The sequence below is a fragment of the Carettochelys insculpta genome, chromosome 7 (genome assembly GCF_033958435.1).
Source record: "Carettochelys insculpta isolate YL-2023 chromosome 7, ASM3395843v1, whole genome shotgun sequence".
Classification (NCBI taxonomy): domain Eukaryota; kingdom Metazoa; phylum Chordata; order Testudines; family Carettochelyidae; genus Carettochelys; species Carettochelys insculpta.
In genome coordinates, this window is record NC_134143.1 from 7,893 (window position 1) to 59,432 (window position 51,540).

The 51,540-nt window shown below is 52.6% G+C and overlaps 3 non-coding genes and 3 pseudogenes across 3 annotated transcripts; 2 read left to right on the top strand and 4 right to left on the bottom strand.

Annotated features, from left to right (window-relative positions):
* Positions 1–5,692: 5,692 nt before the first annotated feature.
* On the bottom strand, positions 5,693–5,774 carry TRNAS-AGA (transfer RNA serine (anticodon AGA)). Its single transcript has one exon. It is a non-coding gene; the product is annotated as a tRNA-Ser (tRNA).
* Positions 5,775–9,877: 4,103 nt separating this feature from the next.
* On the bottom strand, positions 9,878–10,077 carry LOC142016234 (small nucleolar RNA U3; annotated as a pseudogene).
* Positions 10,078–19,185: 9,108 nt separating this feature from the next.
* On the top strand, positions 19,186–19,257 carry TRNAP-CGG (transfer RNA proline (anticodon CGG)). The gene has a single exon. It is a non-coding gene; the product is annotated as a tRNA-Pro (tRNA).
* A 5,709-nt stretch (positions 19,258–24,966) lies between these two features.
* LOC142016263 (small nucleolar RNA U3) lies at positions 24,967–25,166 on the top strand (annotated as a pseudogene).
* An 11,783-nt stretch (positions 25,167–36,949) lies between these two features.
* TRNAS-AGA (transfer RNA serine (anticodon AGA)) lies at positions 36,950–37,031 on the bottom strand. The gene has a single exon. It is a non-coding gene; the product is annotated as a tRNA-Ser (tRNA).
* Positions 37,032–41,824: 4,793 nt separating this feature from the next.
* LOC142016230 (small nucleolar RNA U3) lies at positions 41,825–42,024 on the bottom strand (annotated as a pseudogene).
* Positions 42,025–51,540: the final 9,516 nt, after the last annotated feature.

Here is a 51,540-nt window from a genome sequence, read left to right on the forward strand (position 1 = left end):
AACCCTAACCCTAACCCTAACCCTAACCCTAACCCTAACCCTAACCCTAACCCTAACCCTAACCCTAACCCTAACCCTAACCCTAACCCTAACCCTAACCCTAACCCTAACCCTAACCCTAACCCTAACCCTAACCCTAACCCTAACCCTAACCCTAACCCTAACCCTAACCCTAACCCTAACCCTAACCCTAACCCTAACCCTAACCCTAACCCTAACCCTAACCCTAACCCTAACCCTAACCCTAACCCTAACCCTAACCCTAACCCTAACCCTAACCCTAACCCTAACCCTAACCCTAACCCTAACCCTAACCCTAACCCTAACCCTAACCCTAACCCTAACCCTAACCCTAACCCTAACCCTAACCCTAACCCTAACCCTAACCCTAACCCTAACCCTAACCCTAACCCTAACCCTAACCCTAACCCTAACCCTAACCCTAACCCTAACCCTAACCCTAACCCTAACCCTAACCCTAACCCTAACCCTAACCCTAACCCTAACCCTAACCCTAACCCTAACCCTAACCCTAACCCTAACCCTAACCCTAACCCTAACCCTAACCCTAACCCTAACCCTAACCCTAACCCTAACCCTAACCCTAACCCTAACCCTAACCCTAACCCTAACCCTAACCCTAACCCTAACCCTAACCCTAACCCTAACCCTAACCCTAACCCTAACCCTAACCCTAACCCTAACCCTAACCCTAACCCTAACCCTAACCCTAACCCTAACCCTAACCCTAACCCTAACCCTAACCCTAACCCTAACCCTAACCCTAACCCTAACCCTAACCCTAACCCTAACCCTAACCCTAACCCTAACCCTAACCCTAACCCTAACCCTAACCCTAACCCTAACCCTAACCCTAACCCTAACCCTAACCCTAACCCTAACCCTAACCCTAACCCTAACCCTAACCCTAACCCTAACCCTAACCCTAACCCTAACCCTAACCCTAACCCTAACCCTAACCCTAACCCTAACCCTAACCCTAACCCTAACCCTAACCCTAACCCTAACCCTAACCCTAACCCTAACCCTAACCCTAACCCTAACCCTAACCCTAACCCTAACCCTAACCCTAACCCTAACCCTAACCCTAACCCTAACCCTAACCCTAACCCTAACCCTAACCCTAACCCTAACCCTAACCCTAACCCTAACCCTAACCCTAACCCTAACCCTAACCCTAACCCTAACCCTAACCCTAACCCTAACCCTAACCCTAACCCTAACCCTAACCCTAACCCTAACCCTAACCCTAACCCTAACCCTAACCCTAACCCTAACCCTAACCCTAACCCTAACCCTAACCCTAACCCTAACCCTAACCCTAACCCTAACCCTAACCCTAACCCTAACCCTAACCCTAACCCTAACCCTAACCCTAACCCTAACCCTAACCCTAACCCTAACCCTAACCCTAACCCTAACCCTAACCCTAACCCTAACCCTAACCCTAACCCTAACCCTAACCCTAACCCTAACCCTAACCCTAACCCTAACCCTAACCCTAACCCTAACCCTAACCCTAACCCTAACCCTAACCCTAACCCTAACCCTAACCCTAACCCTAACCCTAACCCTAACCCTAACCCTAACCCTAACCCTAACCCTAACCCTAACCCTAACCCTAACCCTAACCCTAACCCTAACCCTAACCCTAACCCTAACCCTAACCCTAACCCTAACCCTAACCCTAACCCTAAACCCTAACCCTAACCCTAACCCTAACCCTAACCCTAACCCTAACCCTAACCCTAACCCTAACCCTAACCCTAACCCTAACCCTAACCCTAACCCTAACCCTAACCCTAACCCTAACCCTAACCCTAACCCTAACCCTAACCCTAACCCTAACCCTAACCCTAACCCTAACCCTAACCCTAACCCTAACCCTAACCCTAACCCTAACCCTAACCCTAACCCTAACCCTAACCCTAACCCTAACCCTAACCCTAACCCTAACCCTAACCCTAACCCTAACCCTAACCCTAACCCTAACCCTAACCCTAACCCTAACCCTAACCCTAACCCTAACCCTAACCCTAACCCTAACCCTAACCCTAACCCTAACCCTAACCCTAACCCTAACCCTAACCCTAACCCTAACCCTAACCCTAACCCTAACCCTAACCCTAACCCTAACCCTAACCCTAACCCTAACCCTAACCCTAACCCTAACCCTAACCCTAACCCTAACCCTAACCCTAACCCTAACCCTAACCCTAACCCTAACCCTAACCCTAACCCTAACCCTAACCCTAACCCTAACCCTAACCCTAACCCTAACCCTAACCCTAACCCTAACCCTAACCCTAACCCTAACCCTAACCCTAACCCTAACCCTAACCCTAACCCTAACCCTAACCCTAACCCTAACCCTAACCCTAACCCTAACCCTAACCCTAACCCTAACCCTAACCCTAACCCTAACCCTAACCCTAACCCTAACCCTAACCCTAACCCTAACCCTAACCCTAACCCTAACCCTAACCCTAACCCTAACCCTAACCCTAACCCTAACCCTAACCCTAACCCTAACCCTAACCCTAACCCTAACCCTAACCCTAACCCTAACCCTAACCCTAACCCTAACCCTAACCCTAACCCTAACCCTAACCCTAACCCTAACCCTAACCCTAACCCTAACCCTAACCCTAACCCTAACCCTAACCCTAACCCTAACCCTAACCCTAACCCTAACCCTAACCCTAACCCTAACCCTAACCCTAACCCTAACCCTAACCCTAACCCTAACCCTAACCCTAACCCTAACCCTAACCCTAACCCTAACCCTAACCCTAACCCTAACCCTAACCCTAACCCTAACCCTAACCCTAACCCTAACCCTAACCCTAACCCTAACCCTAACCCTAACCCTAACCCTAACCCTAACCCTAACCCTAACCCTAACCCTAACCCTAACCCTAACCCTAACCCTAACCCTAACCCTAACCCTAACCCTAACCCTAACCCTAACCCTAACCCTAACCCTAACCCTAACCCTAACCCTAACCCTAACCCTAACCCTAACCCTAACCCTAACCCTAACCCTAACCCTAACCCTAACCCTAACCCTAACCCTAACCCTAACCCTAACCCTAACCCTAACCCTAACCCTAACCCTAACCCTAACCCTAACCCTAACCCTAACCCTAACCCTAACCCTAACCCTAACCCTAACCCTAACCCTAACCCTAACCCTAACCCTAACCCTAACCCTAACCCTAACCCTAACCCTAACCCTAACCCTAACCCTAACCCTAACCCTAACCCTAACCCTAACCCTAACCCTAACCCTAACCCTAACCCTAACCCTAACCCTAACCCTAACCCTAACCCTAACCCTAACCCTAACCCTAACCCTAACCCTAACCCTAACCCTAACCCTAACCCTAACCCTAAACCCTAACCCTAACCCTAACCCTAACCCTAACCCTAACCCCTAACCCTAACCCTAACCCTAACCCTAACCCTAACCCTAACCCTAACCCTAACCCCAACCCCAACCCCAACCCCAACCCCAACCCCAACCCCAACCCCAACCCTAACCCCAACCCCAACCCCAACCCTAACCCTAACCCTAACCCTAACCCGAACCCTAAACCCGAACCCGAACCCGAACCCGAACCCTAACCCGAACCCGAACCCTAACCCTAAACCCTAACCCTAACCCTAACCCTAACCCTAAACCCTAACCCTAACCCCTAACCCTAACCCTAACCCTAACCCTAACCCTAACCCTAAACCCTAACCCTAACCCTAACCCTAACCCTAACCCTAACCCTCTGGCTTCTTTTACAATGTGTCTCTTTTGACACAGATAGGCTACGTCTACACGTGAAGCCTACATCGAAGTAGCTTATTTCGATGTAGCAACATCGAAACAGGCTATTTCGATGAATAACGTCTACACGTCCTCCAGGGCTGGCAACGTCCATGTTCAACTTCGACATTGCGCAGCACCACATTGAAATACGCGTTGCGAGGGAACATCTACACGCCAAAGTACCACACATTGAAATAAGGGTGCCAGGCACAGCTGCAGACAGGGTCACAGGGCTGACTCAACAGCAAGCTGCTCCCTTAAAGGGCCCCTCCCAGACACTGTTGCACTAAACAACACAAGATCCACAGAGCCGACAACTGGTTGCAGACCCTGTGCCTGCAGCATGGATCCCCAGCTGCAGCAGCAGCAGCCAGAAGCCCTGGTCTAAGAGCTGCTGCACACGGTGACCATAGAGCCCCGCAGGGGCTGGAGAGAGTGTCTCTCAACCCCCCAGCTGATGGCCGCCACGGCAGACCCCGCTATTTTGAAGTTGCGGGACGCGCAATGACTACACGCTCCCTACTTCAACGTTGAACGTCGAAGTAGGGCGCTATTCCGATCCCCACATGAGGTTAGCGACTTCGACGTCTCGCCGCCTAACATCCAAGATAACTTCGAAATAGCTCCCGACGCGTGTAGCTGTGACAGGCGCTATTTCGAAGTTAGTGCCGCTACTTCGAAGTAGTGTGCATGTGTAGACACGGCTATAGAGCCCTCAACCTACAATCTATCCACCCTGCTGCTCCAGAAGACAGCGACCCACACCTTAAAAGGGAAAAATTATGCAGCACACAAAAAATTCAATAAAATCACAGATTCATCCACACAGCACATCAAATACATTTGGAAAAAACGGCATGAAACATTCAAGAGCATACACATAAAACTCAAATTGTTAACACACATGAAACACAAACCAGGTAAAAATTCTCACACGTCTCTTTGCAGAGACATTTTTTCAAACAGACGAGAGAGAGAGAAGAAAAAAAAAAAAAAAAAAACAAGGAAGAAATTATACACCAAACCCACTGAAGGAGCTGGAGCTGGGGGAAAGCAAGTTCTTCTCACATCACAGGGCCCCCACAGACAACTCGCAAAGCCTCCCCTTTGTGCAGCCCATTGCCCAGAGGTGCTTCCAGCCAAATTTCAGCACCAGAACCAGGGGCTCCAGGAGCAAAGGCAGCGCATGGATGAGGGACTCTGGACACACCACGCAATGCATTGTGGGTATGCAAAGGAGCATCACTGACTCTGCCCCAGAGAGCAGAGGAGCTGGGGTCTCCCAGCTATGGTGGCTGCCCCAGAAAAGGGGTGATGACAGTTTTTACGCTGTGCCCCCTTTTTGGCCCTGCACTAAGCTGGTCCCCACAACCTGTGGGAGAACCATAGGAAGGGATGCTGGCCTGTGTCTGGTTGTGTAGATCAGTCTATTGCTGTTGGGGCAGAGAGGAGATTGTGACTTTCATTCCCCTTGGGCAAGTGTCTGTCCCTTTCCCAGCTGTGTACTGCACATCTCAGGAGCTGGGAGAGACCAGAGCCCCTGAGCCAGCCTCGGGAACAGGCCCTTCCCTTAGAGGCAGCTGCCCTATCTCTGGCTGCAGATGAACCAGGGCTGCCCAGTCCTTGCCAGGGCATTAAACAGGTGAGTGTCACACTGTCAGGCTGACGTAGGAGACAGGCTGGGACCAGCAGCAGCCAGAGCAGTGACCATGCCCCAGGGTCAGCATTTCCCCCAGGCACAGACTCCCCTCACCTCTTGCACACACTGGTCACAGACAGCCCCTGCGCAGTGTCTCAGGGCCTGTGCTGCTGTATTGTCCTGGTTCCAGGATGTGGCTAAAACACAGCCCTCGCTGTAAGCAGGAACTGAACCTGCGCAGAGAAACCCTATTGAATTTCTAGTCCAACGCCTTAACCACTCAGCCATCACAGCTGTGAGACTATCTCTGCCCCCGAGGCCAGAGGCCCTGGTGCATGCTCGGTGGGCCGAGGCTGGTCAGGAACACTGCCAGACAGCTGGTGGGGTTTGCTGCCCTCCCCTTTCCTCAGCCCCGGCCCCGGCAGTGTCCCTGGAAGCTGTGTGCTTGGGCGGCTGCTCAGGAGAGATGCAGGTGCTGCCCGGCTAATTAGCAGAGCCCCACAGGCAGCAGCCGGTGTTTCTCTTGGAGGTGCACATCTGCCCAGGCCGTGGGGCACAGAGCAAAATGTATTCTATGTCCCTAGGGAACATTCGAGGGAACTGTGGCCCTCGGGCAGCAGATGGTGGGGGAGGGGGATCATTCTGCCCCAGTGAAAGTTCCATGGGGCAATCCATGGCCATTGACCACAGCCCTGTATCCCCCAGACCCCCCTTCAACCCATCTGAGGTGTGTCAGGAGCCCAGCCACGGGACGCAGACGAGGGCCCCTCCTGGAGTGAGACTGAGTTTAAGGACTTCTGACACTGGGGAATCAGGAGCTGCTGCTCCACATGACTGGCTGGTGCCAGGATGCTGCAGCCTTCAGCCACCTGTTCTCTGGCCTGAGCTCTGAGGGTCACCCCACCTGAACAGCTGAACTACTGGGGAGAAAAGTGAAGGAACTGTGGCAGGCCGACTGCCAGGCCCAGGATGAGGCCAGCCACTCGAGGGGCAGTGGCCGCTACCTGCCCCACTTCCAGGAGCTCAACGGCCGCCTGGGACCCAAGGAGGCAGCACTGACCACCCACGTCCTACAAACCACCAGGTCAGATGGCGCTTGCCAGGGGGCTGCAGGAGGTGTCAGGACCAGTAGCAGGCAGCAGCTCCCACCCAACAGGCACAGGAACAGAAGCCCAGAGCCATGACAGGGGTTCCAGCAATGGGGTCCTCATCATCTCTGTGTCCTGAGAGGTCTCCATCTGGGCCCCCTCCACCTGGGCCTCCCTTCAGTTCCTCTAGGGACACCAAGGTAGGTTTCGTGCATGTTGGATGCCTGGCACAAGGGGAGGGGAGGCCAGCAGTGGCCCACTCACACAGCCACCAGCTCCAGTCTGGATGCACCCCACATGGCTGTGCTCCCTGAGCCTCAATGGGGGCCTCATGCAACACTCAGCACCTGGCCCTGTGGACAGCACCACAGGCTGCATGCCCAGGGAGGGAGGCTGAGCTACACTGCATATGTCCCACCCTCGCAGGGACCCCCCAGCCACACAGATCCCTCAGGGACCCCGGGCCAGATGGGGGGACAAGGTGGAGGGGGGCACACAGCCCCCAGGGCCAGGTCATGGTACTGATGGCCTTTCCCTGGGTCCCCTTCTGTCTCCAGAGCTGCACCATCCAGGGGCCAGACAAGGCCTGTACACAAGCCAGAAAGGCCCACACCAGAGGGCGAGGGGGCTGGAACTGCACCCCTAAGAGCGCCCACATGGGGCCAGTGCTGGGGCATGTGCTGGTGCCACTGTGGGGAGGAGGAAGCTGCTGCTGTCACTGCTCACACCACCCTGCAGGACGTGACTGCTGTCATGCAGGAGAGGCTGGTGATGGAGCAGGAGGCCTGGTATTGGGTGGCAGGCAGCCTGGACACCCTCACACAGGCTGTGACCACATACCTGGCTCAGCCTCCCACCCCATCACCAGTCCCTCCCACAGCCCCTGCAGCTCCTCCCTCCACATGTCCCTCACAGTGTCCCACAGTTCCCCCCACCCATCCACCCACAGTCCCTGACATTGGTGCCCTGCTCCCACCCAACCTTCCCCCATCCCCTCCCTCCCTTCCTGTAGCCCCCAGTGAGCCCAAGCCTGAGCCCACTGGACCCCTTCCTTGTCCCTACCTCCTGATGGTCCAAGCTCCATCCCAGCCCTTGTGAGAATATGAACTGTGGCCTCCCACCCGCTCCTCAGAGCCCTTTCTGAGTTCTGTTACCCCACCCCCTCTCCAAGACCTCCTCTAAGTTCCATTGCCCCCACTGCCCACCCCAGGACCCCATTGTCTATAGTCCCCCATCCCTCTTGTCAATCGTTTACTGTTCTGTTTATGCAGTTTGGAATCCATTGCCAGAGTTTCATGAAATACTTTCCTTAGCAACACTCCCTGTCCCTGGTGTCTATTGGGAGGCCGGGAGGGTATGGGAGTGTTGGGGGGGGGTTGATAGCGAGAGTTGGGTGTGTGGGAAGGGAGTTGTGGTGGTGGCTGGATGTTGGGGGGTCACATGGGCCCCCGCACAAAGGCCTCCCAGAGGAACTTCCTGACCTGCACCCTGACCCTCTGTGCCTGACAGCATGGGAAAGCAGCCAGCTGCTTGGAGCCGTGGCCAGACCCAAAACCCACCCCTGCATGAACGGCTCTTGCTTTACCTCCACGGTGTTGTGGAGGGAGCAGCATGTACCCACCACATCTGGTACATTGCGCGGGATGACCTCCAGTATCCTGAGGGGGCCCTGAAAGTGCCCTTCAGCCACCTAATATTGCAAGCCCAGTTTAGGAACTAAATAAAAATGTCCTGGCTGGGCTCAGTGTGTCCCATGTAGGGCCACATCAGCCACTCATGCAAGGGGTAAATGGCATTGGGCATTATATCGGAGGGCTAGTGGTGTCCCCATTTGGTAGCTCCCAGGTTGGGATGGATGTCTTCTCCTGCATGCTGCAGCAGAGCCATGAGTTGGAAGATACGGGCATTGTGGGCTCACCCAGACAAACCCACCCAGAATGCCACAAATCGTCCCTTGGTGTCCACGCAGGTCTGGAGCACCCCAAAATGGTACCCCTTGCAATTGATGAAGATGCCTGTGCTGCATTCTGGGGCCTGGATAGCAATGTGGGTCCCATCCAGAGCTCTGAAGCACTTGGGGAAGTCCAGCTTCTGAGCCCCCATTAGGGTGACTTGCAGATCCCAGACATGGACAACCCAGTAAAGTAGGTTGTTTTTGATTGCCCAGAAGACCTGAATGGTGTGTGGGGAGAACATGTCCATGTGTGCGTGGTGGGGTGCTCCATGCATCCCCTTCCCCTCCCACCACCTGGCCCCAGACACCCCACGCTGTCCCTCTCCCCTGTCTCTGAGGGTCCCCCTTGCCTGGTAGCCCTCCTCCCCATGGTGGGGAGGTGCCCCAAGCATGCCCTACCTCCAGCAGAACAGCTGCAATGGTGGCCCTGCCCACCCCCAATTGATGGCCAAATGACTGGTGGCTGTCCAGGGTAGTGAGCCTCCACATAGCAATGGCTACCCCCTTGTGCAAGGGGAGTGTGCGCTGCACCTGTGTGTCATGGTGCTGGGGGGCAGGGCACGGCCAATGAGTTAACTCCAGAAATAGCCTCTTTGTCATACTGAAGTTGTGGGGCCAGCGGGTGTCATTCCAGTCCCCCAGAACCAGCCTGTCCCATCACTCGCTGCTGGAGGGTGGCAGCTCGGAGCAGTGCCTACAGGCTGACCATGGTCTGGATGGGTCGGGCATCGGGGAGTCTCTGGGGGCCATTGTGTGCCACCAAGTGGCTTCTCCATGTGGTTGAGTTCTTGGTGCTCTGGGTACAAGCCAGCCCTTGGCATATGCAGAATGAGTGTGTTTTGGAGGAGCCCTTTAAAGGAGCACCAGGCTGCAGCCCCCAGAAGGGCTTATCTGCCTTGCTAGCGCAGCCACGGCATTTTCTGCCCCTTTTCTCCCAAAAGAGCACCCGGTGACATGTGGCTGCTTCCTTGCAAACCAAAGGCCTGGTCTTTTCAAAGAGCGGCTCACAATCTCCTTTCGCTTGGGGCGTGCGGACGCTCGCTTTCAAAAGCTGATCTGTCAGAAGGTGGCTTTGGAAAGTTTGCCTTTTGACATCACTCTGTGGTTCAGATTCAGCCAGCCACGGAGAAAAGGGTAGAAAAGCAGAACCAGGTCCCCAGGTGAAAATTGCAGCATAGTGTAACAAAGGAAATGTGTGTGTATATCAAAAAAGGATAAAATTCTTTTAATAACTAAGAAACAGAAACTTTTAAACACCATTTTCACTCTCTCTGCTCCTGAACATTTCATGCAAAAGCAGTTAACACAATTCTCCCCACTCTAAAAACTTCTTTTAAACTTTACAATAAAAACCAACCACTCAGACTAGGTTCTCTTCTTCTTGCTTTCAAAAGAAAACAAGAACAATCATCAAGAACAAACAGCAGCACTGCCTGTTTATCTCAGGCTCGAAAGAGAACACTTCAATTCATCATCATGGTTGGTAAGACCAAGAACACCCACATGCACTTCTCGAGCTACACACTACAGAAATGATCCCTAAAAGTACAGTCTTAAACACATACTCCTCAGCTGCACACCCAGCAGAACAGGCACAAGTTTCCCGCCCATGGGGAACGTTTTCAAACAGCTGCTTCCACCCTCCTCCAACTAAGGGACAAAAGTCTAAAATCAACCACCACTTTCGCTGAAGCCCAATTCACCCGCTTTGGGACACAGTGTATCAGAGGTGGTTGCATGTGGCTGTTTGCAGACACACCCCTCCTGATTAGCATACAGCGCCCTTTGGAGTCAATCAAACCCTCTCACTTTTACTTCCCCAATCTGCCACTTTTCTTACAGGCTCTCATGTGACAGGTATCAGGCACAGAGGACTCTGACAGGTTAGTTCCTTCTTGCCAGCTGTGCAGGTGATGTAAAAGGAAAGTAGAGAGGCACTGAAATCAACAGGCACCAATTGAAATGAAAACAAAAAAGCAGTCAAGTAGCATTTTAAAGACTAACAAAAGAATTTATGAGGTGAGCTTTGGTGGGACAGACCCACTTCTTCAGACCAGAGCTAGCCCAGAACAGACTCAATATTTTAGACACAGAGAACCAAAAACAGTAATCAAGGTTGACAAATCAGAAAAAAACTATCAATGTGAGCAAATAAGAGAGCAGAGTGGCAGGGCGGGGTGAGGGTCAAGAATTAGATTAAACCAAGTATGCAAAAGAGCCCCTATAATGTCCCAGAAAATTCGCATCCTGGTTGAAACCAAGTGTTACTGTGTGGAATTAGAATATGAAAGAGAGTTCAGCAGTTTCTCTTTCAAAAGCAGACTGAAAATTCTTTTTCAATAAGACACAAACTCTTCAGTCATTAACAGAATGGCCCACTCCATTAAAATGTAGACTAACTGTTTTGTGGATCAGGAGTGTTTTGATGTCTGTTTTGTTCCCATTAACTCTTTGTCGCAGAGAGTTTGAAGTCTGTCCAATATACAAAGCACCCGGGCATTGTTGGCACATGATGGCATAAATGATGGCATAAATGATGTTAGCAGAGGAACATGAGAATGTGCCTGTGATTCTGTGAATACTCTGGTCTCCTGTGCTGCATTACAGAGCTGGTATTCATGCAGTTCTCAGAGCAGAGAAGAGAAGCCTGGTGCAGATGGTGGGTGTTGGCCCGTTGACTGTGTGGTCACACTGCCAGAGTGGGAGGTTCACCTTCACTCTCCCGAGAGGTTCATATCTGAATTCTGCCTCACTCTTGCCCCTGATCTAACAGAAATCCAAAGCAACCACTGGTGCGCTGTTCGGTGAGGCATTGAATCAAGGCCAGTTCAGCATGTGGAGAAAGCCACTCGCCTCAGGAAATGGATTTGAACCCACCTTTCCTTCTGGAGGCCAGAACATCCAGGGAAAGGAAAGACAGTATTTTACATCTGGCACCTTAGACCACGCAGCCATCTCGACACTGCTGGAAAGAATGCTCCTGAGCCACTAATTATCTTTAATATTTTATGAGTCAGGCAGACAGTTTCCATACACAACTGTAGCACAACTCTTTCAACACCAAACAGCCGTTCTTCAGCACAGCAGGTTTTTATACAGAGTCACCCTGACCTAATGCTGGGACGTGCTTTGACATTAGATGAAAAGAAATGGATGAAGGAGAAACTGCCAGTTTGCCACCCTGAGGGTTGGAATTCTTCTATCATCATCTTTGCTAGGAGGTGGCAACCAAGCACCCAAGTGATGGGAGCTCTTATTGGATCATATTCTCCCCCATCCTTAGATATTAAAGTTTCATGAAAGGAAAAAAAAACCAATGAGGAAGAAGGCAGAGCTCTTAAGGATTCTTCCAGAAATGAGCTGGCCCCACAGAAGAGGAAGCAGGACTGTTTCTACCTGGCTTAGAACAAGCGACTAGTTACAAGTTAGACCCATGTGCTAACCACGACACTGCAGAAAATACACACTGGTGTTTTGGTGCTTTTATGAAGTGTTCACAGGAGCCAGTGCATCAGCAAGTTTCCCTTCGAAGAACGGGCAAGCAAAGGGCACGAAGAACTTCTAAAAACTTCATCAGTAGCAGTGGTGCAACAGCTTCTCCAATTCGCCTTTCTCACAAGGAGGAGAAACAGAGACAAACCTTCCAACCAACAATGTTCATATCTGCTCAATGTTTCCTGCCACCGCCCAGGGACCCCTTCAACAAACCAGGACAGCAAAATGCAAGACCCTCAATGGATTCTCTTCTTGCCATTGGTTGCACCCACAGCACTTAGGAGAGGCAGACGTGGTGTTCCCAGGCTCCAGCCCCAGTGCACAGGAAGTCCAGCAGCACAGTCACAGCCCTGCCAGGCCCAGGAGAGGGAGCAGATGCAAACAAGCCATAAAGGCAGAGTGCAGCTTGTAAGCTGGGGGAGAAAAGAGTCAGTTATACACAAGCAGCCGGTCCTCTGGTGGAAAGCACAGAGCTCAGGACTCTGCCTCTTGCAATCTGAGTTAAACTCCTCAGTAGGACTGCCTCAGTGTCCCTTTCCTCACAGCAGTGCAGGCTTGTTCCACCTTTACTGCTCTACCCAGCTCTAAGCCCACGCACAGGTAATGGCGCACAAGCTGCCTGCTTCAGTGACTGCTCCGCTCCTGTCCCCAGCATGTGCAAAAGCTTTCTCCCAATAGCATGTATGTTCCATACTGTTCAGGGGGTCACCGTCATGCCTGCCCTGCAGACAGCCACAGACACCCCAGCCAGGCTGCCACCTCCCCTCCGGCAGGCCCCAGGTTTATTTAACACAAACCATCACCTTCCCCTTCTCAATGACACTTTTCCCATCACACTTTTGAACTCTTCATCTCTTGTCCTTGTGTAAGTGAGTCGGATGAGCACCGAGCTCCACATTTTTCACCGTCCCCTGGACAATCATAGCTCATGTATATGCCCAGTGCACAGCTGGAGCGAATGCAGAAAGCCCTGAAGCTGCAGAGCACTGAAGGGGGACAGTCAGCTGGGGAAAAGTTTTCTTCTCTCCTCCTTGGGCAGGGGAGGATAGAAATGAAGAGAAGAAAATCCTCTGCCACACTCCAAAGAGGATGGAATTATCCATTTGTACTGTCTTTGCTTCCACCAAATCGGAGAACAAGAACAGCCGTGTGCTACCAAAGGCCAAGACATCAGTGCAAGCTGGGAGAGACCTGCTGTATTGGCTGAGAAAATCAATATCCAGGCGGGAAAGAAACTGCCTGGGATGTGATGTGAACCCCTGACACTGGGGGGTAGAAGCCTTTCCACCATCTACCACAGATCACAATCACGACACCAATACACCTCACATTCTGCTCCCCAGCAGGTGGAGTCAAGGGTGTATAGGTGTAGACGTGTATAAGTGTGTATAAGTGTGTTGCACAAAGTTCAGATCTCCTCAGGGTCTCTCACTACTACTGAGATGGAAACACAGGTAATATCAGGCAATTCTATGATATAAATCACTGATAGCAACTCCAGTTCCCAATTTCCTCTCCTCCAGCCCAAAGGCAGCTCTCTGGCGTAAACCACACCCCAGCCCTTAGGATTTAGCCTCACTGTCCGTTAACCCCTTCCCCTCGGTCCCAAGTGGCCCCAGCTCCCCAGCGGGGGCTGCCCTGCAGAAGGGTTTAGTACCTCACAGGAAGTACCCCACACCAGCTCTCCTTTGACACTGCAGAGTTTGCCTCTGTTCCCGCACTGAGAGATCCGTTATTTCCTTCCAGCCTCTCCTGTGCCAGGAAGGCTTCACGGGCTGAATGTCGATTGTGTCAGGAAAGTGCCAATCAAATTAGCCAGTGATTCGATTTAAATGTAAGACTGAATTTCCCGCCCTTGTGCTCCTGGGCAGCCTCCTCTGTGGGCAGCACCATGTGAGCGCGGTGAGCCCAGGGTCCGTCACAGACCACACAGATGGGGCTTTGATCCTCTTCACAGAACAGTTTCAGAGCCTCCTGGTGCTCCCCACACACCCCGTCCCCTCCGGCTCCCTTCACTGCCAGCAAACTCAGCCCTCTGAGCAGTTCCACTACGTTTGCAGCTTCCTGTTGGGCCGGAGGTGTCTCTGCCACACAGTCTCTCTGCACTGAGGGCAGGAGGGGGCTGGATCGTCCCCCCCCAGCACTGGCTGAGGCAGGGTGGGCAGAAGTTGTACCCACACTCTGTAATCACGGGGTCCTTGAAATTCTCCAGACAGACGGGACACGTTGCTTCCTCCTGGAGACTTTTCACAGGGCTCACTGCAGCCCTGGCTCCCTCTGGGCTGGGGAACAGGGCTAGTTTCAGCTTCCTCAGTTCAGACTAGTCCCGGCCTGCAGCAAATACTGGGCATTCCCCTTCCCGGAACTGACTCGGCTCTTGGCTGAAGTGGGCAGAGCCAGCTGGTGTCATTGCAGCCCTGGGGGCTTTGGGGAAAAGCCGACCACACTTGGGCGCCCAGCCTGCAATCTGCCACTTGTGCTGCTGTGGCAGGTCACTGGGGCTGCACGTGGACACCAGAATCCCCCACTCCTGATAAGCTGCCAGAACTGGGTGTGTCTAAGGGGTGATATTCAGCCCTAGGCAGAATTCAGTGAATTTAATACATAGTTCTGACAGAATTAATATTTACAGTATTTTACATTTATCTCCTGACACACTCCCAGCTGCAAAGGTTTTATCCATTTCAATGGGCAGAGCCGTGGGAAGCTCTGCATGGTAGGAGGTGAAACAATCCGGTGCTCAGACAGTAATTACTGAACGGCAGCAGACACCCACTCCAAACTCCAAACTTTGTAACCGTTAAAACCAAAACTGTCTAGAGCAGATGTGGAACCCTCAGAACTCCACAGCCTGAAATCCAACTCTGCCAAGGGCTCCCGTCGCCTCATTCCTCTGGGCCCTGTCTGTGCCCTTCAGTAATTCCAAATCGGAAAAGAAACATCAGTTTCTGGAGTGAAATGGATATTTAGTGGCATCTACTGATCATAGAATCATCGAGTGCTAGGACAGGAAGGGACCGTGAGAGGTCATTGAGTCCAGCCCCCTGCCCTCATGGCAGGACCAAGCACTGTCCTAGACCATCCCTGATACACATCTACCTAACCTGTTCTTAAATATCTCCAGAGATGGGGATTACACAACCTCCCTTGGCAATTTATTCCAGTGTCTGACCACCCTGACAGTTAGGAACTTTTTCTGAATGTCCAACCTCGACCTCCCTCGCTGCAGTTTTAGCCCATTGCCTCTTGTTCTATCCTCAGAGGTTAACAAGTACAAGTTTTCTCCCTCCTCCTTATAACATCCTTTTAGATACCTGAAAACCGCTATCATGTCTCCCCTTAATCTTCTTTTTTTCCAAACTAAACAAGCCCAATTCTTTCAGCCTTTCTTCATAGCTCATGTTCTCGAGACCTTTGGTCATTCTTCTTGCTCTTTTCTTGACCCTTTCCTGTTTCTCCACACCTTTCTTGAACTGCGGTGCCCAGAACTGGACACAATACTCCAGCTGAGGCCTAACCAGCGCAGAGCAGAGGAACAGAATGACTCCTCCTGCCTTGTTCACAACACACCTGCTCACACATCCCAGAATCATGTGTGTGTGTTTTTTTTTTTGCAACAGCATCACACTGGTGACTCATATTTAGCTTGTGGTCCACTAGAACCCCTAGATCCCTGTCTGCTGTAGTCATTCCCAGACAGTCTCTCCCCATTCTGTGTGTGTGACACTGATTGTTCCTTCCCAAGTGGAGCACTTTGCATTTGTCCTTATTAAACTTCATCCTGTTTACCTCAGACCATTTCTCCAGTTTGTCCAGATAATTTTGAATTATGACCCTAACCTCCAAAGCAGCTGCAACCCCTCCCAGCTCGGTATCATCTGCAAACATAATAAGCGTACTTTCTATGCCAATATCTAAATCATTGATGAAGATATTGAACAGAACCGGTCTTAGAACAGACCCCTGCGGAACCCCACTTCACTTTGATGTGATTTGTTCTCTACAAATCCATGCTGACTGTTTCCTACCACATTACCACCTTCCAAGTGCTTGCAGATTATTTCTTTAATTTCCTGCTCCATTATATGTCCTGGAACAGAATTTAAGCTGACTGGCCTGTAGTTTCCTGGGTTATTCTTATTCCCCTTTTTATAGATGGGCACTATATTTGCCCTTTCCCAGTCTTCTGGAATCTCTCCTGTCTCCCACGATTTTCCAAAGATGATAGCTAAAGGTCAGATACCTCCTCTATCAGCTCCTTGAGTATTCTGGGATGCATTTCATCAAGCCCTGGTGACTTGCAGACATCTCCTTTTTGAAGTGATTTTTAATTTGTTCTTTTTATATTTCAACTTCTAACCCTACTCCTTTCCATCTAGCATTCACTGTGTTAGGCAATACTTCCTCAGACTTGTCAGTGAAGACCGAAACAAAGAAGTCATCCACCCTAAGACTCTGGAACAAGAAAGGAACATAAAAAATAATCTGTCTGTCTGTCTGTCTCTTCAAAATCTTATGCCCTGCATGGATCAATCTCATTTTTGAATAGTTTTTCTAAATGCTGGGGTCTCAGAGGTGTGTCACTGTGCTGTGAAGGGCACAACGCCAGCTGGGTGCATGAAAGAATGAGCTAAGTCCCTGGAGGAGAGGTGCGTTGATGGCTCTTTAGCCAGGACTGTCAGGGAGGAGACCCCATATGCTGGGTGCCCCTGGCGTCTGAGTGCCAGAGGAGAGGATGTGCTGTATAGCACACAGGGCTCTGGGGTGCAATGGAAAACAAGTTAGACTCCTAAGCTGCCATGGCTGTGTGGAGTTAAGGACAGTCATTCAAAGGCTGTGGGTTGAAATGCCACCAGAGTCACTGTAATGCACATTGCCTGTTGGGAGGGCTGGGGAAGATGGAAGGGCAGGTCCTCCACACAGCAGGGATCTACTCTCCAGAGACCTCAGCTCTGTCCACTCCCTCACTGGTACTGCCACAGTTGCCACATGTTTAGGCTGTTATTTCCGCCAGTCACTCTGCTGCCAGGAAACTCCTCCATGGGGCAGCTGCCTCATTCACCAGCATGTCACAACTCAGGGGGCAGCTCCTGCTAAGGGGAAACTCCTCCATGGGACAGCTGCACCTTTACCCAACGTGACAGCCCCACTACGAGGGATCCCTGCCATGGGGTGGCTGCTGCATTCCCTGGCCCCCCTCCTGGGAGGTTTCAGGGACCCGATTCTCAGCACACACCCCCCACGAGGAGGCTGTGGATCCCCCATTCTCTGCTCCCCTTCATCTTGCTGTGGCACCTCTATCTCTGGGGCATCATCATGAGGCAGCAGCCCCCCATCACGGAAAAGCCCTGACACATGAGAGCAGCTCCCCTATCCCCAGAGACTGGTGTCTGGTGTTTGCCAGAGGGCCATGTGGTCACTCTCTGGAGTTCCCTTTCTACATTGTCCCAGTTTCCCTCTCCTCCGTCTCCGGGGAGTCCAAACTGCCCACCCTTAGATGGAACCACTTCTCCAGCGTGACACCAGCTTCCGCACACTGAGCCCTTTTATCCCTCCCAAGGCCAGTTCCCTAAGTGCCAGGTTGCAACCCTCACACACCAGGGAGTAAACACCCGCTCCGATGAAAGGCTTCAAGTCCCAGCACGGCTACTTTGGGGCTCACCAGAGACGTCTCCACCCACTTCCCAAAGATCTCAGTTCAGCTCCAGTCTTGTCACTGACGTGTCTTTATTTGTCACCTCTCACACGGCCAGTGTTCCCCAATCGGTGTTCCCCAAAGTGACAGTCAGGGTTCCCCGGTCGGGTTCAGCAACCTGTGGCTCCAGAGCTGCACGGGACTTAACGCATCATTTGCTGGTCTGGATGCTGCCACTGCTGACTCCTCTGCCACTGCTGGAAGGGGAGTCAGGCAGGTTCTGCGTTGTCCTATGTCGGGCCCTCCGGACTAGAGTTGGAGGAGCAGGGGTATATTCAAGCCTCAGATTGGGTGAGGTATTTTGGAGGGTTTGGGGCTTAGAGGGGTTAAACCTGGGGGTGAGGGTGTCAGATTTGGACTGAGAGGGATTAAGCCTGGGGATGAGCGGGGCAGATTTGGTCTGAGAGGGGTTAAAGCCGGGGATGAGCGGGTAGATATTGGCTGAGAGGGATTAAGCCTGGGGAAGAAGGGGGCAGATTTGGTCTGAGAGGGATTAAGCCTGGGGATGGGGAGGGCAGATTTGGTCTGAGAGGGGCTAAGCCTGGGGATGGGGGAGCAGATTTGGGGCTGAGAGGGGTTAAGGGGTTATTTGGGATTCTGTAAAATTCTTTCAAGTTTAAAAGGGTTCTGTGGCCAAGTAAAATTGGGAAACACTGACCCAGGCAATCACACACAGCCGGCGTCCTCCGCCTCCCCCGCCAGCCCCCCTGTGCTCAACAAGGGAGTGCAGCTCATCCCTTCCAGGGTGGGGGTCTCAGCTGACTGCAGAGAGAAAAAGTGGGTCCTGATGTCGAAAGTTTGCTCCTGCCTGATGTAAACCATCAGAACAGCCCTTATGGGTCACAGAAAAGGATCAGAAAGGCAAGTGGCCTGATAGTGGCCAAAGCCAAGTGCAGCAAAACCCAACACCCAGGCAGCACTGGGAGTGGAACGTAGGGTCTCCTCTTTACAAGGCACCTGCTTTAACCAGCTAATTCATAGAGCCCGTCATCATCAACAGCCATGAGCTCAGCGCCCATTGCCACCCAACGCCTCCCTCACGATTTCCTTCCGTCTTTCCCTGTCCAGTGCGGAGTGGCTCAGTTTGCGTAACGACCTCTGCACCCATCTACTGTGTCATCTACCCAATCTCTGTGGGCTCTGCCTCTCCTACAGAAACAGTCTGTTACTGCAAATACCAGCAGTGTGATTGCTGGTTCATCGTTCATTCTGCAGATCCACCCAAACAGCTGTAACTTCCGTTGTGTAACCTTCTGGAGCAGGGTCTCTTGGGGGTATCTTCCTGTATAATTCCTGGATAGGTCCCCATGTGTTTCTCCCACACATTCTTGTTTGTGAACTGTCCAGAGTGTGAAGTTGGTTTCTTGCTTCAGGACTGTGAAGAGACCTTGGAAAGGTGAATTTGGAAGCAGCACTTAGCTGAGCACTGGCTGTTTGTTCAAACCTGTTTCTGGAGAAAGCCTTTTCAAGGGTGGCTTGTTGGTCTAGGGGTATGATTCTCCCTTCGGGTGGGAGAGGTCCTGGGTTCAAATCCCAGACAAGCCCTTCTTCTGCCTTTCTCTAATAACTCACCTGTGCAGTTGGGCTCCCAAATCCTCAGCTATGTCCTTCTTCTTCCTTTGCTCAGTGCAATGGAACAGTCACTTGCCACTGGATGGCTCAGCTCTGTGAAGATGAGGCTCTGCCAGTGACTACACCCTTCGTGCCAGAGGTCACTTTCACAGCCCTGAGCAGAGGCACAAACAGGGCACATCTCCACTACTCCCTCCCTTTGGAAGGGGCAGGACAATGAGGGATTTTGGAACATGTTAATGAGGTGCTGACATGAATATGCAGAGCCTCATTAGCATAATGAAGGACGTGCAGTTTGTGAAAGTGCCGCTTTGGACGTGCAGGCTGCACTCGCAGATTGGGGCCCCCAGGCTCCCAAAGCCCTTCTTCACAAACAGCTGCTGCCAGCACTGGAAGCTCCCGAGAAGTGGAACCTTCATTTGAGCACTTGGAGCTCTGTAGAAGTGTCGGGGGGGTCACTGGTTTGCTCACTGGGCCCCGTCCCCTCCACACTCCTCGCTCGGCCTCCTCCCTCTGAGGCCCCACCTGTGCTGTCGCCTCACTCCCGGTTCACCTCCTCCCATCCCTGCTCTGCCTCTTCCACTGCAGTCTGCCTGCTGCTCCCACCTCTCCTCCCACCGGCCCACCCATCTGCTGCTCTCTCCCCTATTCCCCCCAGGCCTCCCCACCTGCTGCTCATGGCTCTCCCTGCCCTACGCCAGGGGCTGCCCAATGCCCAGGGAAGCCCCAACATTACATGGGGAAGGACCCCTGATTAGCCTCTCCCTTTGGAGAGCGGTGGGTGCCGCTCGTTCACAGGTCGTACCCCTCAGCCCGGGTGGGTGCTGCTCGTTCACAGGTCGTACCCCTCAGCTGGGTGGGTGCATTCAAACAGCTGTGGCTCGTGAACACACCCGGATGGGGCACTCCCAGAACAGCTCCACAAATAAATCACAGACATGGCCTGTAATTAAAAGCATAAAAATCTGCCCCAGAGCCCCAATGTGAACCCCTCCTCCCACAGACACTGACTGTCCACCATCTCCTCTGCAGCTGCTCTCAGAAATGAAGCGTCTGCCAAAGCAGCGCGTGCTACAGACCTCTGCAGTTCACAGAGCCACCCCTGTTGCATGTCGATCACCTGCCCAGGCAGCTCAATGAAAGTCTGAGCCCAGGGAGGTGATACAGCAGCGGAACCTGGTTTGAGGACACCAGGCTCTGCAAAGCCAGGCTGCCAGGCACCAGCACCCCCAGGCAGTGGTATTGTGATGCAGGCAAGGACTCCCTTACAGCCCTCCCACAAGACTGGACCTGCACAGCTCCCTGTGCCTGCTGGAACCTCCCCATCCACAGCAGCCAGGCCACTTAGTCAAGATGCCCCAAGGGCTCACCTAGAGCTTGAAACCGCCACCGTGGCCTTGTTAGCAGCTGTGTCTAAAGAGCTCAGCCAGCTGATAGGAACTGGTTTTACAAGTGTCATCTTAGGAAAGGAGCCAGGGGAGCGGCAGGGACAGATGCACTCAACAAAGAGGTGAGTGGGGCACAGGCTTTATTTATCCAGAGGGGAGTTAGCTCAAATGGTAGAGCGCTTGCTTAGCATTTAAAAGGTAGTGGGATCGGTACCCACCTTCTCCACTGAAAGTGGCTTTTCTGCAGCCTTTTCTTCCAAGGCAATGTGAGACCAGGCCCCCTTCCTTCTGCTTGGCTGCTCCCCAGTAAGCTCTCAGTGTAGAGGGGGCATTTGGAGCTGTCTCTGCTTGGCTCTGTGCAATGGCACAAAAGAGCATTTGAACATCTCCTCTCCCACCTGCTGAGAAGAACAGCTCTGACCTGGAGGCTGAATTTGAAGGAGGAAGCCATGGCCATGGGCTGCCTCAGGTGAGAGAAAGTGGTGATGCACATGTGAGCCATGGACCTAATATGGTGATGCCCCAGAGCGGGTGGCAGTGAGTTGTAGGTCAGTCATTGTGGTGGGCAGGTTCAGCACTACACAGGCAGAAGGTTCTGGAGTTGGGGTGACAGCTGTGGGCTCTGCTCCTCTGGGCTCTGTGCCTGTGGGTAGGAGAGCAGACAGGACAGCTGCTGGTGCAAGGCCATGTGCTCTGGGTGAGCTGGAGCAGCTGAACTCAGGAGCAGGCAGCAGGCTGGGGGTCCCTCCATGGGAAGCACAGTGCAGCAGGGGGTGATGGTGTTACCCTCTGCCAGGGAACATGGGCTGTGTTAATCTTGTGATCAAGGCAGCGGAGGGAGGGGATAGGCAGGGTCTGTGGGGACATCCGGCAGGGGCCTGGGACAGGGGGTGAGGGGCAGCAGGGTCAGAGGGAATTCCCAGCCATGGCTCAGGGTAGTGGGGACTGCGAGACAGAGTGTGAGGGGGGGATGCCAGGTTGGGGTTCAGGGTGGTGGGGGAGGGGCAGAGGGGATGCCCAGTTGTGATTCTGAGCAGTGGGGGAGGGGTAGCAAGCTAATTCCAGAGCCCCCGTGACCCTGCAGCTCCCTGTTGCTCCTTTCTGAAAGGGCCCTTGTGAGCTGTCACTGGGCAGGCTGGCTCGCTCAGTTGCTCATTCCTATGAGCAGATGGGAATAAGGGGCCTTCGAAGTAGGCGGGGTCCTGTCGAAAAGGAGCCCCGTCGGGACGAGACGTGCGGCAGTGAGACGCGTCAATTTCGAAGTGCCGCAGCCGCCCGTATGCTAATGAGGTTTTGAATATGTATTTCAGCGCTTCATTACTAAACTTCAAAATGGCCATTTCGAAGTTTTTGGCTAGTGTAGACACGGCCATAGAGACGCTCCAGTTTGGTCAATGTAAATCGCAGTGAGGCGTTGCTGGTGCATGATGGCATATATTATATTAGTAGATGTGCAGATGAAGGAACCCCTGAAAGTGTGCTTGCTGTTCGGTCCTGTGATGATATTTATGGTGTAGATATGTGAGCACAATTGGCAGCAAGGTTTGTTGCAGGGCTTGGTTCCCGGTTTTAGAGTTACTGTGGTGTGACCTATAGTTGCCGGTGAGGATTTGTTTAAGGTCGGCAGGCTGTCTGCAGGCAAGGACAGGCCTGCCTCTCAAGGGCTGTGGGCGTGAGGGATCATTGTCCAGGATGGTTTGCAGATCACAATTTATTCATTGGAGAGGTCTTAGGTAGTAGCTCTGTGTGACGGCCAGTGGTGTTCTCTTGTTTTCTTTGCGAGGCCTGTCTTGAGGCAGGCGGCGTCTGGGGGCCCGTCTGGCTCTGTCAATCTGCTTCCTCACTTCCTTAAGTGGGTGTTGTAGTTTGAGGAAAGCTTGGTAAAGGTCTTGTAGATGTTTGTCTCTGATGGAGCAGAGCAAACATGGTTGTGCCTGGGTGCCTGGATGAGCCGCGTCAATTTCGAAGTGCAGCTGCCCCCCGCATGCTAATGAAGCGCTGAATATGCATTTCAGCGCTTCATTAGTAAACATTTGTGTGGCCATTTGGAAGTTTGGGGCACGTGTAGACGTAGCCATACACACTTGACTGCATCTGCTATGCACTAGAATAGGAGCTGCGTTTTAGTAGGGATTACTACCTCTGGTAGAAAATGCAAAGGGTTTTATCCCCAGTGTCAGGGGTTCACATCCCATCCTAGACGGTTTCTTTCTTGCATTGATATTGATTTTCTCAGCCAATACAGCAGGTCTCTCCCAGCTTGCACTGACGTCTTGGCCTTTGGTAGCACACGGCTGTTCTTGTTCTCCGATTTGGTGGAAGCAAAGACAGTACAAATGGATAATTCCATCCTCTTTGGAGTGTGGCAAAGGATTTTCTTCTCTTCATTTCTATCCTCACCTGCCCAAGGAGGAGAGAAGAAAACTTTTCCCCAGCTGACTGTCCCCCTTCAGTGCTCTGCAGCTTCAGGGCTTTCTGCATTCGCTCCAGCTGTGCACTGGGCATGTACATGAGCTGTGATTATCCAGGGGACGGTGAGAAATGTGGAGCTCGGTGCTCATCTGACTCACTTACACAAGGACAAGAGATGGAGAGTTCAAAAGTGTGATGGGAAAAGTGTCATTGAGAAGGGGAGGGTGATGATTTGTGTTCAATAAACCTGGGGCTGCCAGAGGGGAGGTGGCAGTCTGGCTGGGGTGTCTGTGGTTGTCTGCAGGGCAGGCATGACGGTAACCCCCTGAACTGTATGGAACATACGTGCTATTGGGAGAAAGCTTTTGCACATCCTGGGGACAGGAGGGGAGCAGTCACTGAAGCAGGCAGCTTGTGCGCCATTACCTGTGCACCGGCTCAGAGCTGGGTAGAGCAGTAAAGGTGGAACAAGACTGCACTGCTGTGAGGAAGGGACACTGAGGCAGTCCTACTGAGGAGTTTAACTCAGATTGCAAGAGGCAGAGTCCCGAGCTCTGTGCTTTACACCAGAGGACCGGCTGCTTGTGTATAACTGACTCTTCTCTTCCCCAGCTTACAATCTGCACTCTGCCTTTAGGGCTTGTTTGCATCTGCTCCCTCTCCTGGGCCTGGCAGGGCTGACTGTGCTGCTGGACCTCCTCTGCACTCAGGCTGGAGCCTGGGATCACCATGTCTGCCTCTCCTAAGTGCTGTGGGTGCAACCAATGGCAAGAAGAGAATCCACAGAGGGTCTTGCATTTTGCTTTCCTGGTTTGTTGAAGGGGTCCCTGGGCGGTGGCAGGAAACATTGATCAGATATGAACATTGTTGGTTGGAGGGTTTGTCTCTTTTTCTCCTCCTTGTGAGAAAGGCAAATTGGAGAAGCTATTGCACCACTGCTATTGATGAAGTTTTTAGAAGTTCTTCGTGCCCTTTGCTTGCCTGTTCTTCGAAGGGAAACTTGCTGATGCACTGGCTCCCGAGAACACTTCAGAAAAGCACCAAAATGTCAGTGTGTATTTTCTGCAGTGTCGTGGTCAGCACATGGGTCTAACTTGTAACTAGTCGCTTGTTCTAAGCCAGGTAGAAACAGTCCTGCTTCCTCTTCTGTGGGGCCAACTCATTTCTGGAAGAATCCTTAAGAACTCTGCGTTCTTCCTCATTGGTTTCAACCAGGATGCGAATGTTCTGGGACATTATAGGGGCTCTTTTGCATACTTGGATTGATCTAATTCTTGACTCCTCCCTGCCCCTCTGCTCTCTGATTTACTCACCTTGATAATTTTTTTCTGATTTGTCAACCTTGATTACTGTTTTTGGTTCTCTGTGTCTAAAATATTGTGTCTGTTCTGGGCTGGCTCTGGTCTGAGGAAGTGGGTCTGTCCCACCAAAGCTCACCTCATGAACTATTTTGTTAGTCTTTAAAGTGCTACTTGACTGCTTTTTTGTTTTCATTTCAATTGGTGGCTGTTGTTTTCAGTGCCTCTCTACTTTCATTTTGCATCACCTGCACAGCTGGCCAGAAGGAACGAACCTGTCAGAGTCCTCTGTGCCTGATACCTGTCACATGAGAGCCTGTAAGAAAAGTGGCAGATTGGGTAAGTAAAAGCAAGAGGGTCTGATTGGCTCCAAAGGGCGCTGTATGCAAATCAGGAGGGGTGTGTCTGCAAACAGCCACATGCAACCACCTCTGATACACTGCGTCCCAAATCGGGTGAATTGGGCTTCAGCGAAAGGGGTGACTGGTTTTAGACTTTTGTCCCTTAGTTCGAGGAGGGTGGAAGCGGCTGTTTGAAAATGTTCCCCCTGTTCTGCTGGGTGTGCAGCTGAGGAGTATGTGGTTAAAACTAGACTTTTAGGAATTTTTTCTCGAGTGTGTAGTTAGAGAAATAATTGTGTCTGTTTTTGGATTTATCAACCATGACGATGAATTACAGGGTTTTCTTTTGAGCATAGAGTAAGCAGGTAGTACTGCTGTTTATTTCTGATAATTGTTCTTGTTTTCTGTTGAAAGCAAGAAATAGAAATTTTAGTCTGGGTGCTTGGCTCTTATTATGAAGATTAAATGGAGTTTTTAGAGTGTGGAGAATGGCTTTAACTGCTTTTACATGAAATGTTCAGGAGCAGAGAGAGTGAAAAAGGTGTTTAAAAGTTTCTGTTTCTTGCTTGTTAAAAGAATTTTGTCCTTATTTGATGTGCACACACATTTCCTTTGTTACAATGTGCTGCAATCTTCACTTGAGGACCTGGTTCTGATTTTCTACCCTTTTCTCCGTGGCTGGCTGAGTCTACACCACAGTGTGATGTCAAAAGGCAAACTTTCCAAAGCCACCTTCTGACAGATCAGCGTTCGAAAGCGAGCGTCCACACGCCCCAAGCGAAAGGAGATTGTGAGCCGCTCTTTGAAAAGACCAGGCCCTTGGTTTGCCAGGAAGCAGCCACATGTCACAGGCTGCTCTTTTGTGAGAAAAGGGCCAGAAAATGCCGTGGCTCCGCTAGCAAGGCAGATAAGCCCTTCTGGGGGCTGCAGCCTGGTGCTCCTTTAAAGGGCTCCTGCAAAACACACTCATTCTGCACATGCCAAGGGCTGGTTTGCACCCAGAGCACAGAAAACTCAACCACGTGGAGAAGCCACTTGGTGGCACACAATGGCCCCCAGAGACTCCCTGATGCCCGACCCATCCAGGCCATGGTCAGCCTGTAGGCACTGCTCCGAGCTGCCGCCCTCCAGCAGCTCCAGGGGTCTAGCCTAATGGCTGCCCTGGCACAGGCCACTGCCCTGGAGAGACGCTTGCTCTCCCTCCCCTGGGTTGTCCGGCCCTGTGGGACGAGCCCTCCAGCAGCGAGTGATGGGACAGGCTGGTTCTGGGGGACTGGAGCGACACCCGCTGGCCCCACAACTTCAGTATGACAAAGAGGCTATTTCTGGAGCTAAGTCATTGGCCCTCCCCGGCCCCCCAGCACCATGACACACAGGTGCAGCCCACACTCCCCTTGCACAAGGGGGTAGCCATTGCTACGTGGAGGCTCACTACCCTGGACAGCCACCAGTCATGTGGCCGCCAATTGGGGGTGGGCAGGGCCACCATTGCGGCTGTTCTGCTGGAGGTAGGGCATGATTGGGGCACCTCCCCACCACGGGGAGGAGGGCTACCAGGCAAGGGGGACCCTCAGAGACAGGGGAGAGGGACAGGGTGGGGTGGCTGGGACCTGGTGGCGGGAGGGGAATGGGATGCATGGAGCACCCCACCACGCACACATGGACATGTTCTCCCCACACACCATTCAGGTCTTCTGGGCAATCAAAAACAACCCACTTTACTGGGTTGTCCATGTCTGGGATCTGCAAGTCACCCTAATGGGGCTGAGAAGCTAGACTTCCCCAAGTGCTTCAGAGCTCTGGATGGGACCCACATTGCTCTCCAGGCCCCAGAGTGCAGCACAGGCATCTTCATCAATTGCAAGGGGTACCATTTTGGGGTGCTCCAGACCCACGTGGACACCAAAGGGCAATTTATGGCATTCTGTGTGGGTTTGTCTGGGTGAGCACACAATGCAGGTATCTTCCAACTCATGGCTCTGCTGCAGTATGTGGGAGAAGACATCCATCCTAATCTGGGAGCTACTAAATGGGGACACCACTAGCCCCCCAATATAATGCCCAATGCTGTTTACCCCTTGCATGAGTGGCTGATGTGGCTCTACATGGGACACACTGAGCCCAGCCAGGATGTTTTTATTTAGTTCCTAAACTGGGCTTGCAATATTAGGTGGCTGAAGGGCACTTTCAGGGCCCCCTCAGGATACTGGAGGTCATCCCGTGCAATGTACCAGATGTGGTGGGTACATGCTGCTCCCTCCACAACACTGTGGAGGTAAAGCAAGAGCCGTTCATGCAGGGGTGGGTTTTGGGTCTGGCCACGGCTCCAAGCAGCTGGCTGCTTTCCCATGCTGTCAGGCACAGAGGGTCAGGGTGCAGGTCAGTAAGTTCCTCTGGGAGGCCTTTGTGCGGGGGCCCATGTGACACCCCCAACATACAGCCACCACCACAACTCCCTTCCCATGCACCTACCTCTCAATATCAACCCGCCCCCCGAAACTCCCATACCCTCCCGGCCTCCGAATAGACACCAGGGACAGGGAGTGTTGCTAAAGAAAGTATTTCATGAAACTCTGGCAATGGATTCCAAACTGCATAAACAGAAGTGTAAATGATTGACAAGAGGGATGGGGGACTATAGACAATTGGGGTCCTGGGGTGGGCAGTGGGGGCAATGGAACTTAGAGGTGGTCTTGGAGAGGGGGTGGGGTAACAGAACTCAGAAAGGGCTCTGAGGAGTGGGTGGGAGGCCACAGTCCATATTCTCACACGGGCTGGGATGGAGCTGGGACCATCAGGAGGTGGGGACAAGGAAGGGGTCCAGTGGGCTCAGGCTTGGGCTCACTGGGGGCTACAGGAAGCGAGGGAGGGGATGGGGGAAGGTTGGGGGGAGCAGGGCAGCAATGTCAGTGACTGTGGGTGGATGGGTCGGGGGAACTGTGGGACACTGTGAGGGACATGAGGAGGGAGGAGCTGCAGGGGCTGTGGGAGGGACTGGTGATCGGGTGGGAGGCTGAGCCAGGCACGTGGTCACAACCTGTGTGAGGGTGTCCAGGCTGCCTGCCACCCAACCCCAGGCCTCCTGCTCCATCACATGCCCCAGCACTGGCCCCATGTGGGCGCTCTTCGGGGTGCAGTTCCAGCCCCCTCGCCCTCTGGTGTGGGCCTTTCTGGCTTGTGTACAGGCCTTGTCTGGCCCCTGGACGGTGCAGCTCTGGAGACAGAAGGGGACCCAGGGAAAGGCCATCAGTATCATGACCTGGCCCTGGGGGCTGTGTGCCCCACTCCACCTTGTCCCCCCATCTGGCCCGTGGTCCCTGAGGGATCTGTGTGGCTGGGGGGTCCCTGCATGGGTCGGACATATGCAGCGGAGGTCAGCCTCCATCCCTGGGCATGCAGCCTGTGGTGCTGTCCTCAGGGGCAGGTGCAGAGTGTTGCATGAGGCCCCCATTGAGGCTCAGGGAGCACAGCCATGTGGGGTGCATCCAGACTGGAGCTGGTGGCTGTGTGAGTGGGCCACTGCTGGCCTCCCCTCCCCTTGTGCCAGGCGTCCAACATGCACGAAACCGATCTTGGTGTCCCTAGAGGAACTGAAGGGAGGCCCAGGTGGAGGGGGCCCAGATGGAGACCTCTGAGGACACAGAGATGATGAGGGCCCCATTGCTGGAACCCCTGTCATGGCTCTGGGCTTCTGTTCCTGTGCCTGTTGGGTGGGAGCTGCTGCCTGCTACTGGTCCTGACACCTCCTGCAGCCCCCTGGCAAGCGCCATCTGACCTGGTGGTTTGTAGGACGTGGGTGGTCAGTGCTGCCTCCTTGGGTCCCAGGAGGCCGTTGAGCTCCTGGAAGTGGGGCAGGTTGTGGCCACTGCCCCTCGAGTGGCTGACGTCATCCTGGGCCTGGTAGTTGGCCTGCCACAGTTCCTTCACTTTTCTCCCCAGTAGTTCAGCTGTTCAGGTGGGGTGACCCTCGGAGCTCAGGCCAGAGAACAGGTGGCTGAAGGCTGCAGCATCCTGGCACCAGCCAGTCATGTAGAGCAGCACCTCCTCATTCCCCAGAGTGTCAGAAGTCCTTAAACTCAGTCTCACTCCAGGAGGGGCCCTCGTCTGCGTCCCGTGGCTGGGCTCCTGACACACCTCAGATGGGTTGAAGCGGGGTCTGGGGGATACAGGGCTGTGGTCATTGGCCATGGATTGCCACATGGAACTTTCACCGGGCAGAATGATCCTCCCCCCCCACCATCTGCTGTCCCAGGGCCACAGTTCCCTCTAATTAGCTGAGCCCCACAGGCAGCAGCCGGTGTTTCTCCTGGAGGTGCACATCTGCCCAGGCCTTGGTGCACAGAGCAAAATGTATTCTACGTCCCCAGGGAGTATTTGAGGGAACTGTGGCCCTGGGGCAGCAGATGGTGGGGGAGGGGGATCATGCTGCCCTGGTGAAAGTTCAATGTAAAATAGGAAAAATCATAGCTGTAGCCGGTCTCAGCTCAGGGAAACACCACTGCAGAACTATGAACTCTGCCTCCTCCGACAGGTGGACTTTCCCCATTTAGAGACCATCCCCCACTCAATGCAAGGGGCCAGATCCTTGCTGCACCTGGTGCAGCTCTGGGGGAACCCAAAGGAGCATCGATGTCACATTTCCACTTTCCCCTCCACACCCCGATCCTGCAGAACTGAGAGCAGCACCAGCAATGCTCTCAGGTGCACTTACCGGTCTCTGATCACTCGAGGCCTCACCGTCAGCGGCTCATCAAAGTGCGGCTACACCCGCATCTCTGTGGCTTGCTGTCCTCACACAGCGCATCACAGAATGCAGCTCACACGAGCGTTTTCTTCACACGAGTGTTTCCTACAGACTGAGCGCTTGGGTCACCACCCAGGAGCAATTCAAATGCCGCCCAGCTGATTAGCAGAGCGCGCCCAGCTGGCAGTGTGTGTGTTCATTGGCGGTGCTGATCCGCACATGCCTCGGTGCCTCGGTGTCTGTCTGTCCCGTCCCTCCCCTGGGAAGGGCAGGTAATTTCGACAGGGCTCATTCCCGCCACCACACTCTGCTGTCTCTGCTCATGGCCTCTCGCCTGCAGGCTGCTCTGAACATGCTCCCCAAGTGCCAGGTCTTGGGGTAAAGTGGAGACGGGATCCTGAGTGGTGTTCTCCCTCCTGGCTGGGTGCAGACAGCCATGGGGAACTCCAGCTCCATCCAGGTAAGTACCGGCCTGGAAGAGGCCAGGGGTAGCCAATTATGTGGGGTAGATGTTCATTGTTGGGGTATCACCAATTCCTGGTGCTCTTTTCCTGCTCAGAAAGGTGGGTGTGCGGCTGCTGAGGGAACACACGAGGGAGGCTCTTGGCATCATCATCACCATCATAATCAACCATGGGCTCAGCGCCCGTTGGTGTCCGATGCCTCCCTCACTGTTTCCTTCCATGGCTCCCTGCTGTGTGAGCAGCAGGCCAGGAGAAGGCCCAGCACAGTCACCTCCTGAATGGGTGGGGGTGGGGGAGGTGGCACTTGGCCGGACCAGATAGAAGGCTGTGGCCAGGAGTAAGAGGCTGGCAGGGAGGGTTTTGCCTGGGGTGGGTGAGAGAAGAGGCAGTTCCCTTCATTCTGAGAAGTGCTGGGCGAGATGTGCCGCTCGTATCTCTCTCTTCCAGGGTTACGATCGAAGCAGAGGGAGGGGAGGAGGGAGCTTTGCTCCAGGCCTTGCCCCAGGGCCGTGTCTCAGGGTTTCCCTTTCCGCTCTGCAGAGGCAATGGGTGAAGGGGTTTCAGGGACAGCCCTGGCCCTGGGTGCCCCACCCCTGGGAACCACTGGAACAGCTCCCCTGCTCTGAACTCTCCAGCACAGCCCAGTGTTTCTGCAAAACAGCTGAGAGGCTGCCAGAAATATTTGGCCAGGCACCAGTGAGTGCTGGTTCCCTCCCCTCCATTTGCCTGGCAGGTGCACGGCCAGGGGAGCCACAGTGCCTTGCTGGGACTTTTCTCCCAACTCATTTGGGTTTTGTCAGTGACAAAGGGACACGGGAGGAGAGTGACCCTTCTTGTCCTGCCCTGCCCCACCTGCAGAGGTTGCCATCTTCCAAGCAGCTGTCACAGACGCCTTTTCCCAAGCTCCAGGCTGCAACTGGATTCTTTCCACTGCTCCTCTCTCATCAGCCTTTTCCGACCCCATCATGGGCTGGGCCTGCCAAGGGGGGTCTCCTCTGCTCCCCTGCCAAGCATAGGAGAACTTTAGGGAATACGTAGAACAAGACACCACTAGGGATTAAACCCCAGATCTCCTCCTTATGCGGTAGATATGGTAATCAGTTAAGCCAGGGTGCCCCTCTCTCAGGAGTGCTCTTTGGTGACTGGAAGTCGCTGTGTTAGCCTGTATCTTAAACCAAACAACAGCCCTATGGCACTTTAAAGACGAGTGAAATAATTGATGAAGTGATGAGCTTTAGTGGGGCTGACCGACATGGGCTGCCCATAGCAACACCTTCCAGCTCCCCAGCACAGACGTAAGGGGAGCCGGAGTTGCAGCCCAGAGGGCACTGAGGATGGGAGGAGTTGTTGGGTTTCTTATGTGCCTTTTTTGCTCCAGATCCTTAGGGGGTGTTTACACAAGGGGCTGCCAGGGGCAGGACATGAGCCCTGCAGGGCAGGGGTGGGTGTGGCAGTGACATCACAAGGGCCTGTTGAAGAACCTTAGCTGATTGGTTAAAGGCGGTGGGGAGACGGTGACCTCAGACAGTCCAGAACAATAGGGCCATCTCAGAGCCCAGGAGAGGAGAACTGTCTGCCAGCTGGTCAGCCAAGGAACTCCTCGCACCCGGAGATGGCCGGCTTCCCAGTGACCGCCGTGCTGGGCGCAGCAGGCTCAGAGACGGACGGCCTCCTGACGGAGCCCTCTGGACTGAGCTCCCCCTTGGTGCTTGACATAAAACATCATGGCTGTATTGTCCATGAAGACCCAAACCACTTTACCTGCAAGGTGAGGGTGGAAGATCTCGCACGCTCTGTGAACCACCTGTAACGCTTTGCATTTCTGTGGAGGGGCACCTCCTGCACGGGCCAGCTACCTTCGGTGCACCAGCTGCACCTGCGCATGCAGCAAGCGCACACACATCTCCACTGAATGGACACGAGCAACCTCCTGGAGAAGAACTGATAGCAATAAATAGAAATCAGATGGCAGAATGATAAAGAAAACTCTATGGGCAGCAAATTTAAGGACAATAAGAGGGAGTTATTTAAGCACTTTAGGCTAAAAAAGAATCAGTATTGGTCTATTGCTAGATTGAAATGGAGAAAAACATGAAGTTTTGTGCGTAAGCTTGTCTCTTTCACCAACACAGAATCACAGAACTGAAGGGAACCTCGAGAGGACAGCTAGTCCAGTCCCCTGCACTCATGACAGGAGCATCCATTCATTCAATAAAAGCTCTTACTTTGCCCACCTTGTTGCTACTAAGTTTAGACATTTTAAATACAGCAAATCTGAAAAGATCCAAGAGTTTTAAAGGAGCTAGCCAAGGAGCCTGCTAAACTATGAATGTTGATTGTGAGGAACTGGAAGAAAGTGAATGTGCCAATGTTTAAACAGGGAAAACAGAATGAACTGGGTAGTTCTAGGCCTGTTTGCCAGAACCTGATTTCAGGAAAAATAATGGAGCTTCTGGTATGGGACTTGATAAAAAAATGACAGGAAGATAATGCTAATCACATGGGTTTGTGGAGAACAGCTCCTGTGAAGCTAACCTGAGATTTTCAGCAGATTACAAAGCTGGTCGAATAACATCATAGAGTTGATACAATTGACTTATTCTGGTGTAAAGCACTTGCCTTGGCACCACACAACATTTTGATTAAGAACCGAGAATGATCCAATATAAACACAACACACACGACATGGATTAAAAGAACTGTCTCACCAATTGGTTTCAAAATGTAAGTGTAAACAGGGAGTCCTACTCAAGCTGAGGGTGTTTCTCATGAGGCCTTACAGGGACTCTTGACTCACCGCTATGTAACATTTTTAGGCGTGACCTGGAAGGCAACATCAAGTTATTATGGACCAAGTTAAGAGAGGACACAAAGGGTGAATCCGCACAAGAAACTAACTTCAGAGTTAACTTCCAAGTTCGGCACGACTTCGAAGTAGGCAGCAGAGAGCCTACACACATTTGCCCTTTGGGAGCTAACGTCGAAGTCTTTACTCCATTCCTGGGGATGGAGAAGTGCCCAGCTTCGAAGTCTGGTGTGTGTCCATACTCAACTTCATGGTTATTTTTGTAGTGTAGACGCAGGCAAAGACTGCGGGAGCAGTAAACAATGAAGGGGACAGACAGGTTACTAACCCAAACCAATCTGGACACCTTGATGAACAAAGTGCAATCAAATATGTGTTTCTGTACAGCCCAATTTAAGGTCATACATATAGGAACAAAGGAAGGACCATTATGACAGGGTAGGAAATTTACTGGCAGTGTGGGGGCTCAGGCTAGAGGGTGGGTGGCTGGCCCCAGCAGGGTGGGGCTTGGGCAGCCAATGGCTCAGGTGGCTAGGCCTGGAAGGCTGCCTGGCCTGCTTGATGGCTCATCCTGTACCGCCTGCTATCTTGTTGGCCCATTGGGAAAACAAGGGGAACAGCTGAAGGCTCAGCAGGTCGGTTTCGCCATGTCCATGCACATAACCCTGAGGCTTCTAGGCTACATGCTGGGCAGCTTGTGGCTGGGACAGAGGAAACACAAGCCACATATCACCAGGAAGGTCAGAGGGAGGCTGCATCTGTCCCAGGTTTCTGCTTCTTCCCTCTGGGGTCACCTTTGTACAATCAGAGCAGTGAGAAAAGCACTGAATGACCCGCCCCAGCTGGGGGTGTGCTGCAGAGGGACTTTCAGGCCTACAAACTCCCCAGCACGGCATGGAAGAAGGCTTCTGCAGGCTTTGTATGCCTGTGACCTGCCTTGTAACACCTCCCGTCCTGTTCCTTTGTTTTCTCTTGGTCATAAACTTTTGTTTCCCACACTGCAGGGGTGGGCGGCAGGGGGCCTATTGGGGTCAGAAGAGCACGGTGGACATGCGAGTGGGGAGTTTAAATCACTTCTCTGCACCAGAGCCTTCAGCAGGAGAGATACGGCATTTCCAGGGAGGGCTGCCCCAGGCTCACAAGATCACACCAGCATCAGGACTCCAGGGATCTCTGGGCACACTGCCAAGTTCCAGCGCACCAAACGATTGCCTGAACCCTTCCATCTGGCTGGGCGAAAGACCTGGCTCCACCAGGCGCCAGTCACCCCACTCACTCTTGTGCAGGACAGGAGAGGGAAGCAGCTCAGAGAGCTTTAGGGCTGTGCCTCAGTAAGGCAGCCCCAGGAGGTGCTTCTGACATTGAACTCAGACTGCAGGAAGCAGAGCCCTGAACAATGGCTCCAGCCCTCCCCACTGGCCCCTTACCCTTTGGGGCTGGCTGGCATTGCCCTCTGGACACCTCTCACCCTCAGCTGGCAGCATGGACTGTGTCCTTATTGCTTCTCTGCAGATCCTGTGTCTCCCAGGACTCCCACTCTCTGCCCGGGGCTTTCTCAGCACCTGACCCCCACAAAACTTCCACCAGCCACACACTCTGCTTTCCAGGCCCATTCCTGTGGATATGGGCTTAGAACCACAGAAGCCTGGGGCTGGAAGGGACCTCAGGAGACCATTGAGTTCAGCCTCCTCCCCAAAGCAGGAGCAACCCCAACTAAATCATCCCAGCCAGGGCTTTGTCAAGCCAGGGCTTAAAAACCTCCAGGGATGGAGATTTCACCACCTCTTCAGGTAACACATTGCAGTGCTTCACTGCCCTTTAGGGGAAAATAAAAGCGGTACCAGCCCTGTGCTATTACTGTCATGACTTGGATTTGAACCAAGGTTTCTGCAGCTACAGTGCAGAGTACTAAGCACGGTACGACCATGGAAGATTTCCAGTGAGTTTTCCTTTCTAGGGCATCACCCCACAGTCTGGAGCCTGGACCACTGCTCCAGCTGTAGGCAGGACTCTTTGGGCTCCAGGGGCACAAAGCAAATTAACAGCCAGCTGCCCAGAGAAGGACTTGAGCCCGGCACTGCCAGATTAAGAGCCTGATGGTCATCCAACTTCTGCTGGTAAAATGGGCTTTTCCTTTTGGCCCTCGATACAAGTGCAGTCAGGGCAGCATTAGAGGAATGTAAAATGTTCAAGAAGACCACATTGGAAAAGGCTGGGGGAGTTGCCTCAGGTGGGAAGCAGATGGTTCTGTCTTTTGTTGTACTTTTACATAACAGCTGTTCTCTGTGCAAGAAAGTGCCTCATTCTCCTGAAAAGAAAGAACCCTCTGGCTTCTTTTACAATGTGTCTCTTTTGACACAGATAGGCTACGTCTACACGTGAAGCCTACATCGAAGTAGCTTATTTCGATGTAGCAACATCGAAATAGGCTATTTCGATGAATAACGTCTACACGTCCTCCAGGGCTGGCAACATCCATGTTCAACTTCGACGTTGCGCAGCACCACATTGAAATAGGCACTGCAAGGGAACATCTACACGCCAAAGTACCACACATTGAAATAAGGGTGCCAGGCACAGCTGCAGACAGGGTCACAGGGCTGACTCAAAAGCAAGCCGCTCCCTTAAAGGGCCCCTCCCAGACACTGTTGCACTAAACAACACAAGATCCACAGAGCCGACAACTGGTTGCAGACCCTGTGCCTGCAGCATGGATCCCTAGCTGCAGCAGCAGCAGCCAGAAGCCCTGGTCTAAGGGCTGCTGCACACGGTGACCATAGAGCCCCGCAGGGGCTGGAGAGAGCGTCTCTCAACCCCTCAGCTGATGGCCGCCATGGCGGACCCCGCTATTTCGAAGTTGCGGGACGCGCAATGACTACACGGTCCCTACTTCAACGTTGAACGTCGAAGTAGGGCGCTATCCCCATCTCCTGATGAGGATAGCGACTTCGACGTCTCGCCGCCTAACGTAGAAGTTAACTTCGAAATAGCGCCCGACGCGTGTAGCTGTGACAGGCGCTATTTCGAAGTTGGTGCCGCTACTTCGAAGTAGTGTGCATGTGTAGACACAGCTATAGAGCCCTCAGCCTACAACCTATCCACCCTGCTCCTCCAGAAGACAGTGACCCACACCTTAAAAGGGCAAAAATTATACAGCACACAAAAAATTCAATAAAATCACAGAATCATCCACACAGCACATCAAATACATTTGGAAAAAACGGCATGAAACATTCAAGAGCATGTACATAAAACTCAAATTGTTAACACACATGAAACACAAACTGGGTAAAAATTCTCACACGTCTCTGTACAAAGACATTTTTTCAAAGAGAAGAGAAAAAAGAGAGAGAGAAAAAAACAAGGAAGAAATTATACACCAAACCCACTGAAGGAGCTGGAGCTGGGGGAAAGCAAGTTCTTCTCACATCACAGCGCCCCCACAGACAACTCGCAAAGCCTCCCCTTTGTGCAGTCCATTACCCAGAGGTGCTTCCAGCCAAATTTCAGCCCCAGAACCAGAGGCTCCAGGAGCAAAGGCAGCGCACGGATGAGAGACTCCGGACACACCACGCAATGCATTGTGGGTATGCAAAGGAGCATCACTGACTCTGCCCCAGAGAGCAGAGGAGCCGGGGTCTCCCAGCTGTGGCGGCTGCCCCAGAACAGGGGTGATGACAGTTTTTATGCTGTGCCCCCTTTTTGGCCCTGCACTAAGCTGGTCCCCACAACCTGTGGGAGACCCATAGGAAGGGATGCTGGCCTGTGTCTGGTTCTGTAGATCAGTCTATTGCTGTTGGGGCAGACAGGAGATTGTGACTTTCATTCCCCCTTGGGCAACTGTCCGTCCCTTTCCCAGCTGTGTACTGCACAGCTCAGGAGCTGGCAGAGACCAGAGCCCCTGAGCCAGCCTTGGGAACAGGCCCTTCCCTTAGAGGCAGCTGCCCTATCTCTGGCTGCAGATGAACCAGGGCTGCCCAGTCCTTGCCAGGGCATTAAACAGGTGAGTGTCACACTGTCAGGCTGACGTAGGAGACAGGCTGGGCCCAGCCACAGCCAGAGCAGTGACCATGCCCCAGGGTCAGCATTTCCCCCAGGCACAGACTCCCCTCACCTCTTGCATACACTGGTCACAGACAGCCCCTGCGCAGTGTCTCAGGGCCTGTACTGCTGTAGTGTCCTGGTTCCAGGATGTGGCTAAAACACAGCCCTCGCTGTGAGCAGGATTTGAACCTGCGCAGGGAAACCCTATTGGATTTCTAGTCCAACACCTTAACCACTCGGTCATCACAGCTGTGAGACTGTTTCTGCCCCCTAGGCCAGAGGCCCTGGTGAATGCTCGGTGGGCCGAGGCTGGTCAGGAACACTGCCAGACAGCTGGTGGGGTTTGCTGCCCTCCCCTTTCCTCAGCCCCGGCCCCGGCAGTGTCCCTGGAAGCTGTGTGCTTGGGCGGCTGCTCAGGAGAGATGCAGGTGCTGCCCGGCTAATTAGCAGAGCCCCACAGGCAGCAGCCGGTGTTTCTCTTGGAGGTGCACATCTGCCCAGGCCTTGGTGCACAGAACAAAATGTATTCGACGTCCCCAGGGAACATTCGAGGGACCTGTGGCCTTGGGGCAGCAGATGGTGGGGGAGGGGGATCATTCTGCCCCAGTGAAAGTTCCATGGGGCAATCCATGGCCATTGACCACAGCCCTGTATCCCCCAGAGCCCCCTTCAACCCATCTGAGGTGTGTCAGGAGCCCAGCCAGGGGATGAGGACGAGGGCCCCTCCTGGAGTGAGACTGAGTTTAAGGACTTCTGACGCTCTGGGGAATGAGGAGCTGCTGCTCCACATGACTGGCTGGTGCCAGGATGCTGCAGCCTTCAGCCACCTGTTCTCTGGCCTGAGCTCCAAGGGTCACCCCACCTGAGCAGCTGAACTACTGGGGAGAAAAGTGAAGGAACTGTGGCAGGCCGACTGCCAGGCCCAGGATGAGGCCAGCCACTCGATTGGCAGAGGCCGCTACCTGCCCCACTTCCAGGAGCTCAACGGCCTCCTGGGACCCAAGGAGGCAGCACTGACCACCCACGTCCTACAAACCACCAGCTCAGATGGCGCTTGCCAGGGGGCTGCAGGAGGTGTCAGGACCAGTAGCAGGCAGCAGCTCCCACCCAACAGGCACAGGAACAGAAGCCCAGAGCCATGACAGGGGTTCCAGCAATGGGGTCCTCATCATCTCTGTGTCCTGAGAGGTCTCCATCTGGGCCCCCTCCACCTGGGCCTCCCTTCAGTTCCTCTAGGTACACCAAGGTCGGTTTCGTGCATGTTGGATGCCTGGCACAAGGGGAGGGAAGGCCAGCAGTGGCCCACTCACACAGCCACCAGCTCCAGTCTGGATGCACCCCACATGGCCGTGCTCCCTGAGCCTCAATGGGAGCCTCATGCAACACTCAACACCTGCCCCTGAGGACAGCACCACAGGCTGCATGCCCAGGGAGGGAGGCTGAGCTACACTGCATATGTCCCACCCTCGCAGGGACCCCCCAGCCACACAGATCCCTCAGGGACCCCGGGCCAGATGGGGGGACAAGGTGGAGGGGGGCACACAGCCCCCAGGGCCAGGTCATGGTACTGATGGCCTTTCCCTGGGTCCCCTTCTGTCTCCAGAGCTGCACCATCCAGGGGCCAGACAAGGCCTGTACACAAGCCAGAAAGGCCCAAACCAGAGGGCGAGGGGGCTGGAACTGCACCCCTAAGAGGGCCACATGGGGCCAGTGCTGGGGCATGTGCTGGTGCCACTGTGGGGAGGAGGAAGCTGCTGCTGTCACTGCTCACACCACCACCCTGCAGGACGTGACTGCTGTCACGCAGGAGAGGCTGGTGATGGAGCAGGAGGCCTGGGGTTGGGTGGCAGGCAGCCTGGACACCCTCACACAGGCTGTGACCACATACCTGGCTCAGCCTCCCACCCCATCACCAGTCCCTCCCACAGCCCCTGCAGCTCCTCCCTCCACATATCCCTCACAGTGTCCCACAGTTCCCCCCACAGATCTGCCCACAGTCCCTGACATTGCTGCCCTGCTCCCACCCAGCCTTCCCCCATCCCCTCCCTCCCTTCCTGTAGCCCCCAGTGAGCCCAAGCCTGAGCCCACTGGACCCCTTCCTTGTCCCTACCTCCTGATGGTCCCAGCTCCATCCCAGCCCTTGTGAGAATACGGACTATGGCCTCCCACCCGCTCCCCAGAGCCCTTTCTGAGTTCTGTTACCCCACCCCCTCTCCAAGACCTCCTCTAAGTTCCATTGCCCCCACTGCCCACCCCAGGACCCCATTGTCTATAGTCCCCCATCCCTCTTGTCAATCGTTTACTGTTCTGTTTATGCAGTTTGGAATCCATTGCCAGAGTTTCATGAAATACTTTCCTTAGCAACACTCCCTGTCCCTGGTGTCTATTGGGAGGCCGGGAGGGTATGGGAGTGTTGGGGGGGGGGTTGATAGTGAGAGTTGGGTGCGTGGGAAGGGAGTTGTGGTGGTGGCTGGATGTTCGGGGGTCTCATGGGCCCCCGCACAAAGGCCTCCCAGAGGAACTTCCTGACCTGCACCCTGACCCTCTGTGCCTGACAGCATGGGAAAGCAGCCAGCTGCTTGGAGCCGTGGCCAGACCCAAAACCCACCCCTGCATGAACGGCTCTTGCTTTACCTCCACGGTGTTGTGGAGGGAGCAGCATGTACCCACCACATCTGGTACATTGCGCGGGATGACCTCCAGTATCCTGAGGGGGCCCTGAAAGTGCCCTTCAGCCACCTAATATTGCAAGCCCAGTTTAGGAACTAAATAAAAATGTCCTGGCTGGGCTCAGTGTGTCCCATGTAGGGCCACATCAGCCACTCATGCAAGGGGTAAATGGCATTGGGCATTATATAGGGGGGCTAGTGGTGTCCCCATTTGGTAGCTCCCAGGTTGGGATGGATGTCTTCTCCTGCATGCTGCAGCAGAGCCATGAGTTGGAAGATACGGGCATTGTGGGCTCACCCAGACAAACCCACACAAAATGCCATAAATTGCCCCTTGGTGTCCACGCAGGTCTGGAGCACCCCAAAATGGTACCCCTTGCAATTGATGAAGATGCCTGTGCTGCATTCTGGGGCCTGGATAGCAATGTGGGTCCCATCCAGAGCTCTGAAGCACTTGGGGAAGTCCAGCTTCTCAGCCCCCATTAGGGTGACTTGCAGATCCCAGACACGTACAACCCAGTAAAGTAGGTTGTTTTTGATTGCCCAGAAGACCTGAATGGTGTGTGGGGAGAACATGTCCATGTGTGCGTGGTGGGGTGCTCCATGCATCCCATTCCCCTCCCGCCACCTGGCCCCAGACACCCCACTCTGTCCCTCTCCCCTGTCTCTGAGGGTCCCCCTTGCCTGGTAGCCCTCCTCCCCATGGTGGGGAGGTGCCCCAAGCATGCCCTACCTCCAGCAGAACAGCCGCAATGGTGGCCCTGCCCACCCCCAATTGATGGCCAAATGACTGGTGGCTGTCCAGGGTAGTGAGCCTCCACATAGCAATGGCTACCCCCTTGTGCAAGGGGAGTGTGCGCTGCACCTGTGTGTCATGGTGCTGGGGGGCAGGGGAGGGCCAATGACTTAACTCCAGAAATAGCCTCTTTGTCATACTGAAGTTGTGGGGCCAGCGGGTGTCATTCCAGTCCCCCAGAACCAGCCTGTCCCATCACTCGCTGCTGGAGGGTGGCAGCTCGGAGCAGTGCCTACAGGCTGACCATGGCCTGGATGGGTCGGGCATCAGGGAGTCTCTGGGGGCCATTGTGTGCCACCAAGTGGCTTCTCCATGTGGTTGAGTTCTTGGTGCTCTGGGTACAAGCCAGTCCTTGGCATATGCAGAATGAGTGTGTTTTGGAGGAGCCCTTTAAAGGAGCACCAGGCTGCAGCCCCCAGAAGGGCTTATCTGCCTTGCTAGCGCAGCCACGGCATTTTCTGCCCCTTTTCTCCCAAAAGAGCACCAGGTGACATGTGGCTGCTTCCTTGCAAACCAAGGGCCTGGTCTTTTCAAAGAGCGGCTCACAATCTCCTTTCGCTTGGGGCGTGCGGACGCTCGCTTTCAAAAGCTGATCTGTCAGAAGGTGGCTTTGGAAAGTTTGCCTTTTGACATCACTCTGTGGTTCAGATTCAGCCAGCCACGGAGAAAAGGGTAGAAAAGCAGAACCAGGTCCCCACGTGAAAATTGCAGCATAGTGTAACAAAGGAAATGTGTGTGTATATCAAAAAAGGATAAAATTCTTTTAACAACTAAGGCTACGTCTACACGTGCAGCCAACATCGAAATAGTCCATTTCGATGAATAACGTCTATACGTCCTCCAGGGCCAGCAACGTCGATGTTCAACTTCGACGTTGCTCAGCCCAACATCGAAATAGGCGCAGCAAGGGAACGTCTACACGTCAAAGTAGCACACATCGAAATAGGGATGCCAGGCACAGCTGCAGACAGGGTCACAGGGCGGACTCAACAGCAAGCCGCTCCCTTAAAGGGCCCCTCCCAGACACAGTTGCACTAAACAACACAAGATACACAGAGCTGACAACTGGTTGCAGACCCTGTGCCTGCAGCATAGATCCCCAGCTGCCGCAGAAGCAGCCAGAAGCCCTGGGCTAAGGGCTGCTGCCCACGGTGACCATAGAGCCCCGCAGGGGCTGGAGAGAGAGCATCACTCAACCCCCCAGCTGATGGCCGCCATGGAGGACCCAGCAATTTCAACATTGCGGGACGCGGATCGTCTACACAGTCCCTACTTCGACGTTGAACGTCGAAGTAGGGCGCTATTCCGATCCCCTCATGAGGTTAGCGACTTCGACGTCTCGCCGCCTAACGTCAAAGTTAACTTCAAAATAGCGCCCGACGCATGTAGACGCGACGGGCGCTATTTCGAAGTTGGTGCCGCTACTTCGAAGTAGCGTGCACGTGTAGACGCAGCTTAAGAAACAGAAACTTTTAAACACCATTTTCACTCTCTCTGCTCCTGAACATTTCATGCAAAAGCAGCTAACACAATTCTCCCCACTCTAAAAACTTCTTTTAAACTTTACAATAAAAAACAACCACTCAGACTAGGTTCTCTTTTTCTTGCTTCCAAAAGAAAACAAGAACAATCATCAAGAACAAACAGCAGTACTGCTTGTTTACCTCATGCTCTGAAGAGAACACTTCAATTCATCATCATGGTTGGCAAGACCAAGAACACCCACATGCACTTCTCTAGCTACACACTACAGAAATGATCCCTAAAAGTACAGTCTTAAACACATACTCCTCAGCTGCACACCCAGCAGAACAGGCGCAAGCTTCCTGCCCATGGGGAACATTTTCAAACAGCTGCTTCCACCCTCCTCCAACTAAGGGACAAAAGTCTAAAATCAACCACCCCTTTCGTTGAAGCCCAATTCACCCGCTTTGGGACGCAGTGTATCACAGGTGGTTGCATGTGGCTGTTTTCAGACACACCCCTCCTGATTAGCATACAGCGCCCTTTGGAGTCAATCAAACCCTCTCACTTTTACTTCCCCAATCTGCCACTTTTCTTACAGTCTCTCATGTGACAGGTATCAGGCACAGAGGACTCTGGCAGGTTAGTTCCTTCTTGCCAGCTGTGCAGGTGATGTAAAAGGAAAGTAGAGAGGCACTGAAATCAACAGGCACCAATTGAAATGAAAACAAAATAGCAGTAAGTAGCATTTTAAAGACTAACAAAAGAATTTATGAGGTGAGCTTTGGTGGGACAGACCCACTTCTTCAGACCAGAGCCAGCCCAGAACAGACTCAATATTTTAGACACAGAGAACCAAAAACAGTAATCAAGGTTGACAAATCAGAAAAAAACTATCAATGTGAGCAAATAAGAGAGCAGAGTGGCAGGGCGGGGTGAGGGTCAAGAATTAGATTAAACCAAGTATGCAAAAGAGCCCCTATAATGTCCCAGAAAATTCGCATCCTGGTTGAAACCAAGTGTTACTGTGTGGAATTAGAATATGAAAGAGAGTTCAGCACTTTCTCTTTCCAAAGCAGACTGAAAATTCTTTTTCAATAAGACGCAAACTCTTCAGTCATTAACGGAATGGCCCACTCCATTAAAAGGTAGACTAACTGTTTTGTGGATCAGGAGTGTTTTGATGTCTGTTTTGTGCCCATTAACTCTTTGTCGCAGAGAGTTTGAAGTCTGTCCAATATACAAAGCACCCGGGCATTGTTGGCACATGATGGCATAAATGATGTTAGCAGAGGAACATGAGAATGTGCCTGTGATTCTGTGAATAATCTGGTTAGGTCCAGTGATGGTATCTCCAGAATAGATATGTGGGTAAAGCTGGTAGTGGGCTTTGTTGCAAGGAAAAGTCCCAGAACTGGTGTTCCTGCGGGATAGACTGTAGATATTGGTCAGAATCCTCGTAAGGTTGGGAAGTTGTCTGGAGAAGAGAACAGGCCTGTCACCAAGGGCCTTCTGGAGTGTGGCATCCCGATTAAGGAGAGGTTGTAAGTCTTTGACAATGCATTGCAGTGGTTTGAGTTGGGGGCTGTAGGTGATGACCAGTGGTGTTCTGTTCTTGGCTTTTTTGGGCCTGTCTTGGAGTTGCTGGTCTCTGGGTATTCGTCTGGTCCTGTCAATTTGTTTTTTTTATTTCTCCTGGTGGGAAATTCAAGTTTATGAATATTTTGTAGAGATCTTGTAGTTTTTGGTCTCTGTCAGTTGGATCAGAGCAAATGCGATTATATCTAAGGGCTTGACTGGAAACAATGGATCTCGTTATGTGTGCAGGATGGAAGCTAGAAGCGTGTAGGTAAGTATAGCGATCAGTGGGTTTCCGGTACAGTGTGGTACTGATCAGACCTGCCTTGATTAGTACTGCAGTGTCCAGGACATGTATCTCTTGCGTGGAGTAATCGAGGCATAAGTTGATGGTGGGGTGGAGATTGTAAAAGTCTCTGTGGAATTCTTCTAGAATCTCTATACCATGAATCCAAATCATAAAGATGTCATCAAGGTATCTTAAGTAGAGGAGGGCTAATAGGGGATGAGAGCTGAGGAATCGTTGTCACTTCCACAGCTAGGTCAGTGCAGGGCAGCTGACGTTAAACTAATGGTGTAATATAGACAAGGTCTTTGTCTCACTTCCCAGGTGGTGTTTCCAATTCAGCCGAAGCTGGTGGTGGTGGTCGTATTTGGCTAAAATCAAGGCAACTCATCTTTTAGGCTCTTGTGGACCCAGCTCAGGCATCCTGATGCCCATGGTCTTCCGGCCCCAAATGGTGAAAGCCTGGTCTGTGCCCTTTGCCTTGGGCTGCAAATATTATTTACTAAGCGATGATCCGGCTCTTTCTGGCCCAACCCAATCTGATGAGGCCATTTTTCAGGGCTGGGATGAAAATGGTGTCGGGTCCCAGGAGTTGGGGGTCAATGTTCCCTCTGACCTTTTCCATGCAGGTGTGGAATGCATTTTATGCACACTCGTGACTGAGCAAATGTGCACCATCAGTAGAAACAAGAAACCGAGCTGGGGATGCTCTGCTAACGGGCTGGGGAGCATTGGAAACTCTGCTGAGCACTCACACGAGCCCACAGCTTACAGGGAACACCGACGGCGGCTGCAGCACAAAGATGGAACTTGCTCAAGTAGGTGATTTTTCTCCCCATGTCTCTTTTTGTAAGGCAGCAAAAAGGGAAAGGTGGCTGGGACCCCCCAGTCGTTTGTCTGCCAACTAGGCCTGATTTGGGACAGAACAATTTCGGTGACTTAACATGGAGTCTTGGCCAGGGGCCTGAGACAGGGGAGCGTAAGAGGGGGAGCAGCAGAAGGCGCTGCTGGAGAGGTGCCAGTGAGTGCACTGCGGTTTGGTGGGAGTGAAGTGAGTTTGCTGGGTGTTTGCCGTTTGATGCTGATTGCAGGTGATTTCTGTGATGGTGTCAGGTGGGATTGTGTGTCTGGGAGGGTTTGATCCCTTGTTCCCTTGGTTGCCTTTGATCAGCCTGAGGCTCAGCCTGCCCCTGTGTGGCTAAGGAGGGGGAAGGCCTGAGCTGGGTGAGCAGCTTTAAAAGCCACAGGCAGAGCAATAGGGGAGGGATGGAAACAGGGAAGTGTAAAAGGGAGTTTGATGGGATCAAGTTAATGCCTTTGGCTCTTTCTGAGCCCCTTGATGCTATTGAAATCTCCACAGCAGTTCCCATCCCCTGTGTGAGCAGAGAGGGACTCAGCCTGTTTTCTTTTCTCCCTTCCCTTCCACACCCCCAGGGCGTTGCAGGCACCACAGACAGGTGTGTGTCTCCCTCCCCTTCCCGTGGCATCCTTCTGGCCACAGGCTGAGACCAGCCAACTAACCCAAGGCTCAGCTACCCGGTGGGGCTGCTGACACAGCTCCTGTTCTGCATTACAGAGCTGGCATTCATGCAGTTCTCAGAGCAGAGAAGAGAAGCCTGGTGCAGATGGTGGGTGTTGGCCCCTTGACTGTGTGGTCACACTGCCAGAGTGGGAGGTTCACCTTCACTCTCCCGAGAGGTTCACATCTGAATTCTGCCTCAGTCTTGCCCCTGCTCTAACAGAAATCCAAAGCAACCGCTGGTGCGCTGTTCGGTGAGGCATTGAATCAAGGCCAGTTCAGCATGTGGAGAAAGCCACTCGCCTCAGGAAATGGATTTGAACCCACCTTTCCTTCTGGAGGCCAGAACATCCAGGGAAAGGAAAGACAGTATTTTACATCTGGCACCTTAGACCACGCAGCCATCCCGACACTGCTGGAAAGAATGCTCTTGAGCCACTAATTTTCTTTAATATTTTATGAGTCAGGCAGACAGTTTCCATACGCAACTGTAGCACAACTCTTTCAACACCAAACAGCCATTCTTCAGCACAGCAGGTTTTTATACACAGTCACCCTGACCTAATGCTGGGACGTGCTTTGACTTTAGCTGAAAAGAAATGGATGAAGGAGAAACTGCCAGTTTGCCACCCTGAGGGTTGGAATTCTTCTATCATCATCTTTGCTGGTGGCAACCAAGCACCCAAGTGATGGGAGCTCTTATTGGCTTATATTCTCCCCCATCCTTCGATATTAAAGTTTCATGAAAGGAAAAAAATAACCAAAGAGGAAGAAGGCAGAGCTCTTAAGGATTCTTCCAGAAATGAGCTGGCCCCACAGAAGAGGTAGCAGGACTGTTTCTACCTGGCTTAGAACAAGCAATTATTTACAAGTTCAACCAATGTGCTAACCACGACACTGCAGAAAATACACACTGGTGTTTTGGTGCTTTTATGAAGTGTTCTCGGGAGCCAGTGCATCAGCAAGTTTCCCTTCGAAGAACGGGCAAGCAAAGGGCACGAAGAACTTCTAAAAACTTCATCAGTAGCAGTGGTGCAACAGCTTCTCCAATTCGCCTTTCTCACAAGGAGGAGAAACAGAGACAAACCTTCCAACCAACAATGTTCATATCTGCTCAATGTTTCCTGCCACCGCCCAGGGACCCCTTCAACAAACCAGGAAAGCAAAATGCAAGACCCTCAATGGATTCTCTTCTTGCCATTGGTTGCACCCACAGCACTTAGGAGAGGCAGACATGGTGTTCCCAGGCTCCATCCCCAGTGCACAGGAGGTCCAGCAGCACAGTCACAGCCCTGCCAGGCCCAGGAGAGGGAGCAGATGGAAACAAGCCCTAAAGGCAGAGTGCAGCGTGTAAGCTGGGGGAGAGAAGAGTCAGTTATACACAAGCAGCCGGTCCTCTGGTGTAAAGCACAGAGCTCAGGACTCTGCCTCTTGCAATCTGAGTTAAACTCCTCAGTAGGACTGCCTCAGTGTCCCTTTCCTCACAGCAGTGCAGGCTTGTTCCACCTTTACTGCTCTACCCAGCTCTAAGCCCATGCACAGGTAATGGCGCACAAGCTGCCTGCTTCAGTGACTGCTCCGCTCCTGTCCCCAGCATGTGCAAAAGCTTTCTCCCAATAGCATGTATGTTCCATACTGTTCAGGGGGTCACCGTCATGCCTGCCCTGCAGACAGCCACAGACACCCCAGCCAGGCTGCCACCTCCCCTCCGGCAGGCCCCAGGTTTATTTAACACAAACCATCACCTTCCCCTTCTCAATGACACTTTTCCCATCACACTTTTGAACTCTCCATCTCTTGTCCTTGTGTAAGTGAGTCAGATGAGCACCGAGCTCCACATTTCTCACCGTCCCCTGGATAATCATAGCTCATGTACATGCCCAGTGCACAGCTGGAGCGAATGCAGAAAGCCCTGAAGCTGCAGAGCACTGAAGGGGGACAGTCAGCTGGGGAAAAGTTTTCTTCTCTCCTCCTTGGGCAGGTGAGGATAGAAATGAAGATAAGAAAATCCTCTGCCACACTCCAAAGAGGATGGAATTATCCATTTGTACTGTCTTTGCTTCCACCAAATCGGAGAACAAGAACAGCCGTGTGCTACCAAAGGCCAAGACATCAGCGCAAGCTTGGAGAGAACTGCTGTATTGGCTGAGAAAATCAATATCAATGCAAGAAAGAAACTGCCTAGGAGGGGATGTGATGTGTGCCCATGACACTGGGGGAGGGTGGAAGCTTTCTCACCATGTACCAGAGGTTGCAGTCACTACCCCAATTTACCTCACAGTCTGCTGCCCAGCAGATGGAGTCAAGGGTGTATAAGTGTACGTGTGTATAAGTGTGTATAAGTGTGTTGCACAAAGTCCAGGTCTCCTCAGGGTCTCTCACAACTACTGAGATGGAAACACAGGTAATATCAGGAAATTCTATGATATAAATCACTGATAGCAACTCCAGTTCCCAATTTCCTCTCCTCCAGCCCAAAGGCAGCACTCTGGCGTAAACCACCCCCCCAGCCCTTAGGATTTAGCCTCACTGTCCGTTAACCCCTTCCCCTCGGTCCCAAGCGGCCCCAGCTCCCCAGCAGGGGCTGCCCTGCAGAAAGGTTTAGTGGACACTCAAAGGAAGTGCCCCACACCAGCTCTCCTTTGACACTGGAGAATTTGCCTCTGTTCCCGCACTGAGAGATCCGTTATTTCCTTCCAGCCTCTCCTGCGCCATAAAGGCTTCACAGGCTGAATGACGAGTGTGTCAGGAAAGTGCCAATCAAACCAGCCAGTGATTCGATTTAAATGTAAGACTGAATTTCCCGCCCTTGTGCTCCTGGGCAGCCTCCTCTGTGGGCAGCACCGTGTGAGCGTGGTGAGCCCAGGGTCCGTCACAGACCACACAGATGGGGCTTTGATCCTCTTCACAGAACAGTTTCAGAGCCTCCTGGTGCTCCCCACACACCCCGTCCTCTCTGGCTCCCTTTACTGCCAGCAAACTCAGCCCTCTGAGCAGTTCCACTACGTTTGCAGCTGCCTGTAGGGCCGGAGGTGTCTCTGCCACACAGTCTCTCTGCACTGAGGGCAGGAGGGGGCTGGATCGGGCCCCCCCAGCACTGGCTGAGGCAGGCTGGGCAGAAGTTGTACCCATACTCTGTAATCACTGGGTCCTTGAACTGCTCGAGACAGATGGGACACGTCGCTTCCTCCTGGAGAATTTTCACAGGGCTCACTGCAGCCCTGGCTCCCTCTGGGCTGGGGAACAGGGCTAGTTTCAGCTTCCTCACTTCAGACTAGGCCCGGCCTGCAGCAAATACTGGGCATTCCCCTTCCCGGAACTGACTCGGCTCTTGGCTGGAGTGGGCAGAGCCAGTTGGTGTCATTGCAGCCCTGGGGCTTTGGGGAAAAGCCGACCACACTTGGGCGCCCAGCCTGCAATCTGCCACTTGTGCTGCTGTGGCAGGTCACTGGGGTTGCATGTGGACACCAGAATCCCCCACTCCTGATAAGCTGCCAGAACTGGGTGTGTCTAAGGGGTGATATTCAGCCCTAGGCAGAATTCAGTGAATTTAATACATGGTTCTGACAGAATTAATATTTATAGTATTTTACATTTATCTCCTGACACGCTCCCTGCTGCAAAGGCTTTATCCATTTCAAAGGGCAGAGCCGTGGGAAGCTCTGCATTGGAGGAGGTGAAACAATACGGTGCTCAGACAGTAATTACTGAACGGCAGCAGACACCCACTCCAAACTCCAAACCTTGTAACCGTTAAAACCAAAACTGTCTAGAGCAGATCTGGAACCCTCAGAACGCCACAGCCTGACATCCAACTCTGCCAAGGGCTCCCGTCGCCTCATTCCTCTGGGCCCTGTCTGTGCCCTTCAGTAATTCCAAACTGGAAACTGTCTGTGCCCTTCAGTAATTCCAAATCGGAAAAGAAACATCAGTTTCTGGAGTTAAATGGATATTTACTGGCATCTACTGATCATAGAATCATCGAGTGCTAGGACAGGAAGGGACCTTGAGAGGTCATTGAGTCCAGCCCCCTGCCCTCATGGCAGGACCAAGCACTGTCCTAGACCATCCCTGATACACATCTACCTAACTTGTTCTTAAATATCTCCAGAGATGGGGATTACACAACCTCCCTTGGCAATTTATTCCAGTGTCTGACCACCCTGAGAGTTAGGAACTTTTTCCGAATGTCCAACCTCAACCTCCCTCGCTGCAGTTTTAGCCCATTGCCTCTTGTTCTATCCTCAGAGGTTAACAAGTACAAGTTTTCTCCCTCCTCCTTATAACATCCTTTTAGATACCTGAAAACCGCTATCATGTCTCCCCTTAATCTTCTTTTTTCCAAACTAAACAAGCCCAATTCTTTCAGCCTTTCTTCATAGCTCATGTTCTCGAGACCTTTGGTCATTCTTCTTGCTCTTTTCTTGACCCTTTCCTGTTTCTCCACACCTTTCTTGAACTGCGGTGCCCAGAACTGGACACAATACTCCAGCTGAGGCCGAACCGGCGCAGAGCAGAGGAACAGAATGACTCCTCCTGCCTTGTTCACAACACACCTGTTCACACATCCCAGAATCATGTGTGTGGTTTTTTTTTTTGCAACAGCATCACACTGGTGACTCATATTTAGCTTGTGGTCCACTAGAGCCCCTAGATCCCTGTCTGCTGTAGTCGTTCCCAGACAGTCTCTCCCCATTCTGTGTGTGTGACTCTGATTGTTCCTTCCCAAGTGGAGCACTTTGCATTTGTCCTTATTAAACTTCATCCTGTTTACCTCAGACCATTTCTCCAGTTTATCCAGATCATTTTGAATTATGACCCTGTCCTCCAAAGCAGCTGCAACCCCTCCCAGCTCGGTATCATCTGCAAACATAATAAGCGTACTTTCTATGCCAATATCTAAATCGTTGATGAAGATATTGAACAGAACCGGTCCTAGAACAGATCCCTGCGGAACCCCACTTGTTATACTTTTCCAGCAGGATTGAGAACCATTAAGAACTACTCTCTGAGTACAATTCTCCAGCCAGTTATGCACCCACCTTATAGAAGCCTCATCGAAGTTGTATTTGCCCAGTTTTTTTATAAGAATATCATGTGAGACCGTATCAAATGCTTTACTAAAGTCTAGGTATACCACATCTACCCCTTCTCCCCTACCCGCAAAGCTCATTATCCTATCAAAGAAAGCTATCAGATTGGTTTGACATGATTTGTTGTCTACAAATCCATGCTGACTGTTTCCTATCACATTACCACCTTTCAAGTGCTTGCAGATGATTTCTTTAATTTCCTGCTCCATTATCTCTCCTAGAACAGAATTTAAGCTGACTGGCCTGCAGTTTCCTGGGTTATTCTTTTACCCCTTTTTACAGATGGGCACTATATTTGCCCTTTCCCAGTCTTCTGGAATCTTTCCTGTCTCCCATGATTTTTCCAAAGATGACAGCTAAAGGTCAGATACCTCCTCTATCAGCTCCTTGAGTATTCTAGGGTGCATTTCATCAAGCCCTGGTGACTTGCAGACATCTCATTTTTGAAGTGATTTTTAATTTGTTCTTTTTATATTTCAACTTCTAACCCTACCCCTTTCCCACTAGCATTCACTGTGTTAGGCAATCCTTCATCAGACTTGTCAGTGAAGACCGAAACAAAGAAGTCATCCACCCTAAGACTCTGGAACAATAAAGGAACATAAAATATAATCTGTCTGTCTGTCTGTCTGTCTCTTGAAAGTCTTATGCCCTGCATGGATCAATCTAATTTCTGAATAATTTTCCTAAATTCTGGGGTCTCAGAGGTGTGTCACTGTGCTGTGAAGGGCACAACCCCAGCTGGGTGCATAAAAGAATGAGCTAAGTCCCCAGAGGAGAGGTGCATTGATGGCTCTTAGCCAGGACTGTCAGGGAGGAGACCCCATTTGCTGGGTGCCCCTGGCGTCTGAGTGACGGAGGAGAGGATGTGCTGTATAACACACAGGGCTACGTGGTACAATGGAAAACAAGTTGGACTGCTAAGCTGCCATGGCCAGTCATTCAAAGGCTGTGGGTTGAAATGCCACCAGAGTCACTGTAATGCGCATGGCCTGTTGGGAGGGCTGGGGAAGATGGAAGGGCAGGTCCTCCACACAGCAGGGATCTACTCTCCAGAGACCTCAGCTCTGTCCACTCCCTCACTGGTGCTGCCACAGTTGCCACATGTTTAGGCTGTTATTTCCGCCAGTCACTCTGCTGCCAGGAAACTCCTCCATGGGGCAGCTGCCTCATTCACCAGCATGTCACAACTCAGGGAGCAGCTCCTGCTATGGGGAAACTCCTCCATGGGACAGCTGCACCTTTACCCAACGTGACAGCCCCACTGCGAGGGATCCCTGCCATGGGGTGGCTGCTGCATTCCCTGGCCCCCCTCCTGGGAGGTTTCAGGGACCCGATTCTCAGCACACACACC